This window comes from Castanea sativa, chromosome 3 (genome assembly GCF_040712315.1).
Source record: "Castanea sativa cultivar Marrone di Chiusa Pesio chromosome 3, ASM4071231v1".
Classification (NCBI taxonomy): domain Eukaryota; kingdom Viridiplantae; phylum Streptophyta; class Magnoliopsida; order Fagales; family Fagaceae; genus Castanea; species Castanea sativa.
The window spans coordinates 21,196,526-21,268,614 of record NC_134015.1 but is presented as its reverse complement, the minus strand read 5'-3'; the positions used below and the strand labels follow the sequence as shown (position 1 = coordinate 21,268,614).

The following is a 72,089-nucleotide window of genomic DNA, read 5'->3' as shown; positions in this document are numbered from 1 at the left end:
TTGATGACATCTTCAATTCGAGTCTCATAGTTGCAAAATTCGTTAAAAGAACTAATTGGGGATGACAACTGCTTATTGTTAGATGCCAGAAGCAAGTTCTTGATGATCATGTTGATTTGGCCGAACGGGCCAAATCGGCCATATACCACTTTTCATGGAACTTATTAACAACATACCATTGTTTGCAAAATAAGTAGCAATATACCACTTTTTTGAAACTTGAGTTCATGAAACTCGAGTTTGCTATGTAAATCGAGTTTTAAACAAACGAGTTTTATAAAATAAAAAAAATAAAAAACTTGTGCTGATGTGGATGTTTTTTTTTTTTGAAAAAAATGGCACATGGCAAACTCGAGTTCCATGCAACACAATACTCAAGTGTAATGCTCTCTCTCTTTTTTTTTTTTCTTTTTTTTCCTTCTATGGTACTCAAGCTTACCAAACTCGAGTTCCTTGTAATATGGAACTCGAGTTTGGCAAGCTCGAGTTCCTTGTACTTTTTTTTATAATCAACAAATAAACATAAACATTAAAACAAGTACTTTTTTTCATTTGAACACATAAACATATGTTTTTATTTATTTAAATAGAAGCATTATAAAATATATAGAAATTTTAAATTCAAAATAAATAGTCAAATTGGTTAAAATCATTGTTATTGATTCCGTTCCGTTCTGGGCGGAACGGCCGGAATTTTCCATTTCGGTATGCAAACCGGTACCAAAATACCCCACGTTCCACCTCGGGTCAGATTTCGGGCAATTTCGGGCCATTCCGATCATTTCGGACAATTCCGGCCGAGATGCAAATTCCAGCCGGTATAGGATTTGGCCTACTATGAAAAAAAAAAATAATAATAAAAGCTCATCTACGCTGTTTTGGGCTTCAATGTTTCTCATTCAGCTTCAACATTGTCTCTTTGAGCAACCACACTTCTTTATTGTTGACATTTCATTTGCTAGAGAACACTTACCTTGTTAGGCATGTTGGGGTCCAGCCTTAATTGTGTGAGGAAGCCTTAAAACTTAAAACCAAGGAAAGCATTAAAAAAAAAAAAAAAGCAGTGAAGTTTGTGGAGACTGGAGAAGAAGAATAGATGAGATCAAATGGAAAGGAGGAAATGGAACATACGTGTGGAGTAATGGAGGTTGTAAGGAAACTTCTAGGAAATTTCCTAGCTCAAAAACTAATCCTAGATTCTTATTTATTTACAATAATGCCACAAGTAAAAAGTTAAAAAATATTCACATAAATTTTTTATCAACTTTACTTCATTTGCTTTTAAGGGGAAAGAGTATACACTGCACATTTATTAATTTGTTTACAATTATGAATTTTATTTGTAGAAAATTAAAAATATTTAAATATTTTTTAACCCCACTTTATTTAAGATTTAAAAAAAAATTAAATTCATTATTTTATATAATAGTAATAATATATATATATATTATTTTTTTAAGGAACCCGAAACACCTTGAAACAATACGCCGAAATAAGCCGATACCGAAATATTTCGTTCCACTGGACAAAACGAAATGGGTCCCGAAACGGAATTAAAAACATTGGTTAAAATATTGGGGGTTATAATGAGAAATTAGAACAACATGTAAAAGAAAAATCTCACTCTATTTTTAGTCATGGGCACACAGAAAGAAGTTTAAGCTACATATTGTTACTTTATCAATCATGTTCCGAATTACTGTATGGTCAAATGATTGATAAGTATTGCAGAAAGAGTGGACCACTCAGATATGAAGAAGAACTTACGTCTTACCACGTTTGGATATGTAAGTTCTTGACTTACAGTGATTCTAAGAGGAATGTGAAAGATTTTTTTCTGTAAATCTATTAGAAACACTACAAGTCAAGAACTTACTTATCCAGACGTGGTAAGACATAAGTTCTTCTTTATATCCAAATGGTCCACTCTTTCTGCAATGCTTATCAATCATTTAACCATATAGTAATTCGGAACATGATTGATAAAGTAACAATATATAGCTTAAACTTCTTTCGATGTGCCCATGACTAAAAATGGAGTGAGATTTTTCTTTTACATGTTGTTCTAATTTCTCATTGTAACCCCCAATATTTTAACCAATTTGACTATAATACTTCCGAGAAGTTAGAAATGGATGAGTGTGTTAAAAATGAATGAACAAGGGGTATGAGTGGCCTAAAAATTAATATTTTGAAATTAAAATTTCTATATTTTACAATGCTTCTATTTAAATAAATAAAAACACATATTTGTGCATTCAAATGAAAAAAATTACAAGGAGCTCGAGCTTTCCAAACTCAAGTTCCCTATTACAAGGAACTCAAGCTTAGTAGGCTACCATATATAGAAGGAAAAAAAAGAAAAAAGAAGAGCATTATGCTCGAGTTTTGTTGTATTTACAAAGAACTCGAGCTTGGTAAGCTCGAGTATTGTGTTGCACAAAACTCGAGTTTACCAAGCTCGAGTTCCATGTGGCATTTTTTCAATAAAAAAATCCACGTCAGCACAAGTTTTTTTTATGAAACACGAGTGTTTAAAACTTGATTTACACAGCAAACTCGAGTTTCAAAAAAGTGGTATATTGCTACTTATTTTGTAAACAGTTGTATGTTGCTACTAATTTCTGCAAAAAGTGGTAAATGGCCAATTTGGCCGGATTTGGACTCTTTGATTTTTACACGACACGTGGTGCAAAATTGAGAGTTCCATGTGGCATTTCTTCTTCTTCTTCTGAGTTTTGACTTTTAATATACAGACATACATACATACATACATACATATATATATATATATATATATATATATATATATAACAAATCAAATTCATTTAAAAAAAAAAAACTAAATACTATAACATCTGAAATTACTTGTGCGTTTGGCATGGATGAAATTTGCCAACTTATTTTACTATTCGGCTTATTTTTCCCACTATTCATGGGTCTCACTGCACTTTTTTATACTATTCATGGATCTTACTATACTATTTCAACTAACTTTTACCCATAGTTGTCAAATTGTGAATCGTATCATGAATCAATTTTTAATTTTTCTGTACCGTGTATCGTATCGAATCGTAAGATACACAAACACCTAATAAAATTATAAAATAATAATAGATATACATATATAAAAGGTATATTCATTATAAATTCGAAATATTTTCACCTAATGACCAATTTAATCATTACTTATGTAATAAAATTTAACAAAGCTGACTAAACAAATCAAATTAACTTATATTTATAACATGCACGTTCAAATTGATTAAACACAGAAGTGATAATACATGATATATGAGCCAAAATAATAATATATATTCATCATCTTAGCTAATCAATTCCGCATAAGTCAATGTTATCATCATGTTCAACATTTTGCAAAATTATTTTTTTATAGATAATTTCTTCATTATTATCAACATTTACCATTTTTTTTTATTCTAATAATTTTTTCTTTATATTTTTTCTTGGCATTCTAGTTTTTTAGACTCATAATAATAATAACAAAATAAAAAATAATTATATTTTCATATAATACATTATTGATAGCACAGAAAATAAATTTGCACATACGCAAGTTAGTGTTATGAGTATAGTCTAAAGTTTCTAGGAAAAAGGAAAGGAAGAAAAAAAAAAAAAACTCATGGACTTGCTATTTTATTAGTCTCAATTAAGTTTCCTAAGAATTTTGTGTTAAAAAAGTATAACAACTTGTTTAAATAAAATAAAACCACAAATTTTTAACAAAAAAACTCATTTTAAATCTTCATGTCTATGTATATTATGTATTGTATGATTCACCGATACGATACAATTTATACGATATGCATCTATGTATTGGACGATTTATAAGCACTTACGATACGAAACTTTTTGTACACGATACAAATACATATCGTACGAAACGTATCGCGTATCGTACGATACTGAAAATTATGCTTTTACTTTTATCTACAGTATTTTCAATAAAAAATTTTCAGTTTCAGCAAATTAAACAGATTTCAAATAGATCCTAACTAATGGAATGATACAATATTGCTTTTATTTTTTTAAGCAGGTACAACATCTCATTATTTATGTATCTTTTTCTGAAGACAAACCCTTAGAATTGTTGCCAATCAGCCAAACAGGCAGAAATTAGAGATACATAACAATATCATGCAAGGGATATACTGATATACTCATCTACAGAGAAGCCTTTAACTACTTTTGTAAATAATACTAAGGATAAATCGACCACTAGATATCATCTGGGCTGAACAAAATTACTACGTACATGTGTATACTCAAGGTTCATCGTCCCAATTAGCATCATGACTTGGGGAGCAATATGTATTTCGTCCTACTCCTTCCTGCTTATTGGACTCCTTAAGCATCAAAACAACTTCCCTCATTGTGGGGCGATCAAAAGGAGACATACTTGTGCATAGCAAAGCAATTTTTAGGACAGTAATCATGTGAGAGACACTACACTCATCTTGTAGGTCTAATCGAGCATCAAGGACTCCAGGTGACAATGAATGATTGTGAATGTAATTTCTCACCCATGTTACAAGATCACCACCTTGGTCAAGAGGTTGTACGGGCGTTCTTCCTGTCAGCAGCTCAAGTAGGACAACCCCATAGCTGTAGATGTCACATTTCTCTGTAACTTTCATGGTGTATGCGTACTCTGGCATTAACAAGATTACTCATTACCAATAAAGTATTTCAATATATGCTCACGAAGCAATGAAATACAAAGTTATTCAGAGAAAATATAGTAACTAAAAGCCTTATATAGCTCAAGTGTCTGCTCTTCATAATTCAAATCCTCCCCCTTATTTGTTGTAAGTATTGAATTAAAAATGATAGTAATTTCGTGTATAGTATAATATAACAAAAGTTAAGTTTTACACACCATGCTAACCTTGTTTAAAATATCAAAGACTCATTAGAAGTCATATACCACAATAATATAATAAAATTTTGACCCTAATAAATTTGTGTATATGATTGTGTTATTTATTTACGATTATGTTTATACATAAAACTATCTATTTAAACGTTTAAAGAAAATATGATATGAAAAGATTCTAAATAGATGGTGTAAATATAGAAGGTTTGACATGATATCTATATATAAGTTGGGAAAGAATCCCCTTTTATTTAAATCCTTCGCTTTCCTTCGATTTTAATCCATATTTAACAGTTGTGGTATTTAAAAATTCTTATGATCCTAACAAACCACACAAAATCAAATAAATGTCACGTGTCTTACACAAGGATAAAAAATAGAGGGAATTGGAGGGTTTAAATAGGAGGAGATATTATCGCATGGAATTACATTAGGTTTAAGTTACACTAAGTCTAACTTTGAGCAATGTTACATTACTTAATATTTTTAATTAGATGTGAATTTTGTCAAATCCACCGTTGGATTCCATTATCTTCGTATATTTTCCACACTTGCAAAATTTCAAAATAATCAAAGATTAAAAGTCATGTCATCAATCAATTGTTTAAAGTCAAGTTGCTGTAATTTAAAATAATGCATAAAAGGTAAGTTTATGAATTGAATGATAAATAATATCTGGTTGGCATGCATGGTGAGAATGTAGAGAACATATAATCCTACGATGAGATTTTCAAAATATGAAATCAATAACAAATTATTGGATGGTGTAACATTGTTTATAGTTACACTATGTGTAACTTGAATCCACCCATATGGGAATAATGATGTGAAACAAATTTGAGCTTTCAAAGCTTAGGTAGCAACGTTAAAAGAAATCAACAAAAAGTTAAAAGTTTTCATTTTATATTATACAAGTCGGTAACTCGTGCAATGTACAAAAATTTTAACATAATATGGTTTTTTTTTCTTTCTTTTTATTTGGTCTATATATGAAATTTTATAATTATAAAAATTATTAATAGACATTTATTGTAATTGTATTTGTACATATATGGAACAATATAATCAATCATTTAAAGAAGTGATTAAATTTTGTAAGGACTTAGTGCAATCCATTTGGTTTAATTACACCCTACAATAAGGACATGCCACATTATTATATTACTAAAACATAAATACAACTAATTAAAAATGATAACATCTCAATAATACAATATTTCAAATTGTAAATTAAAGATCGATGTGGTGTTATTAGGTTTGGTAGAGTGTATTAACTTTTAAAGTAAAAAAGTTGATGTGGTAATTTCTTATTAGATAATGTAAAATATGAATTTTACACTTTATTCTTACCCAATTTAGACTCTTTAAAGAAATACGATGTGTGCTGAGATTTTTTTTTTTTTTTTTTGTTTTTGTTTTGAGACGTGATGTGCTAAGATTCTAATAAAGTGTCTAAATATAAATTATATTTAAATTCAATTCAAATTTATTTATTAAAATAATGACGTAGACTTGTTGCATAATATTGAGGTGAAAAGTGCTGATAGGATAGCTTACCAGGGGCTATGTAGCCATAAGAACCAGCAACTGCAGACATTGATTTAGAATGTGGCAAGTCAATCACCTTTGCCAACCCAAAATCCCCAACATGAGCTTCAAACTTATCATCAAGCAAAATGTTATTGGACTTTATGTCACGGTGAAAAATCCTAGGCTTGCAATCATGATGCAAATAAGAAAGGCCCTCAGCAGCTCCTAGTGCAATGATGAACCTTGTTTGCCAATCAAGACTACAGGATGGTCCATGAAGTAACTCTCCCAAACTCCCCTTTGCCATGTATTCATAGAGCAAGAGATTGGCACCCTGGTGGTAGCAGAAACCATATAGCTTTACAATATTCCGATGCCTAATTTTCCCGAGAGTCAAAATTTCAGCACGAAAGCTATTATCCACATTGTTGCCCTCTCTGTCTGATGCTAGCTTCTTAACAGCAATTATTTGATCTCTAGGCAAGACAGCTCTATACACAGTTCCACAGGCGCCCTTTCCAATTACAAAGCTTTCATCAAAATTGTCTGTCGCTGCAACCAAGTCCTGGAAACTAAATCCTTCCTTTGGAGAGAAGTAGATGTCAGAAACAGGAGAAGAGAATGGTTTATCTTGCTTAGGAGCAACCGTGTCAATCGGACGTGCCATGAAATATATGATGACTATGATAAGAATGAGAGAAACCCCACCAATGGCTGCTGAAATTATAGCCACAATTTTTCCTAAACGGTTTCTGTTCTCTTCTCTATCTTGAGGTAAAAGAGGAGGTGATGCTCTATTACAAGGCTTAAGAGGAGCACCACAAAGTAATTTGTTTCCCATAAAGCTGCTGCTATCCATTTTCTGAATTTGAACAAAGGGAGGTATAGATCCTGAGAGCTCATTGAATGAAAAGTTGCAGCCAAGTAAGCTCGAAAGATTCAGCAAAGACTCTGGAATTTCACCACTCAAATTGTTGTTGTTGAGCAGAAGGAACTCCAACAAATCAAGACTTCCAAGCTCTTCGGGAATCTTTCCAGAGAGATTGTTATAACTGAGGTTCAATGCAATCTGCAAGCTCGAAAGGGTTCCCAATTCAGGCGGTATACTACCAGAAAATGAGTTACCACCCATTTGTAGCTCAGTTAAACGCAATAGCTTGCCTAGTGACACAGGTATAGTACCAGAAAGGTTGTTCTCTGAAAGTTTGAGAAGCTCCAATTGGGAAAGTTTTCCTACCTCATCTGGCAAAGCATCCACAAAGTTGTTGTGACTGAGATCAAGTCTTTGAAGCTCCGTGCAGCTGAAAATCTCAGGTGGAATCTTTCCAAAAAGAAAATTTGAAGAGACATTGAATGTAACCAACAAGGAGAGGTTACTAATTTCTCTTGGCAACTCTGATGTGAAGCGGTTGTATGAAAGATGAAGCCTTTGCAATGTTCTGCAGGTACCAATTTCTGGAGGAATAGGGCCACTGAACTCGTTCTGATCCAACTCAACTGCGGAGAGATTTACCAACTGGCACAGACTTAATGGAAAACTCCCTCTAAGTTTGTTTCCGACAAGGCGAAGTTGCATCAATGTTTTGCAGTTTAAGATCCCAGTTGGGATGTTTCCTGTGAGCTGGTTGGATCCCAAGTTTAAGAAACTCAAATTAGAATTTTGGCAAAGATGACGCGGAATTCTTCCTGATAGAGAGTTATCTGATAAATCGACCAACCAAATTGAGCTATAAACTCCAAGGCCTTGAGGAATGCTACCGTCCAGTGAGTTACTGAAGAGTTGAAACTTAATCAAATTAGTCAGATATTGAAATCCAATAGGAATGGAGCCGTTGAACTCGTTAATTGACAGATCAAGCTTACTCAAATTTTTCAAGCTGGTCAACTCATCTGGGATAACACCAGTAAACTGGTTTGAAAAGAGATAAAGCAATTGCAACCCGGTTATCTTAGCTAGCTCAATTGGTATCTGTCCTTTAAAATAGTTCTCTGAAAAATCGATCTCCACTGCTCGAGAAAGATTTCCAATCTCTCTTGGGATTGTTCCATTCAAATTATTTCTATACAGGTATAATTGTTGAAGAGCCATAAGGTTCCCAAGCTCAATGGGAATTGGTCCTTCAAGATTGTTATTATAGAGAGCCACAGTCTTCAGACTTGTGCAGTTGCCAAACTCAGCTGGAATGGTACCAGAAAGCAAATTGACCACTAGATTCAAATATGACAAATTCTTAAGCATTCCAATCTCTTTTGGTATCTCACCAGAAAGCCAGTTTTCAGCAAGACCAAGCCACTTTAAGCCCTGACATCCACTTATCTCTGGAGGCAAGCTTCCTGATATCAAATTCTGCCCAGCTCGAAAAACTTTCAATTTTTTAAGGTTTTCAAGAGATGCTGGCAATGATCCACTGATGTTATTGGAGTATGCAATCAATTCTGTCAAGGAAGAAAGGTTTCCAATCTCCGTTGGAAAAGGTCCAGATATTTTATTGTTGCACAAATTCAAGCTCTGTAAAAAAGAAAGTCTACCAATTTCCTTAGGAATTTGGTCTTCAAATTTATTGTCGTTCAGGAGAAGAAACTCCAAAGCTGAACAATTTCCAATCTCTTTAGGTATTTTCCGAGTCAAATCATTAAAAGAAACATCAAGACAAGTCAAGTGAGCCAATTTGCCAATGGCTGGAGACAAATATCCAGATAGATTCTTGGAATGCAAATCAATAGAGTACACCACCGGATTGGAATCTTGGGTGCAATTCACACCAATCCATCCACAAGGAGTTGAATCACTAGAATTCCAATTACCCAGATTATTAAAATTGTCAACAAGGCTTTCTCTTATTTGTAGGAGGTATTGACCTTCAGTGTTAAGCCCTTCCAATGTACCAACCAAGAAAGCACCCACAATAACATATGCAGTGAACAAATAATATGATACCATTCTCTCCATACTCATCAAATTCCACTGAAAACTATATCCCGGAGGTTGCGTTCACAAGATGGATGACTATTGAATTTCCATACCATAGAGTACCATAACATGATTTACCTATTTTAAGTATAAACACATATTTTTCAGAAAACTTGTTGAGTGTAAAAATGCAAAGCAATCATGTATGCAAGCATATGGATCAAACAAATAAATAAAAAGATTGAGAAAGACTCATTTTACGTACCTCTGAGTTTGTGATCAGTCAGTCAAGGAGAAACCATCTCAGTACTAAAATAACAATTTTATGGGAATTCTTGCTAGCAAGGAGAAGTTGGTTTTGACCTGAAATGAGTCATGCATTGAATATGGCTGATATTTTGGGGTTTTAGAGTATAAATCTAGTTCAACAAGTTGCAACTTTGTATAATCTAAATAATGAAAACAAGCTCAATGGTTAGCACAAACAAGGGGGAGCATGAAGTGGAAGTCACTGTTGTTTGGTCAAACTTCCTCAAACAATAATAAAATAATAATATTGAAAAGTAATGGTTCATTAATTTTCACCCAACAAAATGATTCAAATGATTGCACACTTTGTGTGAATGAGAATTATACGAGAGAGAGAGAGAGAGCCTCAAGAGAATGAGAATCAGAATGTAATGGCCGACCAAGAGGAAGCACGCTTTCTCCCTTCTCTCACTCACCCTCTCCATTATATTTTAGTGCTTCCCGTACATTTCATTCATTTCTTTATTACTTTCATGTTCTCTCTTTTTTTTTTCACACACACACAACACAACACAAACCTATGATGATAATTCTCGGATAGTCTTCGAATGCCATTATTGGTGTGGAAATATATATTATCATTTTCCTTTCATACAGTGTCTCAATTTTTTGGTTTGTTTTGATATATATTCTAGGTAGTTGAATACATGAAAAATAGTAGTCATGGTTCTCATGAATTACACTTGACTTTTTGACCCTAAATGGTCTTAGAGTTTGCAATAGTTTTCTATCTAATAATGCTATGGATAAGGAATTTCTTATGGTGTTATATAAAAAATACTCGAGAGAGAATAATAAATAAAATAAACAAACAAACAAACACAATAGTTCACCTTAAATTAACTTGTTCATTTATATAGATTTATTTATATAGTTGTTTATTGTGTGTATCATCAGTCACTTATTTTATTTATTTATTTATTTACGTTTTCGACATCTTTCTCCTCCTCCTTGCTATTTCTTATTTTTACTGGTTTCTTAATTTGTTTGGATCTTAAAATCATGTGGATCGAGAAGTCATAGGAATTGTAAATCCAAATTTTCAGTGTAAAATCTAAGATTTTTTTTTTTTTTTTTAACTTAATCATATTGGACTAAAAATGCTCATTGACATTTTATTATTAATAAAAGTGCTCATCGACTCATTATTCATGAGATATTATTTTTTAAACTGGTGATAGTTAGTCAAAACGTTTTCTTTTAATGATTTAAATTCCTTGTACATCTGACTCGAATAATAAATAAATAAAAATCGTTGTGCATCTTTAATTAATTTTCTTTTTAAATGTTTCCTTGGGTGAGATAAAGTTAAACATTCATTTTTATAAAATATTTTGTATCTTTCTTTTTCTTTTTTAGCTGAAAAACTTGAATCTCGATCGTTATTCTTTACTCCACAAAAATTTTGTATTTATAAAGTGACTATTAGGTCAAAAGTGTGTGACAATAACGTTCGTATCTTGACGCCAAAGGAACATATATATAATAAATATAACTAAAAACCTTTTTAAAAAAAGTGGAATCAATCTTTGGTTTTTTAGGTGTCTTTCGCTTCAGCCTTCGTGGCATGCATATACTTGACGATGACACCATAGATCATGTAAAAGAATTTTTACACCTATGATTCCATATTATCAAGTTACTATATAAAATTTTCTTATGTCATTGCTGACGAAGTCCTGCATCATGGTACTTAACATATCCTAAAAAATTTTAAGTAATATATATTTAAAGTATTGGTAATCACATTCTCAAAAAAAAAAAAAAAAAAGTATTGGTAATCACATGTTTATATATTATGGTCCCTCTGCTAGTTCAATTAAATTTTAGTAGAGATATAAAACTAATAAGCAATAACGCTTAAAGGTTACCCTTTTACTTTTGTTTATGTCTTATTATATTCTGGCATTTGCAAAAACAAAAATAAAATTTTTAAATAGTGTGTGGTACAGGTCCACTCCAGGTGGCTGCTACAATTACAAGCACAATGATAAAAATCACAAAAATGAAATTGGATAAATTAATATTACCAAAAGTGATTGTGTACCTTGTCGTCTACTTCAACTTCATTTTTAGTTTTTTTTTTTTTTTCTTTCTTTCTTTCTTTTGATTCCTTCCAATTGCACTACAAAATTAGAGTATGAATTAGGAGACATTAGTCCCACAAACAAAATGGCAATTAGAGAAGCATTAGTTATTTTAACTGTAAAAAAATTAGCAAATCCCCCAACCATACGGGAAAGTTTTTGGACACATGTTTTTCTCAAATCATATTTGCTATAACCTTGTCTTGTTTTGAATTGTGGTGATATATCTTTTTTTTTTTTTTTTGTATGGTGAGTTAATATTTTAATTTGTTGTAAAAATATTGTGATTTTTTTTTTTTTTGTGTCGGTAGAATAACTTTACCATTATAATTGTGCAAATAACAATTATCTTGACTCTTTATTTCTTTTCTTTTTTTTGGTTTTTGTTTCCCATAATAACCCCCAAAAAAATATATGATATTGAGTTTGAGAGTTTCACTTTTCTCTCGGGCATACCATTAGGAGCATAATTATTTGTAGTTTAATAGATGAACAAAACTTAAGTGTTATTCCTTAAATTCTCATTTTAAGATTCAGCTACGAGGTAGAATCTTAAAATGAGAAACTAAGGAAAAACACTATACCTAAATTTTACCCTTAATAGATTATAAGTATAATGGTTACAAAAATTGTGTAGTGCAGTTATTTTCCATTTAAATAGGGGAAAAAAAAAAAAAAAAGTTCCCCCTTGTCTATAGATGAGTTTTATCATTGAAATTTTAATGTTACAGGAAATTACTATAAATAAATAAAAAGTGATACGATATGAGAAATGCAATTAAGTTTAATTAATTTCTCTAAGTGTGCACCAAACTGTGAGCTAATGATGAGGCATTGAACTTATTACGCCATACATGTGCACTCCACCCGTCCACTTTCTAACTATGGGGCCTATTGGCACACTCTTCCAAGTGGATATTGCACGGATTCCAAAGCTTTTTTGTTTTTAATTTTTTGGGTAATGTGGGTCCGACTAGAGCTAGTACTTGGATTTAGTCTGTTAGGTAAGATTTATGAAAAAAATGATAAAATAATTAATTTTTCTAATAGTTTATATTTTGATGTTCAAATTTTTCTTTAATATGGTTTATTAATAATTGTTCTAAGGACACTCGTTAATATGACACATTATTAATAAACCATAATAAGAAAGTTTTGACACCACTTTTATGAAAAATATAAAGAGTTGTCAACAATATTTATTATTTTATCATTCTCTCAATAAAATGTTTCTAAAAATAATTCCCAAATCAATAGCTTTATGGCATTAATTAACATTTCCCTTTTTTTTTTTCGAAAAGAAAAAAGTAATTAATTATTTTACATTTTTTTTTCATAAGATAAGTCTTGGGTATTTGTTAATAAACTATTTTAGAAACATTTTGACACCACTTTCTTAGAACATATAAAAATTTGTTAAAAAATTCAATTATATTTTTATTTCCTATAAAAAGTTTCTAAAAATAGCTCATTAACAAATGCCTATAAGACATTTGTTAACATTTCTCTTCTTATAAAAGTAGTATCAAAACTTTCTTTAAATGATCTATTAACAAATGCGTTAAGTACTCTTGTTAACCAAACCCTAGATTTAATCCCAAAGAATTCTTCTACCATAATTTTTGTCACAATTCTACATAATTGTTAGCTATTTATCACTTTTCTTCACCATTCATTGTCGACTACATCAATTGTGACAAAAATTATGTCCAAAAGCTTTCTATATATATATATATATATATAGAGAGAGAGATAGAGAGAGAGAGAGAGAGAGAGAGAGAGAGAGAGAGAGAGAGAGAGAGAGAGAGGTTTAACTTTTGGTTGACACTATAATATTATGTCACATAAATATTTGAAGTTTCATAATTTTATAAGTCATTGTAAAATTGAGTTCAAATTCTATTTAAAACCCTAATTAAAATTTTGGCACACAGGGACAGAACCAGGATTCGAACCTGGGGGGCAAAGCTTAAAACATTTTTTTTTTTTATGGAAATAGAAACTAACATTTATTTCATATTCAACAAAATACTACATATAAAATAAGTGTTTCTTAAACATTTGATATTATAAAAATGTCAACAAAGTATAACATATAAAATAAGTGTTTCTTAAACATTTTAATATATTTATCAAAATAGAACTCGACGTTATTTCAGAAAAGATCTAAATATATATACAAGGGAAAATCTTTTTTTTTTCAAATTACATATGTATACCAGTTTTTTTTTATTTTAATTGGGGGTTATTAAGACCAAAATTTTAAAAAATTCAGTCAAATTTAAAAAACTTTTGAATGTTATGTGTATATATATTTAAAAATCTTTTTTTTGGGGAAGGGGGGGGGGGGGGGGGGGAATGGCCCACCTGCCCAAGCGTGGGTACGTCCCTGTTGGCACATCATATTCTCTTTAAATAGTATAAAATACATGGATTTTAAAACTAAACAATTGAAAGAACCGAAAAGAAAATGGATTCAAGGTTTCACTGGGTATTTGGTTGGAAGTGTTAAGGAGGATGAAAAATAAATGAAAAGAGAAATGAAATGTCATTTTCTCTTGTTTGGTAAAGGGAGGAAATAGAGTGGAATGAAAATGTAGTGGGAGGTTTTCTTTTTGTACCCGAAAATATTTTTCTAGAAAACATGGGAAGTAAACTTTAGCAAGGTAAAATGTCAAGATTACTACCACTTTTCCATCATTCTGCTTTTGATAATAAGGGAATAATAATAATAAATCTCTATTCTTCCACCTTTTCTCCCTCTCTACCAAACACACCTGGTGAAAACACACATACTCTTCTACTTTTCTATCAAAAAGCTAGTTATCTTTACAATGTTTTAGAGCAATTACCCAACATAAATAACCATTCAGAAGTGCTTTTTCATTGGAAACTCACTGTTCATCTATAGTCATCTATTTTCAATTGTATAATAGTAATGACCGAGAGAAATTCACAAGATTCTCCAAAAATGTTTTTTTTATTTAAAAAATATAGGCTTATATATATATATATATATATAAATAATTTTAGATCATGGATGCTTTTTTACAACATATGAAAAGAAAATATTTATTTTAAGACAAAAAAAAAAGTATTATATCTAATCTGTAAATGAGCTTGTCAAGTCATACTAAAATATGTTGCGTTGATGACCTAAAAGCAAGGATTATGCTTATCTAGTTGTATAATAGTGACCTTAAACTTATTGTTAAATTATTAAATTCACTATTTCCTAATAATTTAAACTATTTTTTTTAAAATTTTATAACAATTTAAACTTTACGGACAATCGGTATTTATTATGATATCAGAGTAAGAAACCCTAAATTTGATCTCTATTTCCATCCTACCAACTTATGCTTTTGGGACAATCAGTTATTTATTACGTGAAATAAAACTATGGTTTAAAATAAATAAATAAAGTGAATTAAATCCATCAAACTTTTTTCTAGGACTCTCTAATGTATTTTCAAGTCAACATTTTAATTTAAAAAGTTCTCAAGAATTTTAAATTATTATGTATTAATTGAAACCAATTATAAATTTACTATAGTGAATTCTATTTGGATTAAAACAATGCAAAATAATAGACATTTGTTGAATAGTATTTTTCTATTTTATAAAAAATTTGAATTCAATTAATTTAAAAATGTTAACAAATTCCAAAGTAGAATTTTTTATATATTAATAAATTTATTTTATACCTTTTTAAACATATCTAATTTTCTCTATGCAACATTCCACACGTTATCTTAACGAAGTTTATATATTATATTATTATTATTATTATTTAAGAAACCGAACCACCGTCCATGAAGTGAGATGTATTGTTATGTTACGAACATGACAAAAGTATGCTTAAAAATCACACAACATCCCATCACAACAATATTTTATATCCTTTCTTCATTTTTGCTTCATAAACTGATATATATATATATATATATATATATATATATATATATCTATATCTATATATATATATATATATATATATATATATATACATACATATATCCTTGAAGCCTTATGAGCTGGTGGGAGAAAGAGAATTCCTATTTTGTATGAAAAATGCTAGGACAAAAAAAAGAGTAAAAAAAATTTGCCACAACTCATCAAGTTGTGAGTTATAATAAAAGTTATATAATTTTTTGTAGTACTAAGCTACTAGCATTGTTCATTTTCTATTACTGAAATTTGTTTCATCCTATTCACGTAAAAGTAGGTCAAACCACTATGCACGTATATTTTTAATCATATGACCCGTATAATATGTCATGTGACTTGGCTTATTCAAATAAATTTATGAGCATTATTTTTTTTTTATAGAATTTTAATCTATTCAAATAAATTTATGAGCATTGTGACTTAAACATGTAAATGGTTTTTTGAATGACCAATTTATACCTGTAAATGGTTTTTTGAATGACCAAGTAATGGGTTGGAGGATAATTTTCCAAACTGATTTGGAGTGAAAAGTTTGTTCTTATTGGTATGAGTTTGTTGAATATTCTTAAGACCTAGTTTGGTTGCCTATATTGGAGAGGCTTGTTTAGGGGCAACAAAATGGTAACTGAGTGATTTTGGGGTCTGGGTGGGGGATTTAGGGACTGGCTTGTTTTCTCTTGAGAAATCGAAGGCATCGGTAGCTTGTTTGGTATGCGATATGCGTTTGGTAGGTAAGAAAGATTGGAGGTGAATTAATTTAATATGAAAAAAAAAAAAAAAAAAAAAGAGGATTGGAGATGGGTTAGCGAGGCTATGACTTCAGTTTGAAGATGAGATTAACGGAGGTGGCTGGATAGGATAACGTGGCTATGGGTTTCAATGTCAATGACGGTGTTTGGGTATTCAATGGCAACGCGATTAAAAAAAAATTAAAAAGAAAAAAAATTTTGATTAAAAGGTTAGGTACAATCCCTTAAATTGATTATAATACGTTTTTCAATCAAATTCAAATGCATGATTGTATTGACAAAAGAAAACTAAAATTCAATACTTTTGTGTTTGAATTTAATTAAAAAGATTAACGCGCTAAAATTCAATACTTTTAGGCTCCTCTTTTTAGGAAAAAGAATTTTTTATTATTATTATTATTATTATTGCAAGCTAATTTGAAAGAAGCTTCAATACAACTAACTATAAACTTAGACGGAGGTGACCATCGTGACTTCCTTACTTGGGTGAAACCACGGTAGCTCCTAGCCTCTCCCGAGCTATAATATTATTTTAATGAAGTTTAATGAGCACTAACACAAAGCTAATAGGAAGAAAGTGAAAAACTGAAGATGGCAAGCTAATTTTCATCATATTGTTCTATGCAAAAAAGTGAAAAACTGTTTTTGTTGCTCTCTATTTGGAAAGTATTATCCATTAGTAAACTTCAGTTGCCATTCCACCTTATCTTGCAGATGTTTACACTTACTATTATTATTATTATTATTATAAGAAACCGAAAGGTCCAACCCACCGCCCGTGATCCATTGAAGTGAAGTATTTTTGTTATGTTACGAACTTCACAAAAAATGCTTAAAAATCATACAACATGCAATCACGTCATTTTTATATATGTTTCCTTCTAGAGTACGGCAATAATTAAATATCCTTGGAGCCTTCCCTTCTGACCTGGAGGAAAGCATGTAGAGTAGACCAGAGAAAATTGAAATAAAAACCCACATCTCATATCTTATCACTTAGTCCATCATTACCAGGCCCAGATAAGTAGATAACTGGTATGACACAGCTTTTCTGCTAGCTGGGTCAGTTGAACTAAAAGTTCTCATCTGTAGTAAAACAATTGCTGGATAATATAAAACAAAGATCCAGAGATGTACTGTTTATCAGTGTGCAAAGCATGTAACCATTAAACTAACATCTAGATAGACAGTAGGATGAGATTTGTAAGATTTGTTACAATTGAGATGGTGCTTCAAAGTTTTCGTAGCTTGGGGTGCAAAGTGCAAGTACCCATAATTCAGATGGATTTCTGAAATTAACCCTAAAAGTCAGAAGAAGAAAATACTAATCCAATGTCAACACAGGTCAAATAAAAATGGTATGCATCCATGATTCCCACAAGTTTGATTAGGCTAAAAATATGCATTTTCATTTAAACATTTCTTCATCAAGTCATTACGTTTCAATCCCAACCGGCACATATTACTTGTTTGATAACAAAAATAAAAAAGAAGGAAAAAAGGGATATAAGTTACAACTTACAAGAACCAGTAAACTCAGGCTCCCTTCTGTGGCAGTGTTTCAAAGGCAGAGACAGTGTTCTCGAATTTAATCCGATGCAGAGGGGCACCACTTTGCTTGATAGCACAAGCTGTCTTCTCCTCGAGAGGACAACGAGCTTTCAGCATGGAGAATACATGATTGTTCAACCTCCTTGCTTTCTTCATTGCTTCCAACAGTGCTTCCCATCCCTTGTTTAAAAGAAACATGCAGTCATAAACACCACAAAAGAAATAGAAAAGAAAACTAGAATGCCAGAACTTCTGCGGTTTTCCAATTTATACTTGACTGGGTTCTATAGAAGAAAAATAATAATAATAACAATGGAAAACAAAAATTACAACTTATTTTAGAGCACATGAACCTTGGTACTGCCAAGATTTCTCTAAAACGAAGATACAGTAAAATAAACAGAAAAGTGATTTCACAAGTATTTTGGCTCCACAAACCTCCACCATCTCGAGTGGTCTAGAACAGTAAGTTCAAGACATATAAATATTTACCTGGCCAAAATGAGGACTTTTATCACTTTTATGTGTCTGTGTTACTGATACAGCTTCAACTTCAGCAACATTGAGGACTTGATATGAAAAATCAAAAAGCTCAAAATGCATCTGTTGCCCAAGCAAGTATATTATGGTGCAACCACCCCAAGCAACTGAATCACCAAGCTCTTCATGATTGTTTGATTGTATTTGAACAGTCTCTTCTAGATATCCCTATGAAGTACAAGAACTAGAACAAGTTAGCAGAAAAACAAGATATTCAAATATGCACATATTCCTAGAACCGAGGTAATGACAAAATTAATGATTCATTGAAGCTTTGTTCTCAACCATTTCAATCAAGACATAATTGCAGGATTCCTGATCCTGGGGCGGAATTATTACTTTTAGCTCACAAACATGGTTGGTTTTTTTATCACAGGTGGAAAGAAAATATAGAAAAAGATGGAACTTCTTGTAATCTGAATTCATTTAGTAAATTTTTTTCCAGGAGTGAGAATCATTATGTTGGTTACAACTTGACATGATCATTTAAGATGCTGGTCTCTCTATTGATAAGCCAAATACAACTTGTATCTTGGCCAAACTGAGATCAGGCTGAAACATACCAGTTAATGCCCCCGAGAACAAAAACCATAAAATACCAAAAAGCTAATGAGACACCATGAAAATGTCGGACAAAAAGCATTATGTATTTCCATTTTTACTTTGAAACTGTTGCAGTCTGGATATTACAATAGACCCCCTTCAATTATTTAAACTAAATCGAGAAATTTAAGGCACACTCAACACATGTCCTTTTTGAAAAGCAACTAATGCATAGATAAACCTAGGAAGTTACAGTCAGACCAACTACAGGTGATGTCAGTGAAAAACAAGGCGTGTACTTCCTTACAATTTGAAGGCCACTATATATTCGGTAGAAATCCTTTGAAGTTGTAATGTCAATGAATCCTGTCTTTGGAGCATTACTCCATTTGCTACAATATTTATCCAATGCTGCACTTGTAAAAGCAAGGGCATATTCCAGCACGCTTCCAGTATTCATGTTGGCCTTGTATAAAAGATCTGCAACAAAAGGAATACATCTAAACCCTTAATCAGGAGCCATCAAAGCAATAAACAAGAACTGGGAAAATGACAGAGATGTGACACCTACAGGCAATGGTAAATCATAAATGTAATGACTATTAAAGGCAAAATTCTTTTAGTAAAGAGATTATATTTCCATGAATAGCAATGGAATTTTGAAAACACAGATCACAACCTTTTTTTTTCTCCCCATTTTGTTTGTTTTATTTTGCTTTCAGTCATTCACAAATAGGAATGTAGAATTACTTAACTTTACAAACAAGGTACTTTGGACCAGGGCCAAACTTAGACAAGTCTTTGAGTAAAGGGTGGCATCAACCAAAATATCTTACTTATCTGTAGTGGTAATTCAAGTGAGGTTCCATTAAAAAGCATTTGCTTAGCTCATATGGATATGGCCACTCAGAAGAGACAAAATAATAAGAAGGAACCAACTAAGAGATAAGTGGGTATGACTAATGGATAAAGAAATGATAGGTGGGGTTGCTACTTGCTAGTATTTGATTTATTAAAAAGCAGACGTAAAAAGGGCTAGCTTTCAACTTTTAACCTTTAACCCACCAATTCAATAAATTTCGATCTAATAAAATCCAACCAAAACAGATTAATTTTTCATGTGTTGAGTTGAACTGGTGCTATATCTTTTGAAGCTTGAGTTTAGATTGGCAAGATTAACCTAAGAAATTGACCCAACCCATACTACTATAATTTAAAAATTATATGCCTTTTAAACTTGGACAAGTCTTTGTAAAGGGTGACATCAACCAAAATATCTTCTTTTTCTGTAGTAGTAATTCAAGTGAGGTTCCATTACCCTCTACTCAGGTGGCAGGGGCCTTTCCTTAATCTTGTATCGCTTTTTATGAACTGTCTAAATTAAATCGGTCCTGAAAATAGGATTTAGACTGTGGCTGGCCCAACTTTATCTATTTCACATTTAGGGAAAAATATATAGAAAGGCTAAAATACATTTTGATCCCTCCCACTATTGGGCTGCTATTGTTTTGATCCCTCAAGTATCAAAACTTGTAATTAACCCTTGAATGCCAAACTGGTAATGTATCAAAAACAATGATGTTTCACCATAATTTTTAATTTTATACTATTTTGGACCAGTTATTATTTATTATTATTATTATTTTATTTTAAAGAGAAACAAAAAAAAAATTGCCACCAGATTGCCACCAAATCCACCAATCCCAAACAACCAGACACCAACATAGCCCCTACACCAGAAAAAACTGCTCTGTTTCTCATGGCCACACACCCATGCACTGATGCCCTCCACTACCTCCACACTACCATTAACAGCCTAAAACCATTCATGACCCAAATACCTGGAATCTGACCATCCCAATTTAATACTACTTCACTACTGCTTGTTGCCGCACAGCTTAAAACACCGAAGCCCAGGACACCATAGCCAAATTCACTGCCACAATCCAACCGCACAAGAAGAATACAAAAAAGATCGTTTGATAAAGCAAAGTTAATAATATAATCTAAAAAGTTAGAAGGGAAGGACAGAAAAAACAAGCAAGATCACAAACCCACCCATAAAGAAAGCAGAAAAGAACCACCGATGCAGGACAACAAAATCTACGACTCTAGGAAAGGAGATTTTGTTTGGGGAACATGTAGAAGTTCTTCAAGGTGACAAGCAAAAATTCTGTAATGTCAAAAGCAGCAAGTGTGCAAGCAATGCAAACAACAAAATTTGAAACAAGGTTTTGGAAATTTTAGGGCTTTTCCCTAATAGATTTTATTCCAAAGGTGCAATTAATATTGGACAATGTTAGAGCTACAAGCTTTTTTACATATTGCTGATGTGGTGAATGGTTATAGGTAAGTAAAAAATGATGTAAATGGTGGGCCCAAATAAGAACCAATAAGAATTTGGCACCTCAACAGTTTTACAAACTGTTGTAAGAAAGTTTGTGGTTGTAGCATTACTCATTAATGTTATTGAGGACAAAGTTTAAATATGAAAAACCCAGGATCACAGTAGTTCTGACAACAACAGAGCATGATAGTCCTGAGTGTGAAAAGAACCTCAGAAATTTGCTTCATATTTCCCTTTCATTCCCCACCTACACCCTGTACTAAATGCCATCATTATTCATATTTCTTAGTAATCAACTTCTTCAAGCCAATTTGAATAAATTAAGATTTTTCGTTCACACATTTGTTGGCTTCTGACCATTTTCCCGAGCTTGCTTTCAGTACAAGAGGTTCCCCTACTAGCGCTGGAAAACAAATATTTCTACAATAACTAAGTCTTGTGATCCAATCAGTTTTAGCAGCAAGTAAAGATTCAGAAGATCAAGAGACACCAAGAAAAGGAAAAATAAATCATTATAAACATTAACTGTCAGAACTGCATCACAGGCATCAAACAGCATATATTTGACTTCTAACCGATACAGGTGTGATCTGTATGTTGTATATAATAGAACTGGCATGTGTTCTGTTATACCTACATATAAATGGCATTATATCAAAGTAAGATTAGGAGGATGTGCAATTGTGTACCTGCAGCTTCTGCCTGTTTTGATAAGGTCTGGAATGAAGCTGGATGTGGACAAGTGGGGTTTGACACAATTGTGGCAGTGGCAGATTTAAAGAGGTTAACAATAGGGCTATCTCCACCATCTTGAGAATACAATATTTGCCCATCTGCACCAGGAAGGAAACCAAGCCACGGGGCCGTTTGCATGAAATGCATGGTATCCACTTCTCTCTGTTGAGCATGAAAGATTTTTTTTAGATCTAATATTAAAAATTGAGCAGTTAGAAACATTGACAACTCATATAAGATACACAGTAATAAGACGAACAAAATCAATAAGATTAGCCTGCATCAGGCATAATAACTTTTTTCCTAAATATAAAATCTGAGATAAAACACCTCAATGTTAAAATGAAAGGTTTATTTCTGTAGAGTAAATCGTATATGAACCTTATTAATGTACATAATTGAGTTTTGTTCACTCCATACCAGAATGAATTTTTCAATTTTCTTTTGCCCAATCTCATCCCATGCTAAAAAGTTAAAAGTTACCTTCTCCATTATCCTCATTTAGAATTTTATTTTTTCATAAAATAAAACAGCATGAGCAAGAAAGGTATTGGCTCATGCAATTGATTCTCAATGCATCACCCCTCTCACAGCCCTTTATTGTTTCGAGAAATTGCCCTCAGTCCCGCACCCAAACAGAAAACACAGCCACCACCACCACCACCCACCCAACCATATCAACAACAATAACCACTGCAACAACAAAGAATGCTTAGTAGCAAGGAATAACAACGACAACAAGAACATAACAGCCACATTAAGATCCAAAGGAGCAAACAACTATAATGGAAGGCAGAAGACTGGGAAAATCAAGTCCTCGGTTGAACATTCAGTCCAAAATTTCCATCTCCACTTGTAGTGATTCAGTTCTGGTAAAGCAAAAAGTGTTTGACTATCAAAAAATGAGAACTTAGGGCATAAAATATTCATCAGCCAAGCACCGTTTATGTCTCAGATTAAATTACTGGTACTAGTCAGCTTCGGGACGGAACCTTCAAAGCAACTTATCTTCATTCAAATATATTAGCTGTACTAACAATGTTATCAGATGCATCAGGCTTATCTGATAACTAATCTACAAACCAGAAATTTTGTAACAAAAAAGACCTGGAGATGAAGTGCTAAATAATATAATCAGAAAAGTCATGGACACAGGTCCAGAAAAAACCTTGAAAACTTGTGCACTTCTTAAATCCAAGATAAAATTCAAAATAACTTTAGATGATGACTAGCCACTCTAAATTTACTTCTGTATGAAGCTTTCTGACCATCAGTTGTTGAATAAGCAACCAACTAACAAGAAAAGGCTTTTTTACACTGTAGACAGCAGAATCAAACAAACTTTTGGTTCATCAGGTTCTTGAAACAAAACTTTAACCAGGTATATCCAGAATTTGGTAGATTTCTGGCACACTCAAGCAGCCAGCATTTCACCAGCGATATCACCATAAAGTTCTAACATTAAACCAACTCAGGATTTTTGGAAAGATCATATGAACCCAGCAGGATTGGGACTTATCACTTGATTCAGAGAGACCCAAGAAGCAACATTAATTGTGCTCAATTATTTTCTAGGATGGGCAACTCTTTATTACTTATATATTCATTTCAATGCATTAATTATGTGTAAAATATTACAAGCCAATGAGCTCTAGCTCAACTGGCACCTCCTGTCCTTGTAAGTGCTAGGTGGAGTGAGATTGTGGGTTCAAGATTCATCGGGTGCATGTATCTTACCAATAAAAAAATTAATTGTAAAATCTTGTATCTTAAAAGAAGCCCGAGAATGAATAGAAAAACACAGATATACTGAACAGTAAAGTATAAAATTGATGTGTGTTTGTGTGTTTCCTACAAATCTCTAGGAGAAGTTCTAATGTATTAGTTTAACTCAAATATTTACTGCATATACTTCAGTTTGAAATACATAGAAATAGTTATTGCCATGAAGAGTTTAGGACACTAACCAACACAATATCAAGAAGTCCCATCCAATAGAGTACACTTCCGATCTCCTTTATCCCACGAAGAACCTCCGCTTTCAGCTCTGTTTTTTTACCCCAATTAAGATGTTCTTTCACAAGCCTCATACAACCTGTGCATGAGCAATAAATTCACAAACTAGGAAAGGTTAACTGAGACAGCAAACAAATGGGAGCAGAAAAGAAAAAAAGAACATGCAATGCTAAACAAGAATCATAAATTGAGTTGACATGAAAACTTAAACACCACAAGAGAAAGCTGACATGGGTTCTGGCTCTAATCTGAGATACAAGTGAATGAATAACTCATGAAAACACTGACTAGTATAAGGTCATCTTCAATCCAATTTAATGACCACTGGAAATAAATACCGCCAATACCTATGATATGTATATATATAAACTGGTGCCAATTTATGACTGCAGTGTTGCACAGATTCAAGCTTTAAACTTTTCAGAAACATTTTGGGCACAGAAAAGTGTCCATTTCCATTTATTTCAAAAATGTCCAGGAGACTTCTGATCTATGATGCACGGACACGGACACGGACACGACACGGACACGACAGGGACACTGATACGGTGATACGGCAATTTTTGAAAAACAAGGACACGACACGGCGTGGACACGGCAATTAAATAATTAATTAAATTTTATATTTTGGCATATTTTTAAATATTTTTTAGACATAAAATACATTTATGTCTAGAATTTAAATTATGTAAGAACTACAAATAAGTAAACTAACACTCAAAATAGTTCAATAATACACAAAATGTTTAGAGTACAAACCAAAATGTTTAGAGTACAAACCAAAAATTTAAATAGGCTACATTTAAAAGCTATAATATTCATTTTTAATTTATACTTTCAGTATTCATTTTAATAAAATCATCTACAATATTTAAGTTTAACTTTAATAAATTAATAAAATTATAATAAGTGAGTGGGATTAAAAAAAAAAGTTCACGTTGTCCAGTGAGTGTTTATAAGTAACCCACTCACCTATTACCAAACGGCCAAATATCTAAAAGAAGAAGAAAAAAAAAAAAAAAAAAACACAGAGAAGAAGCTTAAAGAAAGAAATCGGATCTGACGTCCACGCCGAGAGAGAGAGAGATCGGAAGGGACAGGGCACATCGGCGACGTCAATGGCGCTCGCCGATCGGCCCGATCTAGCTCCGGCGATGGACAGAGGGCAACGGCAGCGGAGTGGCAGCGGGCAGAGGGCACGGCAGCGGCGATGGACAGGGCACCGCAGCGGCAGCGCCGATCACCAATCTGTGATTTTCTTCTCTCTCTCTCTTTTTTTTCACTCCTGGCGTGTCGAACGTGTCGGCGCCGAGTCGGAGCCGCGTTGGAGCCGTGTCGGTGCCGTGTCGGAGAAGCGAAAAAAATAAAAAGAGACACTGCTTGGACACCGGAGTCTGGCGAATCGTACCAGTTCCGGTGTCCGATACGTATCGGACACCGACACGATGCCAAAAACGGCGTGTCGGTGCAACCCAGCTTCTGATTTTGTTACAGGCCAAACTACACATTTTTCACCTCAAGTGACACTCTGTAGTTTTCCATATACAGGAATTACATACATCGATTCATAGAATTAAATTAATGAAGGGAAGACCATGTTCTATTTCTTTGATTAATAAATTGACTTATCAAAAAAAAAAAAAATCCTTAAATAAACATCTGCAAGACAATCACATACCTGTCACACCTCCATCAAAAGGAAGCAATCCAATAGATTTTGGAAGAGCTTCTTGCAATCCTGTGATCATTGGTTCAAGTGTAGTTACCTGAAACATGCATGGATGGAACATTAGACGAAACCACAATTATTATCTTCTATTAAAGCTCAACATGTAAAATAATATTGAATGCTTTTGCTAGGCTCATGCTAATTAATGAATATTAATGCTTTCAGCACCTGTTCACTAAAGAATCATGGATTTTGGGGCATCTTTAGTGCATACTAACATATTTGATGCAGATCATTAAAACATTATGTTTTTAGGTTGTATTTGGGAACTATAAAAACTTTTTTTTTTTTTTGTGGAATGGTGAAAACACAATTAAATATTATCTTCTATAACATTCTGTGCAACTTACCAAATACCACTTATCAGGTACTTTTTTTGTGTTATTATATATCAACAATAGACTGAATTCATAACAGCATGACAAACCTTATTTGATATATGATCTAGAAGTGCTCGAATTAGCCAAGGCAATGATCTAGATCCCAGTAGTCTTATAATGGAAAACATGTGGGGTATTCCAAAGAATCCACAATGCAATCGTGCAAAACTCTGATGAGCAGAATTCAAATCCTACAATGAAAATGAACACGATAAGAATAAAAAATGTTAGTAAGTACCATGAAAAAGTGAAGATATATTGAGAACAACTCATATAATTACCAAAAAATTAAAAAGGCCAGCAGGTCAATGATACATCTAGTTTACTTTAAGTTTATTTGTATGAAATGTTTAATTAGGGTCAAAATTTTAGAAAAGTTGCTTCTGCAATTATGTATAATAAAATCTCGATTCTCAATGATAAAATCCAGTCAAGTGATTAGTGTATGTTGCTTACTTCAGTACCACAATAAAAGTTAGGCTTGGCATGGGGAACTGATGGCTTCTGAACAGGAACAAGAGGAACCTTTGATGATCGGATAAAACGCTGAGTGGTATTGCAAAGGATGAAGTTGGGTAAAAAATCGCTTTGCATCTCTGACCAGATCTAACAGACACAAACAAAATTGATCATGTTAGAACCAGCAATAAATGACTAGAGTCCAAAATTTTCATTTCTAAATGTTCCAGTCTAGTATTTAAGATTCTCCCAAGAAGTAGAAAGTAAGAACATACAAAGTTACAAATAATAAGTTTCACTACTGCAATTAAGACCAGAATCTTCTAAATATTTGATGATCCCCATAATAGAAGTTATCTAGTTAACAAAATCCAACGCATATATTAATAGTAAGATATATGCTGTTAATACAATGAATGTAATTTTAAAAGGCTGGAAGTAACCATTTTTCACACTTATTCCCCAAATAAAATGAGTATGGTCACAAGCTCAGAAACCATCTTTTGTCAAATGTTAAATTAGTACAAATAGACATCAACAAGGTCTCCTTTGTATACATCCTCTTTAATGAATTTGATACAGAAATACATAATGGTCAATGAACAGCCTCCATACTAATATTAAATTATTTGTTCTAATACTAATGTTCTCATTATTTTCCACAAATCACATTACATTTCAAAAAAAATAAAACACATATGGGAAAAAAAAGTGCAATACGTAGAGTCTAGAACATAAAAATGAAATTGAAATTATACAAAACCCATCCACAACAAATTGGAATTATACTGAGAGAACAAAAGATTCCAAGTTCAACACCAACCTTCAGTCAAAATAAGTTTGACGAGAATGAGAGAAAGAAATTCCATACCTGAGAAGCAAGTCGACTAGAAAATGACACAAGAGATAAGTTCTCTTGCATCTCATTCATTATAAGACTGAATGAGTCAATTGAAACGTCTTTGGATAGCAATTCATGGGTGTGTTTTAAGATATCAACCAGCTTCTCTAATTCCTAAAATAAAATTTATCATATTAATCTTCTGTTAATGGAATAGGGAAAACAAAAAGCACTTCTCATTGCAAGAACCCAGAGAACAATGTGAAACTACCAACCACTATTGCACATAGATCCTGAGACTCAAAACGATCAAACAGAAACTCAAGATTCTCCCTAAAAAGTTTGTTCATCCGCTCTGCAATCAAACTTCTTAAATCAATGGTCCTCCCAAGTAACTGCACCATAAAATCTTAGTCAGGTCGTTGAGAGATAGGTATTCTGATTGAAATCAGATAATCACAAACACTAGATATATAGCTCTGTGGATTTATGTCTAGAATTATAAGTTTACATCCTACTCAAATTTATGCATCAATAAGTAAATACAATGAAATAATACATAACCTACAGAAAATAGTTAAAAACACACAATTTTGCATTCCTACCACCGTGTGATTTGTTAAGGATCTAATCTAAAAAACTTTTTGACTTTTAAACCTTATCAAGAGACGCAAAAAATAACATTCAAACAGGGATATATTTGCCAAAAGGATCATGCTAACGAGTGCTCTTAGGGCATTAGTTAACAATCCATTTAGGAAAGTTTTGACACCACTTTTATGGAAAATGAAAAAAGCTATCAAAACATTAATTGCTTTTTTTTTTTTTCCCATAAAAACTTTCATTTAATGGATTATTAACTAATGCCATTATCATTTCCCTTGCCAAAATGAACCACAAACATCTAAAGAGTGTGACAAATAGAAAAAGAAAAGCAAATGTTCAGACATTTAGGGGTAAACATCCATACAGGCCCTAGAATGTTTCAAATTGATGTTCATAATGGTTAACCAAAGAATTTTGGGCCTTCAACTGAAAGAAAATTCCCATCTCCAGGCTTCTGACTGCTATGAAAAAGATCTATATATCAGACCTTTACAGAAAAACAGTAATGAAATAAACTTATGGCTTTCCCTGTTCCTAGTACTTTTTTTTATAATAACAAATGTATATTTAATTAAAATGGGAGAAAAGAGCAGGTAAAAATAATGAGAAATCCAAAAGGACATAAAACTTTAAGCTCCCACAAAAGCTGAGCAAATAACAAAACCCAAACAACGCAATAGCACCAAAAGCCGATAATTTTTTTTTCAAAATTATAAATATATATATTAAATAAATAAATAAAACGAAACAAAAAAACAAAGCTCAGGGAGGATGAAAATGTGCCAGAATTTTGAAGTGATTTCAGCCCCTCCCTTGGCAAGAAAATCTGCCCCCTTATTTGTGATTAGAGCACCCAGGAACAGGTGACAATGTCTCTAACTTTGCACAAAATCCATATTATGAATTTCTATATCTTCAACTTCAGCCGAGTCTTCTCCAGAATGCAAACATTAAAAGAATTTTTTTTCATAAGTCATCAAGAGCCCTTCTTGACATACCTTTGACAGCTTGACTTCAATGGAAATCCTTCACCTTTGGATAACAAAAGCATGAATTGCATCACCTTCAAGACTTCTAAAAGTTTCACCAGCTGCAATAATCCTGGGATTGCCTAAAGAGCAATCATGAAATTTATAACCTAAACAAGGGATCAAGTGCTCTAAAGGACTTTATTTGATCCCAATGGCCAGTTATGGGGGAAAAAAAACACTTCAAATCTCTTATGTTTAGAGAGTTAAGATTTGCTTTTTACACTCAAAATTTATGTAAAGGATATAGTGGTTAGAGTAACTTTTACTATCCTTTCTAATTTGCAATTTTTTATCCTCCAAGCAGCATTGCCCTTCTGCACTCACTGGATATTGCTAGACCAGGCTTTCACCCTTTACCTAAGATCCCAGGCAGGCAGCTGAGAATTTAGGTTGAAGGTATGAACCAAAGAATGTGTGAAAAATATCTGAGTCCCACAAAAATACTGAGCCAAAAACAAGACTATCTTTTAATGTCTTCTTCTAATGATGAGAATGTAACATCGGCTATCTTATCTTCAATAGGACAGTGCCCACTTTTTGCCTCCAAATTCTCTAAATGACAACCAACACCATGCCTTTCAACTGTACCTTAATTCTCCTCCACCTAAAATTGGGAAAGAGATGCCTGAGGATTACATCACTTATGCTGCCTGTAACAACTTGTGCTCCATTGCCTAATCTATGGTGGATGACACTTGGACAAGAATTTAAGGTCAAGAGGAGTAGACATTCTGGATACTTTGTGAGAGATAAAACATAGAACAAAACATGTTGCTAATCATATTTAAATGATGTACCAATGCTCCATATGAAGCTAGAGTATTTTCACAACAAGGGAACAATTAAAAATATCATATGAAAATTAATTATTTACCTTTACTCTGGTCAGCTTTAGTAATGCAGAGAATCTCATAGGCTGGACAGAATACTTTTCTCCGTTGTCTAAGGCGAAGAGAAATGACGGATCAAGTAATTCACTGCAGGATTTTGCAACCAGAAAAAATAAAAAAGATTAGTTTAATAACTTATAGTGTTACAGGAGAATAAGTCAAAGGTCAAAGGGAAAACCTCGCTGCCCAGCTCTTGTAGTATGTAAAAATAGTCTCACAAAGTTTTGAAACAAATATATCAAAACAATGATCCACCTATGGAAAAAAAAAAACATTACAATTCATTATTTTCAGTGCAAGCAGAAAGCTTATAAAATAGCTTATAAGAACATTTATGGGATAGTGCATCTATATTTATATAGGGTTTTACTAACATATGCCATTAGGGCATACATTAGTAAACCATTTTAGGAAAAATTTTACGAGAAATTGAAAAAGCTATCAAAAAAGTTGGTAACTTTTTCAATTTCCCATGAAAATTTTCCTAAAATAGATGATAAATGTATGCCCAAAGAGCATACATTAACCGGACCCATACAAACACACACACACACACACGTGTGTGTCTGTATAAGTAACCATTAGGAACAGTTCTATGAGATGCTTTAGTGCCTTATGTTTTATGCAATAAAAAAACCATACCAAACTAACGTGGCTTCAGTGAATCTGGTTATATAATATTTCAATAGGATCCATGACTAAAATTTAATTCTAAATGCAATTGATAACCCGGTCCATGAAAGTCAGAAGGACAACACTGACAATCCAGCTTGATTGTACAACGTTTCAACTGACAAAAATTAACTAGAAGAAATAAAAAGACAGAAAATTAAAAAGGCATGAATATAGAAGTCTCATCAGTATAGCTGAGACTTCAGCATCAGTTTTCCTACGTTAGTTTCCCTTCCTCGTCATGTCCTAGCTTATGTTGACATTTGTTTATTTGAGCAAGCATGTCCATATTCAACTTAATCTCTTTCTTTTATTTTTCTTCTTCTCTTTTTCTGGCTTATGTTCAGGGCCACCTGTTCTTTGATTCGTATTAATGTAAACTATTTAAATTTGGGAAAGGCTTTACCAGAAAGTAAGGCTTGCATGGTTGGAGAAAAATCCTCTTGGAAGTTTAAGATTAAGGGTTACAGATTGTGAGAGAGTACCAAGAGGTTTTGGTTTTGTTTTTTTTTATTCACTGTAGAGTCTATATGATCCATAGACTTGTAGAAAAACAGGCCACTTAAAGGAAAAGAAATTAATAAGAAGCATGTAGAACCCAAACAACATGTCAAAGTGCACAAATAATTGAAAAGTCCAATCATAAAACAAAAAATTAGAACTCCATCCCAAATTTATAAAATTAATTCAGTTCAGACTTCACATACCTCAGCCTCAATTTCATCATAGAGGAAGCGTTGCTTCAGTACAACCAATGCTTGCTGAGCTGAATCATTATAGATGTCAAATGGCATAAGAGCACTCTCAAGAAGACCAGCATTCTGTGACTCAAGCAAATACTCCACCAGAATCCAGGGAAGAGAGCATTCAATGGGAAACTGCACATCAGAAACAAAAAACATTCCTTAAGGGGAAAAAAAAAGAGCTACATCCAGGAAAAAAAACAAGGAAAAAAGAAAAAATATAATAAAATTATTGTATTACCCCAGATTGTCTAGATTGTATTGGATTGGATTGCACAAATGTGTATTATGTTAGCATGTGCTAATTTCCACATTGCGTGTGTACTATGCCAATTTAGGTTATATAAACGATTATGAGCTCCAATTGCAACTAGTTCTTTTGGGGTATAGAATAGCTGCGGCTAGCACTTTCTTTGAGTTATTACAAATGGTATCAGTTAGAATAATGGTTAAATGATTAAATAAACCCCTTCCTAACAGCTTAATGGCCTGTTTGGATGTTTAAAAAAGGAGGGAGAGTAGAGTAGAGGGAAGGAGAGTAATTCAATTACCTTGTTTGGGAGTTTTTTAAGGAATGAGGGGGAGGGGTTTGAAGGGGTTTGAAGGGGTTTCAACTACTTCCAACCCCCTCATTTTTAATTCCCCCAAATTGGAGAGATTTGGAGGGAGAGTAGAGCACATAAAATTATTGATAAAGTAAATTACCTAATTTACCCTTATTATATTTATAAAATTACAATGTTAAAAACAAGGGGAAGGGCTAATTACTCCATTCCCCCTTACTAATTATAAAAACATCCAAACAATGTGGAGGGTAATCATTCTCCTCTACTCTCCTTCCCACTACTCCCCTCCCCTCTACTCTCCTCTACTCTCCTCCCTCTCTAAACTCCCAAACAGGCCATAAGTGTTTGGAACAAGTGTTAGTTTATCATAATATCAAAGTAAGTGGCCTTGAGGTCCAAATCATGTCCTCGCTCTAACTGTCATTTAGAAAGTTAAAAGGGTGTTTGCATAGTTGTTAGCATCATACAATACGCGATATGTATCATATCGTTTGTAAAAAGTTCCGTATCGTATCGACGTATCGTAAGTGTTCATGAACGTACGATACAGTGTGTATCATATGAATCATATTGTATAAGAAAATCGTACCTATCGTATGATACATAGACAAATGCTTTAAAATGAGATTTTTTGTTAAAATTTGTACTTTAATTTGAATCTAACAAGTTGTTAAACTTGTTTTTAACACAAAATTATTAGTTTACTTAATTTAGCCTACTAAAATAACATATTCATACTTTTTTTTTTTTTCATCTCTCTATTACAATTGAATTACACAGTACACACTTACCCTTCACTTTAATATTTACAAATTTATTTTATATACTATGAATAAAATATTAATTGATAATATATATATATTTATAAAAAAAATTATTAAAATAAAAAGAACAAGAAAAGATAGTAGATGTTAATGATGAATAACGATGAAGAAAATTTCAATGAAGAAATAATCATCATTATTAAGTTTGCAAAATTATAAACATGATGATAGCATTGACTTATATGGAGTTGATTAGGCAATTTGATGAAAATAAATTATTATTTTTGAGTCATTTATAATATATTATCACTTTTGAATTTAAGTAATTTGAATGTGTATGTTATCAACACATGCTAGTTTGATTTATAGTTAGCTTGTTAAATATTATTACATAAGTGATGAATAAATTAGTCATTAGCTGAATATATTCAAAATTTATAATGAATATACCCTTTATATATGTATATTTATAAATTTTATTAAGTATTTGTGTATCTTATGATACACAATACGATACGATACGATACGATACAATAAAATGAAAAATCGATTCATGATACGATTCATGTTTTGACAACTATGGGTGTTTGGTTTATAGGCAAAACCATCACTCAAAACTCAATTTCCATCACCCAATTCTAAAAATCTGTGGGGCCCACTACAATTCAGCTTGTTTGGTTTTGTTCCCATAACTTAATTCCCATCACCCAAAACTCAAAAAACCTGAGTTTGAGTGATGAAAATTGAGAACAAAATTTTGATATTTTCCAATGATGAATTATGAGTTATGGTGGAATTTTTGTAAATTTATGCAAATGAGTGGGACCCACTCTCATGACTTGTCTCATCGAATCAGACCTCTCCTAAGGATCTAACCTGTGCTCTCTTTCCTGATCTCCTCTCATTCTGATCTCCTCCAAATTGTGTCTAATCCTTTGAGGTATAGCATAGATGTTGCTAGTTTTTTTCTTGGTTCTTAACATTTACTATTGTCCAATTACAACATGAAAATAAAAATGAAAATTCTAAACAAGTTTATGAGACATTAAAGAATTGGAAGATGGCTAAATAAAAATCATGTGTGCTAAATAGAAGGTATGCAACCATATAGGTAGAAACAAACCCCATTCTATAGAATAAAAATACTTCTTGCCAACTAGGGGGGAGAGAGAGAGAGAGTTGTATAGAAAGTTGAGGTGCTATATGATATTAATAAGTTAGCCAATCTTCATTAAATCATATAAATATCAAATTAGCAAGTCTAAGTACCATATCAAAAGTGTGTGTGTCAAAACCACTGTACTTCTTCCCAGATACAGCACAGTTGTGTTGGCAGCAGTAAGAGAGCTATTAGTGAGGGTGTGGAGTGTTAAGGAGACCATGCTTTGGAAAGTGGCAAGTGCTTTCAATTATGACCTTCCCAAAAATAACAAAGGACATTTTCCCAGAAAAAATGTTCCATTATAAGGTAATTTTGTACTTCAATGTTTTTGACATAATAATTGATAATCAGACTTCATGAGTACATATCAGTTTGATATATTCAAGAAGGTTAAATATTTAAACTGAAGGTTCATTTAAACTATCTGGTTAGACTTTCTAGTCATTCCAAAAAAATATTTGAGTTCATCATACGCTATAATCTAGAAATGACCAGCATAATATGCCATTTAGTAAGTCAAACTAACAAATATACAAATATCTTAGTTTGAACAAAAACATTAATCTAACCATTACAATGTATAAGTTGTACCTGAATAACCCGAGAGGACTCCAAATAAAATTCTCTAAACCACAAGAAACCAAGATCAGACAAAGATGCAACCGTCGCTGTGATCATGACAACAGGTTAAAATTACCTATATTACAGCTCATGAGGACAACTATTGCAAGAAGTAGAGTTGAGAAGAATACCTGTGTAGTCCAAAATATGGAGGAAAAAGCTAAGCTTGTAAAAAAAGGTTTCCAATTGTTTCAAATCATTAACAGGTATCTCAGACCCACTATTCCCAAAGAGCCCCCCTGGCTTCCTAAGGTTACCACCAGAGACCACCTCGTATATCAAGAACTGCAAGCAGTGGATCTACATAAAGAAAATGAATCCATCAATTCTTGCAACCTTCATCCAAATTATATGCATATTCCCTGTACATATGTCCATCTAAAAAGAGTTCTTAGTATTATATGTATATTTATGTACATCTGTCCATCAAAAAAGAATTCTTTGTGAGAAGGGGTACATCTGAGGAAGAAATATTTTTTTTTGATAAGTAAGAATGATATATATACGAAGGTTACTCTATGCCTGAAAAACACAGAGCAACCCAGAAATACAAGAAAAAGAAAACAAAGAGAAACAAGAGAGAAAACCAAATAACAGAGAATTACAAAAAGAGAAGGGAACAAAGAAAAGAGGGGAGGGAATCACTAGACGTGAGTCCCCACGCCCGAGACCAATCAAAAAGAGTTCCACAAAAAGAAGCAAGCAACTGATCCCTAGAACTATCCAAATCCTCAAAAGTCCTCCGGTTCCGCTCCTTCCAAATACACCAAAGGATGCACAGCGGGACTAAATTCCAAATATGAGACGAATGCTTCCCCAGCCAATTCCACCATCCAAAAAGCAAGTCTGGAACCGAACTAGGCATAACCCAAGCCAAGCCAAAAGTTATAAAAACAAAGCTCCATAACTGATAGGCCACCTCACAATGAAGAAGAAGGTGATCTATCGTCTCTCCACCATGACGGCACATAATGCACCAATCCACAAAAACCAATCTCCTCAATCTCAGATTGTCTCCCGTTAGGATCTTATTCCAAGCTACACACCAAACAAAAAAAGAAACTCGCCTAGGGGCCTTAACTCTCCAAATAGCTTTCCAAGGAAAGATAATTGAAGGAGAATTTCTTAATTTGTAATAGTACGACCGGATGTCAAAAGCCCCATTACGCTTCAATTTCCATCTCATCCGGTCACCAACATCCATAGGAGGGATTATAGCACCCAACATACGAAGAAACCGCAGCCCTTCATCCATCTCCCAATCATTAAAAAATCTACTAAACCGAACATTCCAAGATCTTCTATCCTCCGCCCCCTGTCTATGCAAAGAAACTTCAACAGAAGCCTCCTTATCAATGACAATGCCATACAGCCTAGGAAAAGCCAACTGAAAAGGTTGATCCCCATGCCACCCATCCTGCCAAAACCTCACCCTATTCCCCAACCCAACCACAAATTGACAATTTTTACTGAAATCCTCCCAACCCATACGGATGCTTCTCCACAAACCACACCCATGAGCTCCCCTACCCAGCTTTGAGGTCCATCCCCCCCACTCTTCCCCATATTTTGAAGCTACTACCCGCCTCCATAAACGACCCTCTTCCTTACCAAACCGCCACAACCATTTCCCCAAAAGAGCCTTATTAAAGGTAGTGAGTTTCCTTATCCCTAAGCCACCATTGGCTATAGGCGCACAAACTTTGTCCCATCCTACCAAGTGAATCTTGCTATCTCCCCACAGGAAATCCCTTTGCATCTTTTCAATTTTATTAGCCACATGAGTAGGAATAGAGAACAACGATAGAAAGTAAGTCGGAAGACTAGAAAGAGTACTCTTGAGTAATGTCAAACGACCCCCCTTAGACAAGTACAACCTCTTCCATCCAGATAATTTCTGGTTGGAATCTTTGTACGTCACTTATGCAATATTGGCCAAAATATACTAATTGAGAAAATCATGAATCTTAAGATATGCTTGTTCTAAATTTGAATATGTATGGATGAAATCCCAATCCTTTGATAATAATATGGATTAGACCGTAGGACATAAAATTACCAAAAAGTATAGGCTTCTTTTTTTGGGGGGCGGGGGGTGGGTGATGTTAGAGCTTGCCATCTAATAAGGAACTCTTCTGGTGAAAACCAATACTTCCAACTAATTATCAAAACGTTGAGCGGGCGAAAAGGTTGAATTAGCAAGCAAGAATATTTGCTCAAACAAGATATATTTATCAGTCTTTCCTCTTCTTTTTTCCCGGTTATTTTAAGTTGAGAATGTTCAGTGAAATCTGAAGATTTTGATAGAACTAAAGAAGGGAAGATAATTTCAATTACTTTGTTTACTTCTTTTTTGTCTGTTTTGAGATAAAGAATATCAAAGCAAGAGAATTTTACAGCCTCTAAAAAAATAAAAGATACAATTACACCTTCAAAAAGCTTTGCCAACACAAGCTGTACTACCTGTCTCTCAAGGTTCATTTCCCCCAAACTCCCATCCCCTATAGTGTTCTTATTATTGATTCATATGAACTTGTGGATTGTATTATTCATTCTCCTCTCTGTTTAATAAAATTACTCATTTTTCCTTTCAAATGGCATATGAATGAAGTTGTGCTAGATTTTATGGTTCACAGCCTTAGAAGCACATGCAGGAAAGAAGTTTAAAAACTGAGGAAAACCTGAGCTGCCGTTGGTGCAACTGGCCTTGGATAAAAGAAGTTCACTTTGCTTTCTTCACCCCCATGCTGTAAAGATTGTAACTCAGGTTCAGACTTGCTAGTATTTGCCATCCAGTCAGCTGAAAGGGTCCGCATATCGGATAGAATCCTGAGAGTTAGCAATTAGAAGAAACATATAACCAAGGTTTAGACAGAAAACTTTATTCAAGCAGCTGGCAGCAGGTTTCGACAAGAATTAGCTACATACATACATTTTCCAAACTACGTCATCACAAAGGTCAATGAGCTATAGCTCAACTGACACTTCCTTCTCCCATAATAATAAGATGGAAGGTAAGGACATGGGTGCAAGACACAATGAGTGCAAGCGTTACTTACCAATTAAAAATAATAATGTCAATGTCATCACAAAGAATAGATTAATCAGATTATGGATAAAAGAGTCAATTAAATCAAATGGTATCATAACCAAAGGCTCAAGCAAGACTTTGAATTCAATCAAGCATAGAGCTTCATATCAACATAAATAAAAGAATAAAGAACAGAATTGGGGAAAAATCATGATAAGATTTCAATGAAAGAACAGTTCAAACATAATAATCAAATTATTTACCATGCTGAAAATTATTAATACTTTTAATCCTAACATCATAAATTGATAAAATTTTAGTTTGGCTAATCACTTCAATGAATATTTTAATTTTGTGTGTTTGTTTATGCAAGGAGATCCAACGTCCATGTGCAGTCACACACCTCCACATACACATTGGGTACTGGATACCCATTAAATGAATTAACAATTCACTTAAATTTCAGGTATTGTGAGTGCATATGCTGGCTAGTGCTACATGCAGTTGTTTGGTATTCAAGATTAATCTGTGCGTTCACAAAAATTAACTTCAGATCTTGAACATGTTTAAACTGATTCCATTAGATTAGATATTCTAAAGTTTCAGATTGTTTTACATCCTTTCCCACAAGCCTATCACAATATCATGAATGTTGGTATGTGTTGTATGCATAGTTGTTAGATGATAGCATTGTTTTTCTCCTTTTGATAAGATGCATGAGGTTGTATTGAATCACAATGACAAGTTGTTAGTGCCAACCCCATAAAAACCAAATTTAATGGGGGTCCGTTTGTTGGAACATATCCAAAAATTTAATTAAGGACAAGAGGAAATTTAAGAAAGAAAAAAAAAAGGCCAATTGGAACTTTTGCAAAATGTGATTTTCTGTCATAGATATGGGTTCAGTTTTTACTTATTTATTTTATGGCGTAGAAGAAATTCACTCAAATTAGTTGACATCGCAGAGCATACGGTACAACAATCTTCACTGTTAATTAGACTCCTACAAGCAACTGACCCATCAACCAAAACCGATTACCAGGTAATCAGGGGCTTTTCACCCTTGACAGGATAGGCAATTTATCATGCCCAGGAGGCAATATATGGGTTCAGTATTAGGAACCAAACAATCATTTTCCATTCAAATTAGCAGGCCCCCACCCAAAAGTCACTTTTGGAGGCCAAAATGTGGAATCAAACATAACTATCCCACCATCATGCTCATCAAGTTTTCAGACAACTTCCACGGCAAATATCAGTTTTTCATTTACAGGTCAAATTCCTGGAAAATAAGTTACAAAACTAAGTTATATGTTAGAAACATTTTATAAAATATATATATATATATATGAATTGTAGCGAGTGTTAATAATATTTTTTTAAATCTTTAGAGCTATCAATGGTTAACTCAAAATCATATATATAGTCAGACCAAAAGTAATCTAATATTATCCCCTACATATTAATAATGATAATAATTTTCATTACTTATCAAAAAAAATATGATAATATTTATTGTATCTTAATTGCATAACAATAATGATGCTAACAGACTTAACTTCTTAATGGAACAACAACAACAACAACAATAATAATAATAATAATAAATTCCCACCTTGAAAGATCCTTCTTCTTTCGAAAGGTAGTCTTCAACATAGTTGCCAATGTGTTTTGGACAAAATCTTGGACCTCAGCATGTATCGTTTCCCATAATGCATCAGCTACCAAAGTGTCGCACCGCTGCATCATTGATCCTACACTCTTTATGTAGCTAACAAGTTCAACCAGTGCTTTCCTTTCCTCTGCACTATAATTATAACGTACAACCTACAGGGAATGTAATAAAATGCCACTATCATACAAAACATAATATTAATATAGACAACATGTATAAAATCCACCGCTATAGTGCTCAATTTTTTAATAATTAATTTTTTATTGGAAAAGTGCAAAAAGGGCATAGTACACATGGAATATACAAGAGATAAATAACCATCATCTAAACTAAAAAGATCAATCAACTCAACTAAAAAGATCATGTACATGGGATCCCTGCATCTACCTCGGCCTCCTGTTTGATCAACACCCCTACATCCTCTATTACCATGACCTCCACAGCCTCTATTACCTCAGCCTCCAGTGGAAGTAAGAAAAGCAGATCAATCAGAAAAATGAGGAGAAAATTCGTGCTAGATTCAGACAACAGGAAACACAGTTAAAAACCTGACTCAAAGAAGAAGCTCCTTTCTATCCAAGATTTGAGACTTAACATCAATGATGGAGGAAGGCCAGATATGAACCCGGCAACATGCATAAACTTTCATCATTGTTGCATTGCAATAATATCTGTACAGATGGGCTGATAGATACTAAGCTCCTCACAGATATTTTTGAACTAAGCATAATAGTCTTCCAGTGTTTATCAGTCAACTAAATGGAGAAATAATTTTGGTGAAGTAGATAAATCCAACAAAGATTGCTCACACCAGAGAATAGCTCTCATATTTGTTCCAACATGAGTTTAGCAGTATCTAGAAAAACTAGAGTACTACTGATTCGAGGTTCCATACAATATCACAGAAAGCAACGAAATTGAGCACCCTTTACTCTCCAATCAGCATATTTAGGATTGGTATAACTAGGAGGATCTGACAAAAAGTATTGAAGATCTTTCTTGCCCAGAAAAACACTTCCACTTCCTTTGACCATAGAGCATAATTGTTTTCACCTGAATTAATTGAGGTCATTATAAACAATTCAGGAGTGAAAAGTATACTTGAATCCAATTCTTTCTTTGATTCCATACCAACTGATAACTAAAAACTCCAAACTACAAGAATAACTTATTAACAAATAAAAACCCAAAATCCCAGCAGCCAATTCATTAATTCAGGGGACCCAAGTAAAATGACACTAGCTAATTAAACATCATCATACCAAGTTTTATTATACAAGCCAAAATCAACATACACACACACAATATCAAAGGTAGGAATTCTGGGTCCTTGGTGACCATGAGTCTTAACTAATCCATAGTAACTATAACCTTTGCAGTGGCAGACCAGTACCGGGTCACTACAGAATCTTTCTGGCAAAGAAGTAAAATTGGGATGACAATAAACACAGTCTTGAAACAATGTCGTTCTAACCAACCACAGTCCAAGAGAAACAAATAAATTGATGTAGAGGAACAAAAAATATCGTATTCAAGAGCCTAGTTGAAGGCTGAAGTTACAGCAACAATAATCAAGCATGATGATATCACGATCTGACAATGGTCATGATGGAGGTAGTGTCGAGATTGTTTGTGGTAACTATGATGAAGTAGGGTCAACAGTGGGTGAGGGTGGCATATCAGTTGTCAGCAATGGTTGACTATCAGCATCAGCAGGTTTACAGTACACATAACGATCTAATACCATGTAAACTGATCAACTGAGTATTTTGCTTGGGGTTAAAATTAGATTAGTAGTTTCACCTCATTTTTACGAATAAACGGTAGGTGGGCAGGAGAGTCGGCCCATTCCAAGCCCAAGCTGGGCATATCTAGATTTAAGATCAGCCCAGGCTTGATCGGCCAGGGCTAGGCAAATGCCTCTTGCTGCCGAGGATGGAAAGTAGTGCCTTGGGGGAATCCACCAGCCGAACACAAGATCCGGCATATATCGCAAGTTACAAGAAAGTCATTTCAAGGGCGTGGCTGTGGGCCCTATCACTGATGCATGATTAGACATGTAGGAACAGTAACTTAGACTTAGGAAACCACCCAAATACTATAAGTGGGGGGACCGACATACATGCCAAAGATTTTGTCATCATGAGAGCCCCACTAATGCAAGAGTGCAAAAGGAAGGGCAAAGGAAAGAAATGGAGGAGGGGAACAAAAATTCTGGGGAGAGACACAAGAGAAAAGGGAGAGAGTAGAACTTAGTATTTGGGGAGGGTGATCAGGCTATGTCATCAAAGGGGGCTTCTTGGCTGTGAGCTACCCTCCTCGGATATATACATTTCAAGCAAGCAAACGTTATATCGCTACCAAAAGCCACCAACCATATGCCAATCTGCTTTCAGATTTCCCATTGTGGGCTATACCCAAGAAAACGTACAAATTAGTTGGGGAGTTAGGCCCAACAAACCCAAGGATTGTTGGGAACTTCCCCCACATAAACCAATGCCAAAGATTATATGACACTTCCTCAAATTGTCCACAATTAGTCATTGTCCATATTGCAGAACCCACTCTTGTTGGAACTGTGACCTTCCACATGCTCTTCCAAAGGAAAGAAGGGCATCCATTAGAGTTTAAACTTTGCAAAAAGTTTAAACATTGAATAGTCGTCTTTCAAAGGATTTCAACACAATTTTTCCTGTACCCTCCCAACTTTGGTGGAGTAGAGAATATCAAGAAAAGAAAATAGAGACTCCAGCTCCCAACCTTGCATTGATTCTAATAACATTGATACCTTTTATTTTATTTTGTTTTTTGGAACAAGGAAACTTTATTAGAAAAAAGGAATATAATAAGATTGATATCTCAATTGAAGTAACAATTAGAAGGCTATGAGAGGAGGAAAAAGAAACAGCAATACAGCTTCCCAGCGAGTAAAAATGTTTCCTTGGGTGTGATAAAAATTGACTAAGCACTCAAGCAAATATAAAAAGTTCAGCCACAGAGCTTGTTAGAATTATGATTAAGTGATTAAATTCACCATTTCTTAACAGCTTAAGCTTTTGGGACAATTGGTAATCAGAGCAAGAGATCCTGAGTTCAATCCCTGACTTTACTCTACCTCCCATTTAAAATATTAAATTTCCACTTGCTGGGCCCCCACTTACTAAGGGAAAGTTTAGGCCCAATAGTGAGGGGGAGTGTTAGAATTATGGTTAAGTAATTAAATTCACAATTTCTTAACAACTTAAGCTTTTGGAACAATTGGTAATTTAACACAGCTTAACTACAAGTCTTGGTCACAATGTGCAGGGCCTATATACAGCATGATATCCATTCTAAGAGTAAGAATAATGGTGACAACCCTTTACACAATAAACCGGAAAAAAAAAAAAAAAAAAAAAAAAAAAAAAAAAGAAACCAAGGAAGCCTCAAACGAAAATAAGAAGAAAGCAATAGCTAACGATTCAAAAATGAAATGATAGACAAAATTTTAACCATCTGTGCTAGGATACTGATTTGTTACTTTAGTGAGGCTGAGGATCAGAAAAAAATTGTGTAAAGCCGAAAGAAATTTCTGTTACAGATCAACCAGAAAAATAGAGGGAAAAAACATAAAAGACATTATACCTTTTCATAGTCAGAAAATGCTGCCGAAGTCTCATGTGATTCTAAAGGAACTGGATCCTTGCATGGACGAGAAAATTTCCATGCACATTGTTCCCAAATGCGTGCAGTCCATCTGCTTAAAAGTTGAAAACCTTCAACAATTACATCATACATGCTTCCCTTGACTTCTTTGCTCCACTCAATATCAGCACTGTCGGTTGACTTTAACAACAATAGCTGTACAAACAAAAATAAAGAAGAAAAGCTATGAAATTTAAAGACAAATACAGCTGGGACAGAAAAATAACACATATAACAAATCTGTAAGTAAAGAATTTCCTTTGGAGGGGTCAGCACCTGATTCATTGATGAAGCAAAACGAATTGTGAAATCATCATGTTCAGCACGGATTGCTCCAATGTGATTGATGATCAAATAATGTCTCTGATAAGTAAATTATGTCAAGGTTTCACTAACAATACAATGGAAGTACAAGCATTGTGCAGAAGTTCATATTTTTCTTTATTGTTAAGTTATACATGCGCCTAGTCGGTTTTTAACTCATGACCTCACCCACCAATCACTCTTCTGGGAGGACGAAGTTCCATTTTATGGAATTTTGTACATAAGTTTGTATATGTTTTAGAAGCAAATGGTAAAGTACCATAATATATTTCCTTGTGCCATCCTAAACATAATTCTAACACTCCCCCTCATGTATGGGTCCAGACTCCTCTTAATAAATAGGGCCCAACAAGTGGGATTTTGAACATTTTTAAATGGAGTTAAGGTTCAAACTAATGACCTTCTATCCTAATACCATAATAAATTATTAATTTTCACAAAAGCCTAAGCAGTAAGTAATTAAATGAAATTTCACAATAAAGTACATACATGATTTAAAAATTGAAAAATGATGCCCAAGGAAAAGAAAAATAAATAAAGCATATAAATAAGCCACATGGACAATATTTAAACAAAGTTATGAGTAGATTAGTTTCAAAACAATGAATTAAGATTGATGAGGAGGCAACTAATCTAAACCCCACATATTAATAGTCAGGGAGGTAAGGAGTTAGACAAAACTATAGGTATATAAATCCCCACCACAAACTATTTACTCTCAAATAGGCCAGAAGGTACATATTTGTTCCATAATTCCTACTTTTCCATCAACAATTAAGGAAGTAGCAAATGCAAACATTTTTTTTTTAATAAGCCTCCGTTTGGATACTAATGAAAAATAAAAATTATTTCACTATTCAGCTTATTTTTGCTACTATTCATAAGCCCTACTGCACTTTTTGGTACTATTCATGAGCTCCAATATACTATTTCAACTAAGTTTTACTTTTATCTACAGTACTTTCAACAATAAGTTTTCAATTTCAGCAAAATAAGCGATATCCAAATAGACCTTAAGTGATGCAAACAAAATTATCACACCGCAAAATCTGAGACCTGTAGTTGTACACATAAGCAAGCTTGCCAAAGCACCACAAAGGCAAGGAACAGTCCTCAATGTTGTTTATTTTGTTGGTCATTATTCTGTTCATAATCCCATTGTATTTTCTTATAAGTTGAAAGAAAGGGGGCTGCAACTAAAATATTTTTTCAAGCTGGCTAGACTGGGACTCCAGCTTCATATGTTTGCATTAATAGTACTAACAAGAGGGGGTAGGAGGAGAAAAAAAATACCAACAGGAACCAACATTGTTTCTTACATATAAGAAGTTGCAGCAAAATGTTCATTAGAAAAGCAGTAGATAAGCATCCATTGGTGAATTTAACCACACACACACACATACATGCATATATATGACAAAAGAAAAAAAGGATATTCTTGTGCCTCACGGGGTGGAAGCTCATGGGGTGCTGGAAGAGTGAGAAGACGTGCTTGGGAAGAAAACTTTTGAAAGTACATTGATAATTCTTTCAAGATTGCAGCAGGAGAAAGATGAAGATCTGGAAATGCAGGAATTACTGGATCATTCTGCCAAGAAAACAGACAAATTAATGCAAGCTTCTTGTTCAATTCTACCAAGTAAAGAAAGAGATATATGCTTCTTGTTGCTTCTTCATCCATTGACATTTAAATCATTTTACATAACAGCAATACCTTAAATATATTGATCAGTCTGTTGATTTTCACCCTCTTGTACAAAGACTCACTGTCTTTCTCTGACGATGTTGCTAAAACAACAAGAACAGGCAAAACACGTAGAAGAATGTGCCGCTCTGGAAACAGAAGTGCAAAATCCAACTCCAATGACTCAACCGCAAAGACTATGAGAACTTGAAGAATGTCTTCCACGCTATCTCAGGTTAAGGAACTTTATAGGTAATAAAATGAATTATCATCATTTACACACACACAAATAAAAAAGGCTGTTAGTTACACTTGCATCCAGTGTGTCTTGAACCCAAAACCTCACCTCCCACCTTGCCCTTAGAAGGGACTGGAAGGAAAATGTGTTATCGAAAATACGTCTTGAACTCACTGGCATCATCATTTATGTGTGTTATGGACAATATAAGGCAGTTTACATTCAAAGTTCTAAAATGTTTACCAGCACATGTAAAACATGTATCAATTTAACTATCAAACAAGGAAAATGTAATCACTCCAGGTATCATATAGATTTTTCCACAGTAGTCAATATATCAAAAATAATAGTTACATAGACAGGATACTTGTTCACACGGAACATCTCAACATGCAAATTCAATAAGATAGCCCACCTTGTGCTTAAGAAAATCTGCACAAATGGTGAGAAGATAATTGCAATCAATCCACTAGCAGAATGGCACAATATCAATTGTGAATGTAAAACCACCCCCCCCCCCCCCCCCCCGGGTTAAAAAAAAAAAAAAAAAAAAGTTCCCAAACAAAAACAGCCATACATTAAATTCATCTTGTATCTACATGTAAAGAAACAAAGGGAACCACACTCACACACCTGTAAATCATCTAACTCCTCCCTCATTATATCAGTGTCTTGCCACTGAATGCTGACTTGTGTGAATGTCCTGAATATTCAGAGATAAATTGAATGCTGACTTGTGTGAATATTCAATTAAAAAAATTTAAGAAATAAACTGCTAATAATTGTGGAGAAATTTTATCAAAAGGGTTAATAAATTAATAGCAAATCTTGTTTTCTTTCTGATAAGTAACATAATTTTATTCAAAAGATGAACTACTTCAAATACACAAATGTGCCCTAAGTGATTACAATCTAAGATTCTAAAGATCTAAAAATTCTAGAAAGGAGGATGCAAGGATACTACACAAAGTAGTCACTCAGTCATACCTTCCTTCAACTAAATTACTTTAGAACGTGATTTGGGGGTCCAACCCCATCAAAAGTTCGATTCCTCCTCTCATTCTCCATAATACACATAATGGTAGCACTTTCCATATCTTGGAACTCTTGTGTTCCAGCAACCATTGTAGTCTTTGGCATAAACAAAGCTACCTAGAATGAAGCAAACACAACTAACCAAATATTCGGCCACTTAACAGTGAAGTAAAAGGTGTTTCATTGACTCAATCTTGTCATTTTATGAATATTTATTTTTCAGTTTTGTTTTATTTTCTTGTTAACCCCACAGGCTTGTAAAGAAGTAGTATAATGGCCTTTTTGAGTGCTTGCCAAAAATCCAAACTTTGAAATTTGGGGAGAATTTCTTGTAAGTATATTTAGAAATTTTGAACTGAATAATTGGGGCATCAAATTCTATTACAAGGACTAAGCCTGGACTACAATAATGTTTCATTGACACTAAGGCCGATCTTACTTAAGCTATATCTTGTATTCCTAAGCACAAAAAAATTCAAATTCAGTATTATCCTAAGCATAAATTTATTAAAATAAATAAATAAATAATAATAATAATAATAATAATAATAATAATAATAATAATAATAATATTATTATTATTATTATTATTATTATTATTATTATAAGGAATACGTTAGGTGTTCCAAATATGTTCTAAAAATTCAGCTGGAGGTTAACAGAATGTCTATGCAAAAATGCTAAAAGGAACAAGAATGAGAATAATGTCTACAGTTGGTCTTTAATAGCTTTAAGTTCAGTTTCATTCTTTAAAGTACAATTGCAAGATCCTGTTGGCTTTTCTATGTATATGTGTGTGTGTGTGTGTGTGTGTGTGTGTGTGTGCTGCTTGGCATTCCTAATCCTATATTACTGGGAGTCCACAACTTTCAACCAGCAAAGTCAACTATGAAGTGCTAGCCAGAGGGTGGAATCTTTCTTTAGTTTTATGCTAAGGAAACTCTAGGTGTGACTACTTAGGTTTCCTCTTGTTCTTCTTTTCTTTCTTTTCTTTTGATTGGTACATCACATGCACAGACGCCCAATGAGTCTTGAAACCAGGATAGACTTTCTCTTGCTATCCTTATTCATTTTTTATTTTTTAAATACAAAAGCACACCCAGACCATGAAAGGAAAGGGAGTTTCAGCACCCGTCAACCAGCATGCATCCCCAATCCAGGAAGAAAGAAATCCCATCATTTCTTCAGCACTGTTGTTTTACTAAATAGAAACCTACTTCCTTGTATCTGTGAATGAAAATTCCAGTGCATTTTCTCATTGTCTATCCTGCCTAAGATTTCTGCTTTGAACATCTTCTGACCCTATGAAAAGAGCATTCCCAATTAATATGAGCCTGTCTGAGACTTGCCATTTCCACCGTGGAAGAAAGTTTTTCTGCACATTTTTCATTTCCTTCTTTTCTCTCCAAAGTCATATTCAGAATCTTTCTTCACTATGATCAGTTTATTATTCTTTTGTACTCTCTTCTCTTTACCATGTGATAGGTCAACAAGGCATGAATGGGCCTCGAGAAGGCCAAACACTTTGGCCCAACAAAGAATGAGCAATGATCATATGACGAGATGAGGTGCTCCCAACACCCTCATGCTATCCCAATAGGCCAGCGGGAGGAACAAGAGGGCCCGGCAATCTTAGCACCACAGTTGAAAAAGTGTTTTCCCTTCAGATGACATGCACCATAGGCCATCCTTGGTCTCTTCATTTAGAATCTTTTAAAAGATATGACTTGCGCTCTTAAGAATCAGATTTAAATCCACTGCAGGACCTATAAAATCTGTCAACTACTACTCTTTTTTTTTTTTTTTGATAAGTAACGATAAAAATATATTAGAGAAGAACTTAGCCCCGTACATAGGAAATGTACTAAAGAGGCAAAAACATCAAGAAACCAAATTACAATGATCAAGCAAAACAGGAAGGGGAAGACAAGAAAAAGATGGTAAAACTAAACACCATTCCAAAAGAGTAAAAAAGAAAAGACTTAATCTCAAGAATGGACCGATCGCGACCCTCAAAACTTCTAGAATTCCGTTCCCGCCAGATACTACTCTATTCTTCCTTTTTCTTTTATTGGGCATTACCATAACAACAGTCATACCTCTAATACTATCCAAATCAAACCCTAAGCCTAAATCCTTAAAATGCTAAATTTGAAAGATTGCAGATTAAATCAGCTTAGATCCTGATTATATGGTGGCTAAAAGATTTTATAATTTTAGTACAAAATTGATGAATAATCTGTGCAACAAGACAGATTTGCTATAACAATGTAGAAACAATCAAGATAGATTTTATACATATTTATCCTTGTTCACTATCCCCACCAGTGTGGCCAATAGGATCAAGAGATTGTAAAGGAACCTCTTGTGGGGTGGTTGGGGAGATGATTTCAAACATCATTTGGTAGAATGGGATAAGGTGTGTACTCCTATAGCTAATGCAGGATTAGATAAGGGAGCTTACTACCTTCAATCAAGCTCTGTTGGGGAAGTGTCTGCAGCGATTTGGGGCGGAGGATACAAGATTATGGAGGCGTGTAGCAGCTGTGAAGTTTGGAAAGAAGTGGGGTGGTTGGTGTACAAGACCCATTTGAGACACACATGGATGTGGTTTGTGGACTAGCATTAGGATGGGATGGGATAGATTTTTACAGTACATTCAATTTGATGTTGGCTCTGGCAGTCAGCTCCGGTTTTGGCAGGACTATTGGTATGGAGATCAACCTTTGAGGGTAGCTTTTCTTACCTTGTATGATAGTTCCATAGTTAGACATGCTTCAGTGGAAGCTCTTTGTTGTGAGATGGAATGAAAAGAAGAGGAGTTGGAATGTAAGATTCTTTCAGACCTCTAATGATTAGGAGTTAGATTTGATGGCTTCGTTTCTCCTTCTTCTAGATTCTCATGAACCCCATAAGAGAGGGTGGTGAGCAAATACAGTGGAGGCTGAAAAGGAGTGGCGAATTCAGTGTTCATTCTTTCTATGCTACTCTAAGGGGTTCAGGTTCAAATGATGTAATCCTCCCCCAGAAAGACATTTGGCAGGTTAAGGCCCCACAAAGGGTCTCATTCTTTTTTGCACAATGGCATGGGAAAAGATACTGGCTTGTGAGAACCTCCTCAATAGGAAATATATGATTGTGGGTTGGTGTTGCATGTGTCAGAGTAGTGTGGGGAGATAGGTAGATCATCTCCAGATACATTGCACTGCTACATTCAATTTGTGGAGCTTTGTTTGTAGATCCTTTGAGATTCTGCGGGTTTGACCAAAAAAAATCATCAATCATTTGTTTGGATGGAGAATTCGGGTCGATAAGCATTCATCAGATATCTGGAACATTGTTCCTTTATGTTTGATGTGGACTATATGAAGGGAACACAATCGAGGCACTTCCGAAGATGAAGAAATTACAAGGTCTCAGTTATTAGCAACCTTCACCAGTTCCGTATATGAGTGTTCTCGCACTTAAGATTTAACGAATAGTAATTCAATTTCATTGTTTATATAGTCACTGCTATTTTGCACACAATTTTTTTGCTGCTTCTAATTCTTTAGGCTTCTTTGTGTCATTTGTACATGAAGTAATCTTTCTATAATAAAATTAATCCTACCAATAAAAAAATGTAGAAAAAATAGGTCATTAATGATCAAAAGAACAAACAGAAGAAATAGTATGTAAACCCATTTCAAGGAGCCTAGGAGATATAACCAAGATATGGCAAAATAATATAGACCAAAGATGATTTCCATACCTCTTATACCAAGAGAAATCATTAGGTATGCTTGCTTTGGCGTTTTTGAGATGATCAAGTTGCACCAAGACATCAAGTAACTTCAACATGGACCTAAAATAGAGAAAGATGTCTTAAGGGAATAGCTACTAGCCATCATCACTTGAAATGAGGTAGTATCAAAAACAGAAAAACGAGGAATCAGTTCCAAACCAAAAATAAATATATAAATAAATAAAACAGACCAGAGATGAGTGATTGTCGGGCCATTTATGCGGCGCTCAGGCCTAGAAAAGCGTTGCATATCAGCAGCTAACTGCATCACAAAACACCTATAATCAGAACTGGAAGTTTGAATCAAGCTTAAAAACAGAAAACAAAAGAGTAAACAAATAGCTCATACTTTTGATGCAGCCGATGCTTGCCATCGTTGAATTTCACGCAAACGACTCATCTCCAAGTCCAAAACTTGATACGTTTCCAGATACAAGTCAGCTTGACTTTGCTTCATAGAATCAGGAAGCTGCCAATATAGATTTTTATTTATAAATTATCATAATCCCACAAGCCAATGCTGATGGAAGAGGATAAATTTAATTTTTATTCTATATTAATGAGTGGGATCCAACACACAGATTTATTAACTTAAATAGAAAGTATAGAGTAAAGACAGATACAAAATCAATACCACCCGCAATGCAAATATGATAAATTACTAACAATCCTAAAAGCCTAAGCTGATAGTTATCATTCAATGCATATTCCAACCATACAGCAGTCCTCGGGCCATGATAAAGTATATAAGTGACTGAAAATATACAAACTAGGAACTTCATTCATTTTGAAATACCAGATTTTTGTGAAAATGTAAAAGAACGTCAAGTTCAAACAGACAGGAAGGTTCTTTCAGGTTAAGCCGCACACACATTTATATATATATATATATATATATATATATATATATATATATATATATATATATATATATAAGCATAAAGGAGTAGTTTTAGATAAATGATTGCAGGCACAGTTCTCCATATAATGCTAATTAGCAACAATGACCATGTATACACTTGATGTCCAGAAAAGAAAAAAAAAAAAAAAAAGTATTACAAACTAAACCCAAAACTGACCTGAGGAAGCGCTTTGACACAACTGCGATATGTATAAAGCACAGATGCCATATCCTTCCCCTCTTGGATAAGGACATTCTGCACGTCTTACAGAGTCACTATCCCATAAAATGACAATAGTAGAAAAATTCTAAAGAAGAATGAATCAAATTGTAATTATAGACTTCAACTTGCATTTACATCTGACATTTAAACATCCCAATTTTCTGAAAAGAAGGTAAATTCTTGGACAATAACTTCTATTCTTTCAAAAGACAAAGCAAATTGAGAAAACAAGAAGTGCATACCAGCTGATTGAGAGCTTTTGTGTCCTCTGATAAAGATAGGCGGTATGCAGAAACGTCACTGTACTCTACAAAAAGAAGCACTTTTTAATTACAGTTCAAACCATACTATGCCCCCAGAAACACACAAGCACATGTCTGTGCGGGCACCTGCCTGTGTGTGTGTGTGAGTGTGTGTGTTCTAACCATGCTTTGTCCCTAGACACATACATTACTCAAAGAAGAACAATAAGCTGTGAAAGAGGATCTTACAAAATCAAAAATAAAATAAAAATAGAATAAATTCCTGGAGAAAACCCATTTTGAGCTCTCCGAACAATTATCCTTGCATTCAAACATGCACTTATTCCTTTCCCACCAAATGCTCCTCATCACACACAGGAACACTGCCCTCCAAGCAATAGTATTCTGTCCCTACCACAACTCCTCACTGAGAACTCTAAAAGCCTCACAGACATGCCCTTCAGAACTACCTCCCAAGTCCAAAAAATATTCTCCAATCCTCTGCTTCCAAAATCATAAAAGGCATAGCACTGCTCATATGTTCCACATAGAAAACAAGAACCTCTACTCAAAATCCTATCCCAAGCAGAAAGCATTTTTGCACTGAATAAAATCTCGTTTTGGCCCTGGGGAACCAAAAAAGTTCCTGCCAGGAGGGCCCTTTTTGTACTGTTAGACGTCAAAGAAAACCCACCCCAAAACAGCAACTCAAATAATTGTCCTTAACTATCATGTCATGGACAAATCCAGAGGAACATCTATCTCTAACAAACTTTCAGTTCTAACCATTGGGAAATTCCACCCATGACTATCAACAGAAAGCCAGCAGCATGCAATCTGAAGTGCATGTTAAAAAACCCAAGTGGCCTTCAAATATGACAACAAAACCTGTTATAAACTTATATATCATCACTACTCCAAATCCAACCAAACAGAACTATTGTTTGTAACCAAGAAGAAATGAGCTTCATTATAACTCTGTTCCGTAGGCACACACAAATAACTTCTATATTACTTCAAGCAGAGTCCAGTTTCATGTTTGTGGCATTTTACTCATCAAATGAGGGAGAAGAGGGGGTCTTCTATTCTTCTTCAATCAATGAAACCAAGTAACAAGTCAAAACCCAGATTCAACGTGTTAATACCAAAATATCAATAAGTACCCTCACTACCTCGAAACCCAATAAGTTCATTATCTGACCTTTTTATATGAACCCCTACCCCTAGCAAAGAAGATTAGCAAACCAAATGCCAATGCTAGTCAATTGATGAAACAGTCTCAATATCCATAGATGGCAAAGACAACTTAACATCTATAAATAATAATAATAATAACAACAACATTAACAGATGAGAACTTCTATCCAGCCATTGACATTCTGTGAAAATTTGCACTTTTTTTTTTTGCCACCTTTCACCATTTTCTTCCTTTTCCTTTGGAGCTCAGGAGAGAGGGAGAGTAAACAACAAATTTCATTTTGTATAATAATAGTCACATACATTCGTTTTTTCTTTTTTCATCACCTTTTTATTAACTAGTCTCTTGGGGTACACTTAAGTGACTCCACAAACCCCTCATGAGAGAAGAGATTCAAGAGAAGTACAAAATCTGGATAGTGAGGAAAGAGATTCAGAGAACTTTTTTTATACATATAAAAGATAGTAGCATGTTTTCATTAATAGGAAGAGGCTTAATGCTAGCCACTACAATGTAATGTAGGAAAAGAAATGTGGACATACATCCTGCCATAGTAGAAATGTGTGCTTGTGCACGTAGAGAGAGATAGAGCTTAAAGGTGTTAGCTAAAAAAGAGGTACAGTGATTTCACGTTAATATTTGGTTATATAGCAATATTTTGACAATTAATATTATTTTATTCTATTTTATGTAATTATTCATTCTATTTTAAGTAATTACTAAAATTCTATTTTACTTCATTATTAATAGTTAAAAAAAAAAAATTCTATAGACTATTAATTATTAGGTTTTTTTTATAAGACTACTAATTATTAGGTTATTCCTATAAAAAAATTAAATGGCTAAAATTGGTCATAATTAATATTTTTTTTTCTATTTTATGTAATTATTCATTCTATTTTAAGTAATTATTAAGAATTTATTTTACATCATTATTAATAGTTTTTGAAAAAAAAAATAATAATTCTATACACTATTAATTATTAGGTTTTTTTTATAAGACTATTAATTTTTAGGTTATTCTTATTAATAAAAATTAAATGGCTAAAATTGGTGAGACAAATTTTTTCTTCTCAGTAAGATACCTTTAATTTAAACTTTTTTTTTTCTCCCCTTTCCCTTCCCCCTTTATCTCACCCTTACTTGCTTATATAAACTTTTTTTTTTTGTGGAGGACTTAAGCTATATATTTTGTACTTTTCTTTTACGATTGATAAAAATATCTATATATTTCAGCATTTAACCCTTCTATTTTTTTTTTAATGAAAACCATATGACATATTTAATTAATTAATAATTTTGATATCAATGATTTTCCTACACACCATGATTATTAATAATTAGAGGGTTGGCCATCTATGACATATTATAGCTACATTACATATTTGACAACTTTCTTATAACTGTTCCATTTTTCACGCAATAGTAAACAAGGATGATTTTCCCAGAATTTCTTGTGTAAGAAATTTTTTATAAAAGCTATCAGAGAATTTGTTACCATTACACACCATCAAATATATAAACCAAATTTCCATCCCCCGCCCCCCAAAAAAAAAAAAAAACTAATATATATAAACCAAAAAAAATTTCCTCCATTTCCAAATATAGAAGCTTTCTAAATACCAAGGCCCATAAAAGTAAAATGATCCATAGCCAATGACACAAATTACAAATCTTCAATCCTTATTGACTATTAGCACAGATCCAGGTAAATGAAGTTGAACCGCAATTGGCAAGCGAAAACCCAAAATGGGAGTTAAACAAGGTTTTGCCTCAATTACAACAAAATTGGATGCACCCGAACAGATTTGAACATATTATTCACTATTTTGAGAGCAATTCATAGTACTACGTCCCACCATTCATGTAAAAAAAAAACAAAAAACAAAAACCAAAATTGTTGTTGTTTATGGCATAAAGAATTCATACCAATTGGACTCTCAGTTGCACCTCTCTCAGTTGACACCCAAAGCCCTGGTCCTTGCACCTCTGGTTGCTCATCCTACACAATTACAAAAGAAACCACATTATGCTGAACATTGAAGATTGCTTAAGAGTAGATCAAAATGAAGAGATTTAAGAGAAGAAGTAGAAAATATATGATTGTTATGTAATACCTCAAGTGAGAATGTGGAGAGGGCAGCAATGGCTTCCTCAACAGGGACAGCCATGAAGGTTTTTGTGATTTTAGGAAAGTTGTAAAAGATGTTTCAGCCAAATCTGGAGAAATCAAAATTTAGGAAAAAGGTGTTGCATTTTGGTTTGGTAAGAAATTTGGAGAGAGAGAGAGAGAGAGAGAGAGAGAGATTTCGGAGGAGCGAGTGAGAGGGTGAGTGGATGGAGTCTTAAATTTTGATTCTTGATGACTCACCCTTTTTTCTTTAATGGTTCGGTTATAGACTTAGTGGTGCCTGAATCTAGAGTTGGTAAGAATTAGATTACCCAAACTAATTTTATTGCAAATTTCGGATTCATTAAAAATATAAATATAAAAGAAGAAAAAAAAAAAGTAATTAACCTTTCTAAGCATCTTACTTTTTTATGTAACAAGTATTAGTATTTTGGATATAGTTTGTCATAAGTTTTAAGTTTTAGCTTTTAGGGGTTAACTTTTTATGTACAGTTTTTTAAATCTTATTAATTCTTTTACAACCAACTGAATTATGAGAGTCTCAAGTGTATTGTTTTGAATCTAATTAAATAATTTGTATATAACCACCATGCACCTTTAGTGCGGTGGTCACTTCACAAGTATAAGTACTTGTGGGAGACAAGGGTTGAAATTCAAGTATCTAGGAGAGAGTTTTACACATATATACACTTAGATTATACTAGAATAAAAATTTTATCTTGTATCAAAAAAAATAATTTGTAGATAACTATGCGGTATCTTCTTCTTTTTTCTCATAAAAAAATTTATTTTTAAAAAATTACGGGGTCCCCTTTTCCCTGAGTAGAGTAGGTCCAACTTTACTTGTTTTTGTGAGTTTCATGACAGATGAGTCCATTTCAAGTTTCAATACTTTTTTCTGTGAGTTTAGGCACCGGAGAAAAAAATATTCTTAATTTGGAGAATTTGGCATTACTGAGCTTTTTTTTTAGATTTAGACGAACAGACTTTATTCAGATCGAGAAAAGTATTAAAGAGTTGATATCTACTCATAATTGTTCTTATTTTTTATTTTATTTGTAAACCTGGACCCTTTTAAAAAATTAGGATTTAGGAAGGGCACTAGAATTATATTTTGAGTGAGAATTGATAAAAATGGAATCGAAAAGAATTATGAATTACGAAAAGGGGCGAAGAGAAGGCTATGGTCTCTCTGTACGTGTCTCACTATAATATCTGAATGGGTCGACATGTGCCCCGTTTGGGAACTTTTTTTCATTAATTTATTAGGCTAAAAAAATAAATTAAACAAAAATACAGTTGTATTTAGAAAAATATTTTTAACAAATTAATGAAATTAATATACATAAGCTAAATAAGTTGAATAAACAATTAAAATACTACTAACCCATACGGACAAATGCTCTTAACTCAAGGGACGAGGAAGTGTGGCTACAAACTATAATATGATTCTATATTTTTATATTTCCATATTCTAGTGTCTTTCTTTTCATTTCTATTTATAATGAAGCATGGATTTTCATTCCGATATGTTGCAGTTGGACAATACTAATTAAATTATTATAAGGTAAATTCTTAACTTTCTAGTACCATCAAAAAATAATAATAAAAATACTACTTATTAATCACATTCATAATGTAATCACTATCCTTATTATTACGTAGTTTTAAAGTTTGTTATAATTATTTCAATGCCACTTATGGATTTTGGGTGGGGTTGGATAGAGATAGAGCCACTTCGGCTGGTCCCAAATCCCAACTTCAAAGATAAGCAAAGGGCATGGAAATTACCCTAAATAAATAAATAAATATGGATTTTGTAACTCAGATCTCTCTCCCTCTCTCTCTCTCTCTCTCCAAAAATGCAATTTTCTTCTAATTTAGATGGGCCACGATTTGAAGAAAGAGATGAACCCTTAGAGTACCTTTGGTAGACTGTAATAGGTATTGTATTGTAATAGTTATTCTTATGATTTAGTTATTCAATAGTTTGGTTATGTTTATATTATAGGGAATAATCATTCCTTTTTCTTTTCTTTTTCTTTTCTTTTTTTGAGAAACAAACCATCTGAAATATATTAATCAAGAAGCTGATAAATCAGCAAAAACAAAGTTGACAACATTTGGAGGAACATGCTCCAACCAGAGTGTAGAGGGGAAGGAAAATTTTGTTCTCCTAGCTAAAGCATCTGCCACAACATTACCTAGCCTAAGAGTATGCAAGAGCGACCAACTCTTCAAATAGTTTAAAAGAGACAGTGTGTCAATGAGGAGGTGTCCATATGCTGAGTTGAACATATCACCATTCTTGAGAGCATTGATAATGACTTCTAAATCGCCTTCTAATACAATACCATCCAGACCAAGCTCCTTAACTAACGTGACAGCGCGCCTCGCTACCAGGCAACTCCAGAACAGCAACAAAGGAGGGGTTTGGGATTCTCTCAAAGAGTGAGGCTAGGACTTGACCCTGAGAGTCCCTAATAACCACCTCAATCCCAACTTCACCCGACTCTGCAAAGACTGCCCCATCAAAGTTATTCTTGAGGCAACCACTATCTGAAGGCTTCCATTTCTCGGCTCTGACTGGTTTCACCTTCACTGGCGCTGCATTGAACTTCCTGTACTCAAGGAGATAATGACTAACTTCACTTGGTACTTTTGATAGCGGTGGGACTATCTGATGCAAGTGAATTTTGTTTCTCCTACTCCAAATGAACGAGGCCGTGACTGCAAACTGCTCCCTCACTTGGGGTTTGGAGCTGAGCAAATTCCAGAGATTAACAAAATCACTTCGGCTAACTTTCCTTCTGTCAATCCAACCAAAATCCTGATTCCAAACAGCATTACTGGCCTCACAATTCCACAGGGAATGCAGGACAATTTCTGGATGGGAGTTGCAAATTTCACAGACCTCATTACGGACCATTCTCTGTTTCCACAAATTGTGTTTAGTTGGGAGAGAGTCTGAACATGCTCGCCAACGAAAATGTTTAATCTTTCCTTGAACCGCAACTTCCAAATACTTTTCCAAAGGCCTTTTGTCACATCTGGAAATGAGCTCGAGGCATGATCATGAGATTGCTCTTCACATAAAATTTGGTACCCAGTCTTCACAGTGTAGGACCCGTCCCTCCTCGTAGGCCAAATGAAGATGTCTTTTTGAGCCACTGAGCTAATAGGAATGGCTTTAATCTTTATGGCTTCAAAAGGCAAGAAATTTTGGTCAACAATCTGAGAGTCCCACCAACCCGACGTAGGATCTATAAAATCAGCAACAACAACCTCTAAAGGTAAACCAGAGGCTGGGAAATCACCTTACCCTCTCCATCCCCTGGTAACCACAGATCTCCATATATCTGAATCTTTTTCCCATCACCCACACGCCACTTTGCTCCCATCTTGATGACTCTCCTGGTTTTCATAATGCTCTTCCAAGCAAACGAACCTCCACTCAACTTTGCCTCAAGGACAGAAGAATTGAGAAAATATCTTGCTTTAAACACTTTGTAAAAAAGAGAATCCTCATCATGCATTAACCGCCAAACCTGTTTTGCCAACATTGCATCATTAAATTTGCTTAGGTCTTAAAAACCTAGGCCCCCATCGTCCTTGGCTTTGCAAAATGTTTCCCAACTTTTCCAATGTACCTTCCTACGATCACCCCGTTGTCCCCACCAAAATTTTTGGATCATGACCTCAATATCTTTACAAAAACCTACAGGTAGTTTAAAACAACTCATGGCAAAGGTTAGGATGGCTTGAATCATGGCTTTAAGCAAAATTTCTTTGCTGGGTTGAGAAAGGATCTTTTCCTTCCACCTTTGAAGCTTCCCCCAAACCCTTTCTTTGATGTAATTCAAACTTGCTCTTCGATTCTTCCCAACTATCACAAGTAACCCCAAGTATTTCTCATACTCCTTTATTTCCACCACACCAAGAAGGTTTTTTATTGCAATTTTATCACAAGATTGATTTATTGAAGAAGAGGTTCGTCTTCTCTTTATTGATTTGTTGACCCGATGCTTTTTCATAAACACCATGAAGAGCTTGAATGATTTGAACATCCCCCAATTGAGCTCTACATAATAACAAGCTGTTATCTGCAAAAAATAACTGAGAGATTTTAGGTCCATTCATACAAAGAGAATATCCTCTGATTTTATCAACTTGCACAGCTTGCTTAATAAGCTGGGTTAGCCCTTCTGAGCATAAAAGGAACAAATAAGGGAATAGGGTTCCCCTTGCCTAATGCCCCTTGTAGGTTCAATAATGCTCAAGGGCTCTCCATTCATCATGATTGAATAAGAAACAGTGCTAATACACTCATAAATGAGTCGAACCTATTTTTTATCAAAGCCCATTTTATCCATAAGTTTTACAAAATCAACATATAACCATTCCACTCTATCATAAGTCTTACTCATATCTAACTTCATGGCAACAAAGCCCTTCCTTCCTATTTTCGTAGTTTTCATATTATGAAGAGTATTAAAGGCTATCAGTATATTATCTGAGATTGCTTTATCCGATTGGAAAGCACTTTATGAATTAGATATAACATAAGGGAGGATTTTTTTTAATATGTTGGCCAGTATTTTAGAAACCAACTTATATAAAATATTGCAAAGAGAGATGGGTCGGTACTCAATAACCTTATTAGGACTTTTGACTTTGGGGATGAAGGTAATATAAGTATAATTTAAGTCAGATGGTATTTTTCCAGAGTTCAAGCAAAATAAAACTGCCTGAGACACATCACTACTGTAAGTGCACAATTGCACCTGGCCCCAAGAACAGTTACGGGCTCAGGCCCAATGAGCCTTAAACAATATGAATTTGTAGAGTGTGGGCTTGAAACCCAGGTTAGAAGTGTCTGAGGATTAAATGACAAGCCAAAGATTGCAGACACTTGAAAACAACAAGGAATACCGTAAATCAACCTGCTCGGACGTAAGCCGAGAGCTGTTCTTATATTATCTCTTTCTCTTTTTTCTTTTTCTTTTCGATTACAAAAAAGGAAGCCCCTCATTCCTGTTCTAGGTTGCTTCTTAAATACTCCTCTTTTTGATACTTTGTACACGTGTTGCCCCAACTCCCCTTAGCCTAGATATTTCTTTTCTCAGTGCCTTTGAATAGTAACCAGAAGTTTACCTTCCACTGTTCAGGTGTCACTTCCCCATTAATGCGGCCAGGGTGGTAGGTGCAGGGTCTTTAATGTGGAGGTGGCAGCCTTTATCTTTGGTATTTCTCTAACATCGGTGCTTCTAGGACATTCAAGGGTTCACCCCCTTTAACCATTGGTCTTGACCGTGTCATTCCCTAACCTTTGCCATGAAGTCCCGGGTTCTCCGGTGTCCGTCCGAAGGGAAATTCACCCTCGGCTGGATCCTCGGATCCTCGGCGTATGGGCCGACCCGTAGTAATAACAAGTTCTAAACCCAAGAGCAGGTCGGCCTTCCTTAGCATGGCCCAAAGGCCCACATCCCCCTCAGGGTCTTTTTACTCCCCACAACTACCAATATGATTCTAAAAATGTTGGTAAAAGATAAGAGGCATACTGTCAGGACTCGGAGCCTTTAATGGGGCCATCTGTTTCCAAGCCATATCAACCTCTGCCCTAATAAACTCACCAATCAATGCAAAGTTCATTTCATTAGTTACCACCCATGGGACTGCTTGCAAAACTGCCTCAAAGTATGTTGGTTGGGATGAAGTGAACAATTGCTTATAAAAAGAGACCAACAAACCCGTGACTTCTGCCTCATCTGAACATAACACTCCATCATTATTTCTAAGACTAACAATCCTATTCCTTCGTAGTCTTTGTGAGGCTTTACTGTGGAAGAAAGTTGTATTCTTATCACCCGACTTCATCCAGTGCACAAGACCTCTAGTGCCACAACTGCTCCTCAAGAAGTAATAATTTTGAGATTTCCTTTTTGATAGTGTACACTGGATTCTAGTCACCTCCAAGCTACGCTACCTCTACTGCAGATTTCAGAGAGGATTTTTTCTCAATGAGGGCCCAAGATATATTACAAAAAGATTGTTTACTCCACCTTTGCAAGTCACGCTGACACCTTTTTATTTTTTCCCCAACCTAACCTACCATGCAAGAGATCGCACCACCTTCCCATGCTGCTTTCATGGTATCATCGCAGCCAACACTAGATAGCCATACTTGCTCAAAATGCCATGACCGCTGTCTTCTTGTCGGAACTCCCATAGGATATATATGGACAGGTTTGTGGTTGGACATCCCATAATCCAGATGAACCACTTGGAAAGCAAGAAACAAACTCACCCAATCCTCGGTCCTAAGAGCTCTGTCTAGACATTCCCAAATAGTAGTTCCATCCGGATAGTGCTTTGCCCACGTAAATTTACTCCCCATGTAACTAAGGTCTCGAAACCCACATTCATCAATCATGTCCCGTAAGTCTTGCATCAGATTATTAGGGTGCAAGCGACCACTTAGTTTCTCATTTGACCTTGTGATTTCATTAAAGTCCCCGGCGCAAAGCCAAGAGAATATAGCCTCTGAAGAGTCTGTGCCTTATTTGGCGTTTACAAAACTAGCTTGCGGAGATGGCCGACCTACTGCTAGAAAGTTTATGAAACTCATAACATCCTGCGAGTTCAAGAATTGTGGGTTCAACCAATGGAAGACTTCATTGGTGCCTACTGGTCTCATGCCATAACGCTATGTGGAGATTTAAGAACATTTTAGTATTGGGAGTGATAAAACTCCTAAAATGTTATTATAGCACCTCAAACAACAAAAAAACATGTTACATCCAGGGTGCTAAACCTTTTAAAAAAAAATCAAACTAGTGAAAACCACTCACATCAATGGGTGCATAATAGAAAATGATGTAGAATTTATACAATTTTGTTTAAAACTAACCCACATCAGATAGTGTAAAAGTGTGTAAAGTAACTATGTAAATATACATGGTTGTTGTAGATGTCTAAACCATTATTTTATTAATATCCTATTTTTATACTATTCTCACAACTTTTATTCGATTCTCTCTCTTTCTACAAACTAATCTCTCCTCTTCTCCTTCATCTTCGTTCTCTCCCATCTCAACTCTCTCTCTCTCTCTCTCTCTAAACAAAAATTACTTTATGCCCATCCCTCCTTGTACCTAGATTAGTTTCTTTTGATGATTTTGAATGAGCTTAACAAAGATTTGGAAGAACAGAGGAGGCTTCTCTAATTTTCTCCATGGTATTTGGTGTTTCTTGGTGATGTCTAATGAGATAGAGACTTTTATAATTGTGCAAATTGTTGTTGTGTGTAAAGGAGAAGTTGGGGTGTCGTGAGGGAAGAGAGGCATTTTTTTTTGTAGGGAATAGAGCGGACGAAGGTTGATTTGGATAAGGATTTTATTAAGAGATTGGAGTAGAAGAAGGTTGGTTTGAAAGAAAATATCCATGGCATAAATATTGAGCAGAAATGTCATTTGGGTGAGATCAGTGGATTTGATTTGGGTATTTGATTTGGGTTAGATTTAGGTATGGGTATTTCATATTTGAGAAGTTTGTGGGTTTGGTGAGGATCAATGATAAACTTGGCTACTAGCAGTAGTAGAATCATAATTTGATTTTGTTAAGTTTGTAGGTTTGTTTTAGTCTAGCTTTGATATTTCTAGCTTATGTTTGTTCTCTAAGACATTTTTAATTTTTTTTATAATGAAAACTTTGGATATTGATATTTTGTTTTGGTGTTGCTTTGACCAGGTTTTTCCTACTTGTTTGGCTACGAAACTTGCTGGAAATTTTGGTTGATGTGGGCAATGCGTGCCTGTAGCTAGGTTGGGGGTGGTGGTCTTTAGTTGAGGAAGAGAAATATAATTTAAGTGAATAATAAAATATTGGTAAAAAAATAATATTTTAATGAAATGTAGTGTAAAATAAATAATTTAATGTGGGGTATTTTGAAAAGTGAATGTGTAAATAGAAAAAGTAAGGGCCTGTTTGGATTAAGCATCATCCATTACTCAATACTCATAACTCAAACTCAATTCTCACAACTCATTTCTCTAACTCTATTTTTTCCCTTACTCAAATTAAAACTTGTTTGGTTTCATATTTTGGTCTCTATCACTTAAAATTTTGCATAAAGTAGTGGGACTCATTAACTGTACTGGGTCAGAATAAATAGTTGCTACCTGTGTGCCCATTCTCTCTCTTCCTTCTCTTTCATTTTTTATATTTTACTTATAGAGTACTGTCTAAATTTTCTTAGAACCCAACCAATATTACAACATAAATGCATATTACAACATAAATGCATACGTTCAAAAAGAAAAGGAAAAAAAAAAGAACCAATTCCTAGGGAAAAACAGTATATCTACAAACCCATGTAGCTCCAAATAATACATATAAGTAAAAAAAAAAATTACATTTTAAAATCTTTAGAAAGCATAGCAGGAAATAAAATTTAGAGTTCTCACACAAAGTACAAAACTAGCATAGACATAGATTTCGATACTCTATAAAGTCTTGCAAAAAAATTATAATAGGGGAAAAAAACCTTTTTCACAGAGCAACATTGTTCAAGAAATACAACAATGGAGGTGACAGGTTCTTGGGCCTGGTTAGTTCTAATCTTTGGCTTCCCTCCTTCTCTTTGGCTGGGCTTGTGGTTTTCTTTGGATGCACCAATTTTTTCAAAGGGGAAGTGAGAGGAGGAAGGAGAGAAGGTGAGAGAAGATGAAAGAGTAAAGAGAAGAAATGGGCGTGTAAGAGTGGAGAGAAAGAGAAGCTGTTGTATTTGTCTGAAAAGAAAAAATAAAATAAAACAAAAAATAGTAAAGTAATGGTGCCCAAGGTCACACTTAAGTTTATGTGACCACACATGGCCATGGGCCCCACCAAGGCTGAGATATTACAAGAATGCCATTGAAACCTAAATCTAAAACACCCCAAATCTGTTTTCAGTTTTTATGACTCAAAATCAAGAGCCAGTTTGGTCACCGATTTTAAACTCCAGTGTTCAGTGTTTAAACATTGAGTACCGATGTTCGACAAAAAAAACACGTGGTAGGGTATTTGTGTTTAGTGTTGTTTGAATAATGTTGTTGAAAATATGGTTTTTAAACAATGCTTTTTGAAATCACTTGGGACCTATTTTTAAACAACAAATAACACTTTCCAATGGTAGCATCGTATATACCTTCAAACCCGTGGGTCCTACCTGATGTGACAAACCTTATCTCTATTCTCTTCTTCTCACCAGACCTGCCTTTGCCCTCATCTTCAACATGCCAAATCTGCAGAGCATTAACTCTCACCGGTCAACAACTCTCACCCATCAGAAACTCTCACCGACTCACCTCACATAACTCACCTAGCGCCATAACTCTCCTCACCGACCCATCTCGCAAAACCCAATGAAGCTCTCTTCCTCAGAACAGATCAGAACTCAGAAGTCATCTCAAACCCATTGTTAGGACATATGTGATTGGATGTTAGGAACATATGTCAACATTTTATGTATTGGCTAATCTTTTGACAAAACACACTTTACTTGTAATTGGGAAGATCTAAGATGTGTTTAATGCTTCAAGAAACAAAGTTTCAAGTTCAAGTGTTAAAGCCATGCAAGTTTGTCCAAGAAACAAGTGAAGAAGTGTTGTTCATTAAAGCTCGACAGCTAGTATCTATCTAGGTTTAAAAGAGCTATTTCAGCTCGAGGCTCGACAGATAGGGTATCTGTCGAGATTTATGAAAAACAGATTTTCAGTTCTGATTTTCATCCAATCTGCGATTATGTGTTTAAGTTTTCTTTTCTTACAACCCTAAACATATATAAGGATTGTTTTAAGGGTCGTATTAGGTTGCACAGTCAAAAGCACAATTGCACAATAGCATATTTTCCTAAGTGTGACCGGAAACCTAGTTTGCCCTAGTTTTTGAAGAAGCTGCTGTGTTTGTACACCGTAGGATTTTGTGACCAAGCAACTACGTGATCTTCATCGGTTGATGAATAGAAGAACTTTGCAGCCAACATCCTTCTCAAGTTGGTGATAAAGTCGCGTACTGGGATCCGCGCATCTTTTGGTTAGTCACGTACTATGAGCCGTACAATATAAGGAGAGATTGTCACTACAGAACAAGTCCAATTGGGCATTAGGGTAAGGGTTCAACTGTAGGTTGGTATAAGGTACTAGGATTCCTTTACTTGTAACCACTTGTTTTGATAATAGTGGATTCTCGGGAGTGGTAACCTTAAAATCACCCAGTGAGATTTTTGCCGTTTAGGTTTTTCTCATTCGTAAACAAATCACCGTGTCATTTAATTTCCGCTGCATGTTTAGTTATTTGGTGATTTGTTTATGTTGCCACGCTCATTGCATGTAATTGAACCTAATTAATTCACTTAGCTAATTAATTGGTTAATTCATCACAAGGAGTCAATACATTTTTGGCCTATCACCCATCAATGCCATAACTCACCGACCCATCAGTGGCTTCTTGTAGAAGCTTTCTCCCTCACAATGCATTAGCAAAAGAAGTAAACTCATTTAAATCCTTGCTCAAAAATAGGATTCTTCACCTAACTGCCCCTAATAAAGATCCCCAACCGTCACCGACCCGATCTAAGACCCTCTTCTTGTACGGATTTCACTCCCCCCACAACTACTCTGCTTTGAGTTTCTGCCACACCGTCGCCTAGGGCTTGCTCAGGTAAGATTTTTTAAATTTCCCCAAATTTTCAAGTAGCTTTCTTTCACATCTAACTTACCTCATCTCAAATCACATTAACTCACATTAATTTCTTATTTTTACTCTCACGCCTTCATTTAGATGGAATCAGACACTGAATCCTCCTCCACCTCAGTAGTTCCATACTGAACATCAGTATCCTTGAGTGCTTCCCCCCTTGACTGTGTTCCCTTACTAGTAGGTTTGCATCTATGTAATGAAACTGTGATTTTACCGTGTTCCCTTCAGTTCCTTATATATGTGATTTTAATTTGTTGTCATTTTTGTGCTTGTTCTATTTTAATCATTTTGTACCTAGTTCTGATATAATTTGTCTTCATTTTGTGGCTTCTGTGTTGTTGTGTTTAAATCCTTGTGCTATGTATGTGTAACTGTAAACCTATTGAATAATCAGCAATCTATGTTTTGGATATTCTTTTATGAAGCTATTTTTTGTGTATGATGTCCACTTCAATTTGTTTAGTGTATTGTGAGAAAAACAAGATTATGATTAGTTTGCTTGCTAGACAACAATTATAATAGATCAATTTATGGTTGTGATACCTTATGTACTTGCTATATTGTTTTTTCATTTTCTTAGGCTATTGTTGTTGCCTTTAACTCTTGAAGATCAACCTCTGCCTTTAACTCCATTTTGGCGTTTTCATCTTTTTGTCCTTATAATTTTATGAAGCACATGATGAGTGTTTAACTTCAATTCACTCTTATATGCCTACCGCTTGGTAGTTTAGTAAGTAGGAAGTTCATGTTTGATTATTTGTATCATAAAAATTCAAATGAGGAGTATATGTGAGTATAACAAAATTTATTTAGATGGCAAATGCCATAACTAATGCTGAGGATTGAAAGTTGTGGCCTCCCCCAGTGGAGAAGTATTTCATAAATGTGTTGGTAGATGAGGAACTTAGAGGGAATATGCCTTAAGGCTAGTTTAAGACAGGACTTTGGACATCCATTGTGCGCGAGTTTGACTTACACGCAAAGAAAAATTACAACAAAAAACAACTTAGGCAAAAATATCAAAGATTTAAGGCTCAACACCAGGTCTTCTCCCAGCTCCTTGGATGTACAGGAATGGGATGAGACCTTATTGTGAAAATGGTTGTAGGAAGTGATGCGGCATGGGCAAGTGCAATTATGGTAAGTGATGAACATAATCTGAACATAATTAATTACCAAAGTCATTTATATTGGTTTTTATATTAATAAATCATTTAACCCCATATATACAATTGTTAATAGGCCAACCATCGATGCAAGGAGTTCTGCAAAAAGGGGCTGCAACACTACGAGCTGTTGGGCCAACTTTTCAATGCCAACACTGTAAGAGGCAAAATTTTAACCAAATGACACGTGGCAAATTTTGATATGTCAATGTGATGCCAATTTGGATGACATTCTGCAATTGGAAAATTTTGTGTTTACAAACACTATCACAAGCTTCCTACGAATTTCATCTACCCAACCAGCTCCAAACAATTTCGAAGAGCGAGAGTTGGATGCAGCCTTCCTATCATTAGAGATACATGTCAATGTCGACGTCGATAGTGTGGACGACGGGAGGAGCTGCCCACACTGGGTGAAGGGCAAAGCAGGAGGATACCTGAAAAGCGGGCAGTTGAACTGGTCCATTCAAGCGGAAAAAAGAAGAAAAGAGGCTCCCTAAAAACCATGAATGAGGCTATTTTTGGGTTCATTGAGATGAGGAACTGGAGGCTTAATAGGTCCACCAACAATATGCCCTAATTAGGAGAGTCTTTTGTGGGGGGTGATCAGTTCTCAATTAACAAAGCAGTAACACTGCTCAACGAGCACACAAATGTGGATCATTTTCACCCACTGCATGGTTGTAATGGAGCTTAATAATTCCCAGAGTAGAGTCGTTTTCTTTGCTATGACGGTAGATAGGAGAAAGGCTTGGATTGATTTTGTTGGTAGTGAACTGTAGTAGTGGTGGGGATAGTTGATGGTGTGGTTTGTTGTGATAGCCGTGGCATGGGTTTTTGTGGCTGAACATATTAGTCCTATTTTGATTTTATTTCCATGTTCAAACTATGTACTATTTTAATGCTTTGGACAAATGTTTGCTCGTTGTCTTCTTTTATTGTTTAATGCTTTCGACTAGTGCTATATATTTATCACATATGTTTTACTGTTGTGTTCTTTACTCCCTATTTGGTACACACATACACACATAATATATATATATATATATATATATATATATATATATATTTATAGTGGCTCATGTGAACTTGTTGGCTGCCTATATGTATGATTCAGTCATGGCCAACTCCAATTCAGATCACGATGATAGTGATGTCGAACTTGAGATTGCCACAGCCTACGTTCAACTTTGTATAGAGTATGTTCAAAAGTACTATATGAAACGTCCTATGTGCACTAGTATCTTGCGTGGTAAGTCGTATATTAAAGAAGTACTAGAAGGAAATCCCCAAGTTTGTTATGACATGTTTCGCATGGATGTTCACATTTTCAAGCACTTGTGTAATGAGTTGAATACACCTATTAGAGGAGGATACTGGCACTGTGTTAGTGGAGGAGTCGGTTGGGACGTTGTTATATGTCGTTTGACACAGTATTGACTTCTGGTTAACTTCCAACCGCTTTCAACATTCTCTTAAGACCATTCAAAGGTGGTTCTGGCGTGTATTGCGGGCTATCCATTCACTGGGATGCCTCATTATTCGGCCTAACGTTAATACAACCGAGCTTCCTCATTCACTTCGTGAAAATAACAAATATTATCCATGGTTTAAGGTATGAGATTATACTAGTATGTTATTATTAATTCAATGATTGTCTAAATTGGTCAATTTGTTCACATTACCCAATAGAATGTTGGTATAATGCTATAAATATAGAAGACAATGTTTTCTTTAGAAATATGAATTCAATAAGTTCTTCATTTTATTGATTGTGATTTATGAAATATTTCTTGTATAATAGGCAGTTCCTAATACATCCTACAATGCTTTATGCTCAATGCTATAAATATAGAAGACAATGTTTTCTTTAGAAATATGAATTCAATATGTTCTTCATTTTATTAAGGCGTAAATGCACTTTTAGTCCCTACATTTTGGCTTTTTTCCATTTTAGTCCCTACATTTTAATTTTACTACTTTTAGTCCCTAAATCAATTAACGCGTTCCATTTTGGTCCTTTCTGTTAGCCCACTAACAGAAATTGTTTAAGTGGCAAACTGAGTGGATTGCTTGCTGATGTGGCCAATTAAAAAAAAAATTTTAATTAGCATTAAAAAAATGTCATGTCAGCTTCTAAATATAAAAAAATTATTAATCAATTTTAACAAAATTAAAAAACAAAAAACAAAATTAAAAACAATTAAATATATCAATTTAAATCTAATTCACTACAAACACAAAGAACACACAAGAACACATCACAAATTTAAACATCAACACAGTAACATAAAACATAAACCCAAAACCAAACACAAAAAACACAAACTCAACCCAGAACATAAAACACAAAGAACACAATCACACAGCCCACCCAAACCCAGACTACACCTTCGCCATTTCCTTCCTCAAATCCCAAGCTCACTCTCTCAACCTCCAAACACAAACTGCCCTACGACTGAAACGGGACCTTACTGTACAGTAGCTTCAACGTCAGCCATGGCGGCCTCTTCGGAGGCCATGGCCATAAGCCTCATGATCTCCTCCCTCTTCGCTTCCGCATCCTTCCACTTGTGGCGAATCAGTACACCGATAAAGAAGATTAGGGTTAAGATAGCGATCTCAAACCCTAAGATTTGGGAGACTAGTGTTGGCCTTAACCGGCGCCAAGAATCAATCCAGAATAGAGAAACCCTAGGATTGTGATTTTGCTATACATAGATTTCGCGACGGCGGCGGTGGCGGTGGCGGTGGTGGTTTTGGATCCGTAAAGGATGAACCGGTCGGTGTTGGTGGCGGTGGTGGAGGGCAAAAATGGAATTTCAGGTGGGACTAGTGATGGTAGTCATTGGAGAGTTTGGGTTTGGGATTGGTGATGCTACTACTAATTTGTCTCATGTGTTACTGCCATTGGAGAGTCTGTGTTTGGGGGTTGAGGGAGTGAGCTTGGGATTTGAGGAAGGAAATGGTGAAGGTGTAGTATGGGTTTGGGTGGGCTGTGTAATTGTGTTCTTTGCGTTTGTGATCTGAGTTTGTGCTGTGTTGAGTTTGTGTTTTTTGTATTTGGTTCTTCTTGTGTGGATTTTTAAATCTGGGATGGTATTCTTGTGTTCTTTGTGTTTGTAGTGAGTTAGATTTGAATTCATGCATTTTATTGTTTTTATTTTGTTTTTTTTATTTCATTAAAATTGATTAATAATTTTTTTTTATATTTAGAAGCTGACATGGCATTTTTTTAATGTTAATTAAAATTTTTAATTATTTTTTAATTGGCCACGTCAGCAAGCAATCTACTCAGTTTGCCACCTAAGCAATTTCTATTAGTGGGCTAACGGAAAGGACCAAAATGGAACGCGTTAATTGATTTAGGAACTAAAAATGGTAAAATTAAAATGTATGGACTAAAATAGAAAAAAGCCAAAATGTAGGGACTAAAAGTGCATTTACGCCTTTTATTAATTGTAATTTATGAAATATTTATTGTATAATAGGCAGTTCCTAATACATCCTACAATGCTTTATGCTCAGAGTTAATGAGATTATTTGATTGTTTTGATCCCTATACATAATGAACATCACTATTTTGTTAACAGAAATGTGTGGAGGCCATTGATGGGACACATATCAGTGCTTCTACACCAGCCAGTAGGACCACCGCCTTTAGAGATATAAGGAGTAATAGCACTCAAAATGTGATGTGTGCATGCAACTTCGACATGTAGTTTACGTATGTGCATGCTGGATGGGAAGGGAGTGCGAACGATTCAAGAGTTATGCACGACGCACTTGGACATGTCGAGTATGAGTAACCTTGGCTGCCTAGAGGTAATTTATTAATCTCTTTCACAATGGTTTAGGACTTGGGAGTGTCACTTGGAAAATATTCAATAAGAAATTCCTCTAGTTAATTCAATTTTTCACAAAAAAAAACCCTTATCTTGTTGGACTTATGAAGATTAGAATGTATGATATTATTAATTTGTTATTATTGCTTAATTCATTGTTGTAATTAAATGTTTGAATGTGTAGTTCTATATGGTTAGCCCAACTTGTTATGCTCAGCTGTCTAAGTAGATGTTTCTATGGGAAGGGATGTGCATTTTTGACCGCTAGTTAGTGCATTGCTCCTTAATTCAATTTTTTTTTCAAACAACATGAGTTCCAGTGGTTCCCACAATTTTGAGTTTTGGGTGATGAAAATTGAGTTATATAACTCAGTTTTCATCAATCCAAACACCCTCTAAGTATTTATGCTAATATAGGCAATATTTTTTACATGAGCTGATGTGAATGCTCTAATAGTAGAAATTCACTGTAAAAGCTTTTGCTTTTAATGAATTTTATTTTCTCTCTCTCTCTCTCACTCTCTCTTTCTCTTTCTCTCAAATTTCCTTTCCTCTCTCACTCTCTCCAATTAAGGGAGAGAATCGAATTTGAATTTCAAAGAGAGTGGAGAGCGACTTTACAAGAAACATACATTGTTGTGATTAGAGGTATGGATTGGATTACGAGGGGCTAAATGGTTTTTGATTTGGTGGATTTTGGTTTTAGGGTTTGTGTTTCTATAGTGGTGGTGATAGTAAGGGTTTATGGGAAATTTGAGTCGAATCTTTCAAGGGCGGAGTCAGTGTGGTGGCTTCAACGATTGCAATGGTAATGTTGATGGTTGTGGTGACGTTGGAGTATATTGGGGCTTAGTTTGGTGAAAATGTGATTTTGGTGGTGGTTGCTGGTGGTGGTGTGTTGTGGGGGTGGTGGCTACAATAGTTGAGATTTTTTTTTTCATCCATAAGAATGGTCGGAGTTATTTTGCTATGTGTTTTGATTTTGGGATGAGTTTTAATGTTGCTATGAGTTTTGATTTTACTATGGCTGGCTTTGATTGTGAATTGATCTATGGTTCATTAATCTCATTGGAGAGAGATAGATTCAAACTAAGAAGAAGAGGAAGAAAGAGAGAAACATATTGCTACCAGTGGAGAGAGAGAGAGAGAGAGAGAGAGAGATTTATTAATTTCAAATAAATTAAATAATAATATCACTTTTATATGTCCTAACATATGTAACATAATGTAAAAGAAATATCATAATAAAAATACTAAATAGAAAACTTTTCTTTTGTTTATAGATAAATAAGTAGAGCATGTCTAAAACTTTTAACCATAAAAATTATAGTATTTTTTCTTCTAATGAAAAATAAATAAATAAAAATTAAGCATTTCTATATCCCTTCCTCTCTAAATAAAAAATTAAAAAGAATTCATTTAATTGTTTTCTTTTTGAAAAAAAAAAGATTTAGTAAGAGATTTAGGGAACTTTTGGTACACTATAATGGTTATATAGTGTAATAAGAATCAGTAGTACAAGGATTACAAAAAATTGCAATGGAATAATTATTCTCAT

At 34.3% G+C, this 72,089-nt stretch overlaps 2 protein-coding genes across 2 annotated transcripts; both read right to left on the bottom strand.

The window, feature by feature from the left end:
* Nucleotides 1-4,020: 4,020 nt before the first annotated feature.
* Nucleotides 4,021-9,805, bottom strand: LOC142629992 (uncharacterized). Its single transcript, XM_075804050.1, has 3 exons — nucleotides 9,604-9,805; nucleotides 6,455-9,476; nucleotides 4,021-4,672 (listed from the first exon to the last, which is right to left on the bottom strand). The coding sequence occupies exons 2-3, from the start codon at nucleotides 9,381-9,383 to the stop codon at nucleotides 4,287-4,289; spliced, it is 3,315 nt and encodes a 1,104-aa protein (XP_075660165.1). The 5' UTR covers nucleotides 9,384-9,476; nucleotides 9,604-9,805; the 3' UTR covers nucleotides 4,021-4,286.
* An 8,019-nt stretch (nucleotides 9,806-17,824) lies between these two features.
* LOC142629294 (protein PIR) lies at nucleotides 17,825-55,008 on the bottom strand. Its single transcript, XM_075803255.1, has 30 exons — nucleotides 54,767-55,008; nucleotides 54,579-54,651; nucleotides 51,452-51,516; nucleotides 51,165-51,242; nucleotides 50,435-50,554; nucleotides 50,277-50,347; nucleotides 50,053-50,145; nucleotides 45,900-45,969; nucleotides 45,634-45,698; nucleotides 45,059-45,254; nucleotides 44,781-44,932; nucleotides 43,297-43,390; nucleotides 42,961-43,176; nucleotides 39,277-39,488; nucleotides 37,312-37,459; nucleotides 34,762-34,930; nucleotides 34,601-34,677; nucleotides 31,482-31,652; nucleotides 30,281-30,357; nucleotides 30,087-30,189; nucleotides 27,851-27,970; nucleotides 27,606-27,749; nucleotides 26,732-26,881; nucleotides 26,323-26,466; nucleotides 25,845-25,932; nucleotides 24,118-24,245; nucleotides 22,105-22,312; nucleotides 19,376-19,548; nucleotides 18,478-18,693; nucleotides 17,825-18,165 (listed from the first exon to the last, which is right to left on the bottom strand). The coding sequence occupies exons 1-30, from the start codon at nucleotides 54,818-54,820 to the stop codon at nucleotides 17,971-17,973; spliced, it is 3,870 nt and encodes a 1,289-aa protein (XP_075659370.1). The 5' UTR covers nucleotides 54,821-55,008; the 3' UTR covers nucleotides 17,825-17,970.
* Between the last annotated feature and the right edge of the window lie 17,081 nt (nucleotides 55,009-72,089).

Coding starts and splice junctions, on each gene's coding strand:
- LOC142629294 (XM_075803255.1), bottom strand. CDS start 54,820: ATGGCTGTCCCTGTTGAGGAAGCCATTGCTGCCCTCTCCACATTCTCA. Junction 51,243..51,451: donor CAAAAGCTCTCAATCAGCTG/GTATGCACTTCT, acceptor TAAGACGTGCAG/AATGTCCTTATCCAAGAGGG. Junction 30,358..31,481: donor ATGATGAAATTGAGGCTGAG/GTATGTGAAGTC, acceptor TTTTTTCCATAG/GTGGATCATTGTTTTGATAT.
- LOC142629992 (XM_075804050.1), bottom strand. CDS start 9,383: ATGAGTATGGAGAGAATGGTATCATATTATTTGTTCACTGCATATGTT. Junction 4,673..6,454: donor TTATGGCTACATAGCCCCTG/GTAAGCTATCCT, acceptor TGTTAATGCCAG/AGTACGCATACACCATGAAA.